Raw genomic sequence first — 71932 nt, forward strand, 5'->3', positions numbered from 1 at the left:
CGTATAGGACTGTGAACCTGATGCTCTTTCAGGATGTTGCGGAGCTATGTCTTCTCAATATGTTTGTGTTCTGCACTGCCTCAGCATTGGGCAAAAAAAACAAAAAAAAACACATTCGACAATGTTTTTTAAATTTATTTTATTTGTTTACATAATTTGATATCTATAATCAATAGTGACCATACATAGATATCTATTTGACTTGCTATGTATTCAGAAACATAGGATTTTATGATATTCCATTTCCCACCTAGCACTGCACTCTTTTGTTGTGCTCTCACGCTACGGTGCGAGATCCAGTCCCGACTGCGCGGTCGCAATATGCCTCAACTTGTCCCCTCCCCCGCGGACTGCCTGGCTTGAGATGAGTGGAAGATGTCGGTTTCGGGTCTGAAGGCCGAATTGAAGTTTTTGGAGTCAATTTTTGACCCAAACCACGAACGTTTCAGAATTATCGATTGGAAGCCTGATGAGCTTAGTTGTCAGTTTAATGTAACCGGTGAAAAACTCCTGATTATACATTGCAACATCACGGTAAGAAAGAAGCTAACGTTAGCTAGCCTGTTAGCACAGGACGAGAGGATAAACATGACGAATTTGGCATTTTCAACGCGAACACAATTTGTGTCACAAATCAGCTAGCTAACTAGATAATTAAACTACGAATGTGTTCAGAATTCAGTTTGTTTATACTTTAATAACGGGTCTTATGTTCAGCTATAGTTAGCTATGCTATTTAGCAAACAACAAACAAGCTCATATGTGGTAAACGTTTAGTTAGTTGGTTGTTATAGACTAGCTAGCTAATGTTAGCTTGTTGGCTAATGCGTCTGAGAAAAAAAACAAACCCCAACTAAAATACATTTGACCCTCAACCAACCTATAAAATGAAAGCTAGCTGTTAATTGTAGCTTATTATTTTTTTATATATATATATTTGTTGTTGCTTATACAATAAGACAAGGTAACGTGACATGTGAACACGCAATTGCTGACTAATGCGGAATAAAAGTCCCCGTGTGAAAATGGTTGTTTTTTAGTATGAGCTATGGGTTTAGCTAATTGATGTCGTAACAACTCGGATGAGCTTTTAACGGCCAACAAATAAAACATCTGGACGTAACGTTACAAGTCAGCGCACGTGACTTCGTGAATAGCTGGTTAGTGCGTGTTGTGTAGCTATGGATGTTTTTCCCGAATGTGATCTAGCATTTCTTTATTCTGAAGTAGCTCCAGCTATCTAGCTAATCAAATCAAATAGTATTGACCCGTGTATACATATTTGGCAGATGTTATTGCAGGTGTAGCGAAATAGTTTGTTTCTATCTCCCAACAGTGTAGCAATACCTCACAATACAAATACCAATCCAAAGAATAAAAAATAAATACATTAAGGAAATGTCAGTTAACCAGTTATTTATGTTTTGTAGATATCGCTACACTGAACAAAAATATAAATGCAACATGTCAAGTGACGGTCCCATGTTTCATGAGCTGAATGAAGATCCCAGGCATTTTTCACACTCACAAGAAGGTTATTTGTCTTAAATGTTATGCACACATTTGTTTACATCCCTTTTAGTGAGCATTTATCCTTTGCCAAGATAGGATTGCAGACCTGACAGGTGTTGCACATCAAGAAGGTGATTAAACAGCAGGATCATTACACAGGTGCACCTTATGCAGGGGGCAATAAAGGCCACCCTAAAATGTGTAGTTTTGTCACACAACACAATGCCACAGATGTCTCAAGTTTTGAGGGAGCGTGCAATTGGCAATGCCGACTGCAGGAAATTCCACCAGAGCAGTTGAGAGATAATTTAATGTTAATTTTTCTTCCATAAGCCGCCTCAACGTCATTTTAGAGAATTTGACAGTATGTCTAACCAGCCTCACAACCACATGTAACCAGCCCAGGACCTCCACATCCGACTTCTTCATCTGCGGGATCATCTGAGACCAGCTACCCTGACGGCTGATAAAACTGTGGGTTTGCACAACCAAAGAATTTCTGCACAAACTGTCAGAAACCGTCTCAGAGAAGCTCATCTGCATGCTCGTCGTCCTCACCAGGGTCTTGACCTGACTGCAGTTCGGCGTCGTAACCGATTTCAGTGGGCAAATGCTCACCTTGATGAATCCCAGTTTCAACTGTACCGGGGAGACAGCGTTCTGTGGGCGAGCGGTTTACTGATGTCAACGTTGTGAACAGAGTACCCCATGGTAGTGATGGTGTTATGGTATGGGCAGGTACAAGCTAGGGACAACGAACACAATTGTATTTTATTGATGGCAATTTGAATGCACGGAGATACCGTGATGAGATCCTGAGGCCCACTGTCGTGCCATTCATCCACCCTCCATCACCTCATGTTTCAGCATGATAATGCACGGCAGCATGCTACAAGGATCTTTACACAGTTCTTGGAAGCTGAAAATGTCCCATTTCTTCTATGGCATGCATACTCACCAGATGTGACCTGTCGAGCATGTTTTATTTAAGGTATCAGTAACCAACAGATTCAAGTCTGTATTCCCAGTCATGTGAAATCCATAGATTAGGGCCTAATTCACTTATTTAAATTGACTGATTTCCTTATGAACTGTATCTCAATTTAAAATCTTTGAAGTTGTTGCGTTTTTTATATTTTCGTTCAGTGTAGATAGATAGCTAGATGGTGTGTCAGTTCAGCGCTGCTCCATTACAGCTTTTCCTAGTAATGTGATCAACTGGTCACCACCTCTCTCCCGTTTTTTTTCTCTCAACCTCTCATTCCCAGGAGTCATACCCCTCTATACCCCCAATCTGGTTTGTTGACTCTGATGACCCAAGTCTGACAGAGGTGTTGGAGCGCCTGGAAGATGTCAGAAAGGGCACCTCTCTGGTAAGTCACTCACCTGTGTGTGTGTGTGTGTGTAGACTCTGGACCTCCCTCTTTACACCAACATAAAATGTGCTGCAGGGTGTAGCTACCAGCTCTCTTGGAAGGCATAGGCCCTAATAGCACGTACAAAATTGGTAGCTAAGTTTGGAAGGCATAGGCCCTAATAGCACGTATACAATTGGTAGCTAAGTTTGAAAGGCATAGGCCCTAATAGCACATACAATTGGTAGCTAAGTTTGGAAGGCATAGGCCCTAATAGCACGTATACAATTGGTAGCTAAGTTATTGTAAATAGGGTCAGTTGACACTCACTATACAGGGCCGTCAGAAAGTATTCACACCCCTAGACTTTATCACAGCCTGAATATAAAATGTATTAAATTGAGATTGAGATTTTGTGCCACTGATCTACACACACTGTCAAAGTGGAATGTTGTTTTTAGAAATTAATAAAAAATAAAAAAATGAAGGTCTTAAGTATTCAACCCCTTTGTTATGGCAAGCCTAAATAAGTTCAGGAGTAAAAATGTGCTTAAGTTGCATGGACTATGTGTGCTGCAGATTGCTGAGAATTTAAGATAAAAGCTAATTTTCTCACACATTTCAAACAGACATGGCTCAAAAACAAAGAACAAATGACAATTCCAAGTTAACTTACTTTTAAAGAGCACGACATTCATGTCAATAGGAATAACATTAATTTTGTCTTGCATTGTGTAAAGACACTATCAAAAAACAATTTACTCAACAACAAAAAACTACCGTATTTAAAATGTAGTAAATTTGCCTAAATTACAGTCAGAATGTACCAAGTATAATATATTATACTTATTTACATTTAATTAATATTTAGAAGTACAATTATCCAAAATGTGACTATATTCAAAGTATTTCAAAACCCACACAAAGTAGGCTATTTGATTGACAACGATTCTTACTTCTGTAAAAATTCAGAGACTATTTCAAAATGTAGGGAACCTCTCAATAAGATTTAGTACAGACCAGGCCTGACACAAAATTTTAGAAATAGCCTACTTTGACAATTCAGTGAATGCAACACATTATTAGAGATGCATTCAGTCATCTCTAACTCCTCTTCCTCCCTGCCTTTTGCTGACTCTCCACATCAGTTTCCCTGACTTCCACTGACCTGGAGGAACAGGGGAGAGGAGATAAGCAATAAATAGGATACAGTTGTGGTCAAGAACATAATCTCTCTCTCTCTCTCTTCTTACATGATCTTCCTTCCTCATTCTTTTTCTCAACCATTAATGTAATAATAATCAATTGTGATCGTTACACACCTCCCATTTCCCCCTCTCTCCTCCAGTTAATTCACGTTTTCTTGACTGACAGACTAACTACAGAGTTCACCAATGTTAGCTGAGTAGTTACTCATCTGGGACAGTTTCCAAATGAATTGTGTCTGTAGAAACAGGACAAAACAAGCAACTTGTTAGCTGTAAATAAATATCCAACTGATCATATGAGCTCCACTGCACGGGCCTCTACTACCCTAACAGCTAATAAGCTGACAAATAATAGGAAAACCAAGGCAATGTATAGCTATGGATATCTTCACCTTAGCAAACATGACAAACCATAACCTACACCCAACAGATAAAAACAAATGACTCTAGCCTTCATTTCGGTGGCTAGATAGCTGGTTGTCTGTATTAGCAAGCTAGTGAAGGTTGATGCTTTGTGAGCACAACCCTAATTTACAGCAACATACAACTTTTCTTGCCTGGCAGACTAACTAGTTAGTCCCCCCCACACACACACAAAAAAATGATTTTCGGTAGCTGACTATATACAGCTAAACACTGCAACTATTTCCATGACAAAGAGAAATCATTCTCGCTCGCCTGTACTAATAACCAAGTCATCGTGACATGATTTGCTAATCTGAGAGCTTAGTCACCATGAGGCCAATGGTGACTTTCAAAAAGTAAGTTTAATGGCTGTGATAGGAGAGAACTGAGGATGGATCAACAACATTGTAGTTACTCCACAATACTAACCTAAATTACAGTGTAAAGAAGGAAGTCTGTACAGAATAAAAAATATTCCAAAACATGCATCCTGTTTGCAATTAAGTCAAATAAATAAACTTCTTGTCCTGTTTACAATGTATTCTGTATAGGGCAAACACAACACATCACTGAGTACCACGCTTCGTATTTTGAAGCATGGTAGTGGCTGTATCATGTTATGGGTATGCTTGTCATTGGCAAGGACTATAAGGAGTTTCAGGATAAAATAAACTGAATAGCGTTAAGCGCAGGCAAAATCCTAACAGAACTTGGCTCAGTCTGCTTTCAACAGACATTGGGAGACAAATTCGCCTGTCAGCAGGACAATAACCTAAAACTCGAGGCCAATTATATACTGTTGTTCGAGCCCTGAATGCTGATTGGCTGACAGCCGTGGTATATCAGACCGTATACCACGGGTAGGACAAGACATGTATTTTTATTGCTCTAATTACATTGGTAACCAGTTTATAATAGCAATAAGGCACAATATGGCCAATATACCACAGCTAAGGGCTTTGACTAAGAACAGCCCTTAGCCGTGTATATTGGCCGTATAACACTACCCCTCGGGCCTTATTGCTAAAATATACTGAGTGCACAAAACATTAAGAACACCTTCCTAATATTGAGTTGCACCCCCCCTTTTCCCTCAGAACAGCCTCAATTTGTTGGGGCATGGACTCTACAAGGTGTCAAGTGTTCCACAGGGATGCTGACCCATGTTGACTCCAATGCTTCCCACAGTTGTGTCAACTTGGCTGGATATCGTTTGGATGGTTTGACCATTCATGATCCACACGGGAAACTGTTCAGCATGAAAAACCCAGCAGCGTTGCAGTTCTTAACACACTCAAACCGATGCATCCTGGCACCTACTATCATACCCCGTTCAAAGGCACTTCAACCTTTGGTCTTTCCCATTCACCCTCTGAATGGCGCACATTCACAATCCATGTCTTTAATTGTTTTGAAGGATTAAAAATCCTTCCTTAACCTGTTTCCTACCCTTCATCTACACGGATTAAAGTGAATTTAACAGGTGACATTCAAACCCTCTAGTCAAGAGTTGGTGCGTTAATCTAAGTAACAAAGATCCCCATAAATGGAGGAAGGAAAGGAAGGAAAATAAAAATGACGAATTTAGGTAGTTTTGTGCCAACTAAAATAAGGGATTAAATATGTTTTTGTTTTTTTAAACAAATCTTTCCGGAATTTTCTTATACAGGTTCTCTTAGATATTGGACAGACACTTCAAAAATGTATTCCTTTCGATGTCGTTTTTTTTCTAATTATGTGTTTGTTATTTAATGCATTTCAGTAGTAAAGTCCAAATTCAATATCTTATGAACTCTTATTTTATATTTTATTTTTTATTTTTTAATAGCTAAAGCGGTACTACAATTCAACATCAAATAGCTAAATGATCCGTGGTATGACGTTCTTAAAACAAAGTCAACTTAGAATCCCCCTCTTTCATCTGGATTCACCTGGTCAGTCAATATCATGGAAAGAGCAGGTGTTCCTAATGTTTTGTACACTGGAGGTGCTTATCAAGGCAAACTTTAAATGTTCCCGGGTGGCCTAGTTAGTTTTGACATAAATTGGCTTGAAAATCTATGGCAAGACTTGAAAATGTCAACTTTGCAGTATTTTTGTTTTGTGTGTTAATTCTTACATTAGCCCAGAACGTTTTTGTGTTAATACATACAGCCGTAAATAACCTTTGGATATCAGAGTGGCGGTAAATCGCCAGAATTCCGACCAGAAATACAAATTTCCCGAATTGGATCCTTTGTTCGTACCCCCCAAGGCAATTGAACTCATCCCAGAGGCTGCTCCAAGACACCACCAGCGGAGAAGTATTCTGAGTGGACTTCTAGTCCGACACGGGAGGCGTGCACACCATCCACCGCTTCCGAGTATATTACTCGCTAATGTTCAGTCTCTGGACAATAAAGTAGACGAGCTCAGGGCGAGGATCTCCTTCCAGAGAGACATCAGGTATTGATGTCACAGAATCATGGCTCTCTCCGGATATACTGTCCCTGTCCATACAGCCAGCTGGGTTCTCAGTACATCGCGCAGACAGATATAAAGAACTCTCTGTGAAGAAGAAAGACGGACGTGTATGTTTCATGATTAACTACTCGTGCTGTGATTGTGATATCGTACAGGAACTTACGTCCTTTTGTTCACCCAACCTAGAATACCTCGACAATAGTCACAGCCATGTATTTTTCCCCCTCAAGCCGATACCACAATGGCCCTCAAGGAACGTTACTGGACTTTGTGCAGACTGGATACCACATCCTGAGGCTGCATTTATTGTAGCAGGGGACTTTAACAAAGAAAATGAGGAAACCGCTACCGAAGTTCTATCAACACATTTGCCTGTAGTATTGGCGCTTCAAAAACTCTGGACCACTCTCCTTTCCGGGATGGCTACAAGGCCCTACCCCTACCCTCGCTTCGGACAATCAGATCACGACTTCGTTCTGCTCCTCCCTATAGGCAGAAACTCAAACAGGAAGTACCCATGCTAAGGTCTATTCAACACTGGTCATGCAAAACGTCAGTACAGAGACAGTGGAGTCGCAATTCAACGGCTCAGACTCAAGATGTATGTGGCAGAGACTCCAGACAATCACAGATAACAAAAGGAAAACCAGCCACGTCGTGTACACAGAGGTCTTGCTCTTGGACAAGCTAAATACCTTCACCCGCTTTGAGGATAACACAGTGCCACCGACGCGGCCCGCTCTCGAGGACTGTGGGCTCTTGTTCTCCGTGGCCGACGTGAGTAAGACATTTAAGCTCGCTAACCCTCGCAAGGCTGCCGGCCCTACGACATCCCTAGCCACGTCGTCAGAGCCTGCGCGGATCAGATGGCTGGAGTGTTTACGGATATATTCAATCTCTCTTTATCCCAGTCTGCTGTCCACACTTGCTTCAAGATGTCCATCATTGTTCTTGTACCCAAGAAAGTCATTTAATTTACCTTTGCTATCGCCCAGTAGCATGCACTGTCATCATGAAGTCCTTTGAGATACTAGTTAGGGATCATATCACCTCCACCTTACCTGACACCCTACACCCACTTTTGCATACCGCCCGAATAGATCAACTTACGATGCAATCGTCATCACACTGCCCTATCCCATCTCGACAAGAAAAATACCTATGTAAGAATGCTGTTAATTGACTACAGCTCAGCCTTCGACACCATAGTATCCTCCAAGTTCACCACTAAGCTCAGGGCCCTTAGTCTGAACCCCGCTCTGTACAACTAAGTCCTGGACTTCCTGACGGGCTGTCCCCATGTGGTGAAGGTAGGAAACAACACATGGAGAAGGTGAAATCTTCAAGTTCCTTGGCGTACCCATCACTGACCTCCTGAAATAGTCCACCCACACACACAGTGTGGTGAAGAAGGCGCAACAGCGCCTCTTCAACATCAGGCGGCTGAAGAAATTCGGCTTAGCCCCTAAGACCCTCACAAACTTGTACAGATGAACCATGGAGAGCATCCTGCCGGGCTGTATCACCGCCTGGTACGGCAACTGCACCGCCCGCAACCGCAGGGCTATCCAGAGGGTGGTACGATCGGCCCAACGCATCACCAGGGGCACACTGCCTGCCCTCCAGGACACCTACAGCATGTCACGGGAAGGCCAAAAAGATCATCAAGGACATCAACCACCCAAGCCACGGGCCTGTTCACCCCGTTATCATCCAGAAGGCGAGGTCAGTACAGGTGCATCGAAGCTGGGGCCGAGAGACTGAAAGAAACTGTTTATCTCAAGGTCATCAGACTGTAAAATAGTCATCACTAGCCGGCCTCCACCCAGTACCCTGCCCTGAACTTAGTCACTGTCACTAGCTGGCTACCACCTGGTTACTCTACCATGCGCCTCAGAGGCTTCTGCCCTACATTGTGCCTTCTGGAAGTATTCAGAACCCTTTCACTTTTTCCACATTTTGTTACGTTACTTCCTTAATCTAAAATGTAATAAAAAAAAGTTCTCATCAATCTACACACAATACCCCACAATGACAAAGCAAAAACAGCTTCTAAGAAATGTTTGCAAATGTATAAAACATTTTTTTTTAAACATACCTTGTTTACATAAGTATTCAGACCCTTTGCTATGAAACTCGAAATTGAGCTCAGGTCCATCCTGTTTCCATTGATCATCCTTGATGTTTCTACAACTTGATTGGAGTCCACCTGTGGTAATTTCAATTGATTGGACATGATTTGGAAAAGCACACACCTGTCTATATAATGTCCCACAGTTGACTGCATCTCTGAGCAAAAACCAAGCCATGAGGTCGAAGGAATTGTCCGTACAGCTCCAAAACAGGATGTGTCGAAGGCACAGATCTCGGGAAGGGTACCAAAACATTTCTGCAGCATTGAAGGTCCCCAAGAACACAGTGGCCTCCCATCATTCTTAAATAGAAGACGTTTGGAACCACCAAGACTCTTCCTAGATCTGGCCGCCCCGCCAAACTGAGCAATCGGGGGAGAAGGGCTTTGGACAGGGAGGTAACCAAGAAACCGATGGTCACTCTGACAAAGCTCCAGAGTTCCTTCAATAAACTCAATATTAGGAAGATGTTCATAATGTTTTGTACACTCAGTATGTGTAAAGTTTACGTACTGTTTTACTCATTTAAAAAAAAAATATATATATATATATATATATACTGTATTTTAGTCCGTGCCATTCCGACATTGCTCGTCCTAATATTTATATATTTCTTAATTCCATTATTTTACTTTTAGATTTGTGTGTATTGTTGTGAATTGTTAGATACGACTGCACTGTTGGGGCTAGGAACATAAATAAATATGTGTATGTGACCAATCACATTTGATTTGATCAACCACCAACTTGACAGAGCTTGAAGAGTTAAAAAAAAAAAAAAAAAAAAAGTGCAAATATTGTACAATCCAGGTGTGTAAAGCACGTAGAGAATTTACCCAGAAAACATCAGTTGTCCTCGTTGACTATGGTGATTATAACGTGTATTGACTTGGGTTTGAATTCTTATCTAATCAAGATGTATACATTTAATTTTTTAATAATTAAAAAAATGAATTTTTCTCGGGCTTTGCCATTTAGAGTATTTTGTGTAGATCATTTAAAAAAAATAATAATAATAATAATAATTTCTATCCCAATTTGTAACACAACACAATGTGGATAAAGTCTAGGGGTATGAAATACTTTCCAAAGGCACAGTACGTACAATTTAGCAGATGCTTTTATCCATAGCGACTTAGTCATACGTGCATCATTTTTTCCCCCGTATGGGTGTTCCCCAGCGGGAATGTAAACTAATGACCCTTGGCGTTACAAGTGTCATACTCTACCGACTGAGCCACAAAGAACACTGACTAAGTTGCTCTGACTCTCATGGAAATCATAATACCTCCTTCAAAAGTGTTTAATCATTTACAGTAAAACGTTGTAGGTATTGTATTATTGCGAAAAAGGGTTCAGAGATATTGTAGCTGCTGTAGAATGATAGTTGACCTGTTTATTATTTTCTTTCGCTCTTTCTCCCAGCTCCTACAGCAGCTAAAGCGTCTCATCTGTGACCTGTGTCGGCTGTACAACCTGCCACAGCACCCAGATGTTGAGATGCTAGATCAGCCACTCCCTGCTGGGCCCATCAACCCAGAGCGCAAGGTAGGGCTCATTTTAGAATTTAATTATATTTCTATGGTAAGCCTGACAACCTCATATAAAAAAATAATCTAGAATTGGTGGAACCCACAGTTTTGAAGCCAGACGATATTCAGTTGGTTTTGAATCACATTTTTAGATACATATTTCTGGCTAACATTATTTGCATCAGATTTAAATTGAAATATAGTGATTTGTGGATGGCGAGCCTTGTATTCTGGGCCTGGGTAACATTCCATACACCATTGATACAAACACAAAGTATATATATATTTTTTTGTATGTTATTTTTCCCACTTTCCCGTATAGCATGGACCAGCGGATGAAGTGACATCCGAGGAGGAGGATGAAGAAGAAATGGGCGAGGTGTGTGTCTGTACATGTTTACCTACGTATGTACCAGGGTTGGGCAGTTTTACGGTTGCGTCATCGATCGACGGACTCTTGACAGCCATCGTCGATGGTGACGGCATCGCGATGTCACAAACAGGGTTTAGCATATTTGAATTTGACTGCACCTCCGGAGTCTGGCAGCACAATAGCACAGCGCTGTTCTGCACACAGCAGGGTGATGTGCCAAATGGCCTATTTGCCGTAGCTTACATTTTCAATGCAAGCACTGCCTTCAGAAAGTATTTCATAAGCTTGACTTATTCCACATTTTGTTGTTACATCCTGAACTCTAAATGAATATAATCCAAATATTTCTGACCCATCTACACAATACCCTATAATGACGAAGTGAAAACATGTTTTTAGACATTTTTGTAAATTTATAGAAAATTTAAATACAGAAATCTCATTTACATAAGTTTTCACACCCCTGAGTCAATACTTTGTAGGAGCACCATTGGCAGCGATTACAGCTGTGAGTCTTTCTGGGAAAATTCTCTAAGAGCTTTGCACACATGGATTGTACAATATTTGTATATTATTCTTTAAAAAAATTCTTCACGTTCTATCAAGTTGGTGGTTGATCATTTCTAAACAGCCATATTCAAGTCTTTTCAAGCCAATTTAAGTCAAAACTGTAACTAGGCCACTCAGGAACAATCAATGACGTCTTGGTAGGTAACTCCAGTGTGTATTTGTCTTACTGTACATTATGAAGCCGATTGTCCTTCTAAAAAGGTGTATTTTGTCTCCCAGTATCTGTTGGAAAGCAGACTGAACCAGATTTTTCCTCAAGGTTTTTTGACTGTGTTTAGCTCTATTTTTATTTAATTTTTTATCCCAAAAAACTGAATAGTCTTTGCCAAAAACAAGCATACCCATAACATGATGCAGCTTCCACCATGCTTGAACATTTTTGAAGAGCTGTACTCAGTGATGTGTTGTGTTGGATTTGCCACAAACATAACACATTGTATTCAGGTCAAAAAGTACATTTCTTTGCCCAATTCTTTGCAGTTTTACTTTAGAACATTGCAAACATGTTTTGGACTATTTGTCTGTACAGGCAACAAACAAAAAATCGCTCTGTGATTTAGGTTAGTATTGTGGAGTAACTACAATGTTGTTGATCCATCTTGAGTTTTCTCATATCACAGCCATTAAACTCTGTTTTAAAATCACCATTGGCTTAATGGTGAAATCCCTGAGCGGTTTCCTTCCTCTCTGGCAACTGAGTTAAGAAGGACGTCTATATCTGTGTTCTAGTGACTGGGTGTATTGATACACCAGCCAAAGTGTAATTTAATAACTTCACCATGCTCAAATGGATATTCAATGTCTTCTTTTTAAAATGTTTTACCCATGTAGAGATGAGGTAGTCATTCAGAAATCATGTTAACCACTATTATTGTTCACAGAGTGAGTCCATGCAACTTATGTGACTTGTTAACCTCTAGCGTCGAGCAAACCCGTACCCGGGAGCGTAATCATAGCCTCAAGCTCATTACCATAACGCAACGTTAACTATTCATGAAAATCGCAAATGAAAGAAATATATTCACTCACATGCTTAGCCTTTTGTTAACAACACTGTCATCTCAAATTTTCAAAATATGCTTTTCAACCATAGCTACACAAGCATTTGTGTAAGAGTATTGATAGCCTAGCATAGCATTAAGCCTGGCATTCAGCAGGCAACATTTTCACAAAAACAAGAAAAGCATTCAAATAAAATAATTTACCTTTGAAGAACTTCGGATGTTTTCAATGAAGAGACTCAGTTAGATAGCAAATGTTCATTTTTTCCAAAAATATTATTTGTGTAGGAGAAATCGCTCCGTTTTGTTCATCACGTTTGGCTAAGAAAAAAACCCGAAAATGCAGTTACTTACAACGCCAAACTTTTTTCCAAATTAACTCCATAATATCGACAGAAACATGGCAAACGTTGTTTAGAATCAATCCTCAAGGTGTTTTTCACATATCTATTCGATGATAAATAATTCGTGGCAGTTGGGTTTCTCCTCAGTAGCAAACGGAAAAGTACTGCAGCTGGAGATTACGCAATAATTGCGACGGAGGATACCAAGCGACCACCTGGTAAAGGTAGTCTCTTATGGTCAATCTTCCAATGATATGCCTACAAATACGTCACAATGCTGTCGACACTATGGGGAAACGACAGAAAGTCTAAGCTCGTTCGTGGCCCATTCACAGCCATATAAGGAGACATTGGAACACAGCGCCTTCAAAATCTGGGGCACTTCCTGTTTGAAATGTCATCTTTGTTTCGCCTGTAGCATCAGTTCTGTGGCACTCACAGACAATATCTTTGCAGTTTTGGGAACGTCAGAGTGTTTTCTTTCCAAAGCTGTCAATTATATGCATAGTCGAGCATCTTTTCGTGACAAAATTTCGCGCTTAAAACGGGAACTTTTTTTTATCCAACAATGAAATACCGCCCCCAGAGTTCCAAGATAAAGCCTTTTTTTTTTTACTCCTGAACTTATTTAGGCTTGTCATAACAAAAGAGTTGAATACTTATTCACTCAGCTTTTTATTTGTATTTCTTTTGTAAAAATGCTGAAAAACATAAATCCACTTTTGACGTTATGGGGTTGTGTGTGTAGGCCAGTGACACAATCTCAATGTAATCAATTTATATTCTGTCTGTAATACAACAAAATGTGGAAGAAGTCAAGGGGTGTGAATATTTTCTGAATACAATGTATTAGGTGGTTAGACTGTTGTCTTGCGTTATGTTATTAATAATGTAGCTTGACACATGACTTGCGCTCCCGAGTGGCGCAGCGGTATAAAGGCACTGCTATCTCAGTGCTAGTGGGGTCACTGTAGTCCCTGGTTCGACTCCAGGCTGCATCACATCCGGGCCGTGATTGGGAGTCCCCTAGGGCGGTGCACAATTGGCTCAGCGTGGTTCGGGTTTGTCTGGAGTAGGCCGTCATTGTAAATCAGATTTTTTTTATTTTTTCTTAACTGACTTGCCTTTAAATGAAAGTTAAATAAATGCCTATTAAAAAATAATAATAATTTGACATGGATATAATTGTTTTTAATAAGTGATTTAAGTATTTTTATGGACAAAATATAAAATGCCCTACCAATTCGTAAATCATTCTGTCGCCTAGACTAGCCAAAATAACAAGGTGTAACACTGTAGGCCTAGCAATGTGTCCTTGTATATTGCCTTCTTCCCGCCAATTGACCCCTATCGTCTATTCCTGCCATGTTTGGATTGGACGATCTGTCATTTTAAGACCGCCCAACCCTACTAGGTGTAATGATATGGAGACCGATAATGTCCACATTCATCATAAACTTCTTGTACTGTCTATACATTCTCTTGTGTTTTCTATACAATATGCAATAAAACTGTAGATTATGTTCAGCAGGACATTGAAGACTTGGACCACTATGAGATGAAGGAAGAGGAGCCAGTGGACGGAAAGAAGTCAGAGGACGACGGAATAGAGAAGGTAATTACCCCACATGCATCTCTGTCTACAAAACATTAAGAACACTTGCTCTTTCCATGACAGACTTACCAGGTGAAAGCTATGATCCCTTATTGATGTCACTTGTTCAATCCACTTAAGTGTAGTTGAAGAGGAGGAGACGGGTGAAAGAAGGATTTTTATGCCTTGAGACATGGATTGTGTATGTGTGCCATTGAGTGCTTGAGGTGTCACTACAGACCCGGGTTTTATCCCGGGCTGTGTTGCAGCCGGCCGCGACCGGGAGACCCATGAGGCGGCGTACAATTGGCCCAGTGTTGTCCAGGTTAGGTGAGGTTTTGGCCACCCGAGATGTCCTTGTACCATTGTACCCCAGCTACTACTGTGGCGGGTCTGGAGCATGCACGCTGACACGGTCACCAGGTAGGTGTACGGTGTTTCCTCCCGACACTGTGGTGCGGCTGGCTTCCGGGTGAGCATTGTGTCAAGAAGCAGCACGGCTCGGCTGGGTTGTGTTTCGGAGGACGCACGGCTCTCGACCTTCGCCTCTCCCGAGTCCGTACAGGAGTAGCAGCGATGAGACAAGACTGTAACTACCAATTGGATACCACAAAATTGGGGAGAAAAGGGGGGGGTGCCAACAAAAAAATCTGTGTATCAACAATAATCCACCACCCAAAGGACATTCAACCAACTTGACCATACTGTGGGAAGCATTGGACTCAACATGGGCCACCAGCCCTGTGGAACGCTTCAATCACTTTTGGATGAAAAGGGGGTGGTGGGGGGGGGTGCAACTATATTAGAAATGAAATATTTTTATGTTCAGTGTATATAGTTGACTTTTCGTTTTACCGTCTTCCTTAGGCTGGTTTGCGTCTGTTCAGCTATTACGTTCCATTCCTTGTACTCTGTGTCGTTTACCAAAGAGGCCAATAGCGTCTGGTTCCAGCAGAAGCCCTTTTCAGGAAACGGACGCTGCGAGACCTACGAGCTCAGACAAGACGCAATGGTGCAAGAGGACTAGCTAGTGTTAGCAGAACTGAGTGATTTACCTTTTAGCTATATTGTAGAATTAATGGAAACGAACACTAGGCTTTGGCATTATGAGTACTCTGTTTCTCTGTAAATAATTGTAATATTGAAGGTAAAAAAAACCAGGGAAAAATCCCTAACCAGGAAATGTAAAACAGAGAAAACAGAATTCAGGAAATACAAAATATAATTTTACGGAAACCCCCTGATAGTTTATTAACCATTATTTTACCAGGTATATTTACAGGACACATCTCTTGTACACCAATGACCTGGTGAAGTGTTTCATGGTAGAGGAGAAGAATGTGCTTATTTGAAAGCTATACAAAAAAAAACTTTCAGTTTTTAAAAAGTAGCTGATTTTGTCTGGTCGAAACCAGTCTGTCAAAAGTTGCTAGCTAATGTCTAAATTCGCTAACTAAATACATAAATGCAATTGTGACCCTTCGCTAAGCCCCGCCACCCTTGGTTACTGTTGCATTTTCCTGGGAAGTCCCTATTTTCCCATTCAACCACTGCCGAAGTCCCCTCACAATGATCTCAAACTGTTTTAAATACTCAATGAAAATGAACACAGACTACCCCCTTGCAAATCAGGAAACTCTTGGGTGTGTTGTGGTGGACTTGTCATTACAATTGCTTCAGTGGAAACCTGTCAATGTTATTTCCAACCACCAATGACCAACTCAACCATAAATCCCAACTGCATATTGAATGTTGAGATTGACGAAAAGGCCAGTCTCTTTGGAAAATGACATGGAGTGGCGTGTTAGACTGTTAGGCGTGTTAGTCTTCCCTACATGTTATTTTTTTTATGCCTCTTACATATTTTTTTTACACAACCTTTTTTATACTTTTATTCGCTAATGTAATTCATAGGAGAAATTTGCAAGTAACCATTTCATTATACATACATACATCTTTTACTATAGTTTTACTATCTTATTTATATATATATATTTACAAATAAATTATTTTTTTCATCTAACTTTTTATTATTAAATGAAGCACTTCCTACTGCATTTCTTTTTTTGGTACGAAATGTGCTATATAAATACAATTTGATTTGAAGGAGAACCTGGCCATCCTTGAGAAGATCCGTAAGAACCAGAGGCAGGACCACTTGAACGTAAGTGCTCATTCGGTAAGGTTTCTTTCTTCTTTTTCAGGGGGGGACGGGAACATTTCTACAGTTATATAGTGTCTCTGTTTTTTTTCTTCTTAACCTAGTCCTTGGGGACCACCAGCCATGTTTAATCCAGTCCAAAAAACTAGCTCGCCTGATTCAACAAGTTCACTAATCATAAAGCCCATGATTGGCTAAATCAGGTGTGTTGAGTGTTTTGGAATAGATTAAAAGTAGGTGTGGTCCCCGGGAGGACTGGATTGAGAAATGGTGCTCTGTTAGCCTGGTTCTGATCCCAGCGGTGTTGTGATGCCTGTTTCAGGGTGCCGTCTCTGGTTCCGTTCAGGCCTCCGATCGTCTCATGAAGGAACTCAGGGAGATCTACAGATCACAGAGTTACAAGACAGGTGAGTCCTGGCCTGGTTCAGTTTAGGACTGGGCGATATATCAAATTAATTTGTTTTTTGTTTGTTGTGATTTTCTTTTTTTCGCTTCTTTTATTTTAAACCTCACGCCAACTAATTTGAGAGATCATATCTTCCTCTCTGACAAGCGGTTTCAACTCACTATTTACATTTGATGTTTGGTCCAAAATAATTGGTGTTATGGACACAAACACATTGAGACATTATTTTACTGTAATAGAGGAGTTCACTTCTCTATCAATACCCTTTTTATGTCTCAACTAGTCAAATTGCCAGCAGATCAGACACTACTGAAATACTCCATCCCTTTAGTGTCTACCCCTCCCCAATTGGCCCTCCCCCTTTAGTGTCTACCCCTCCCCAGTTGGCCCTCCCCCTTTAGTGTCTACCCCTCCCCAGTTGGCCCTCTCCCTTTAGTATCTACCCCTCCCCAGTTGGCCCTCCCCCTTTAGTGTCTACCCCTCCCCAGTTGGCCCGCCCCTTTAGTGTCTGGGCCTCCCCCTTTAGTGTCTGGGCCTCCCCCTTTAGTGTCTGGGCCTCCCCCTTTAGTGTCTGGGCCTCCCCCTTTAGTGTCTACCCCTCCCCATTGGCCCTCCCCAGTTGGCCCTCACCTTTTTTTAGTTATTCAGTTTTTGTAATGATTTAGTTTGTCCCCATTGGTTCAAACTGTACAGTGTCTACTCCTCCCCATTGGCTCAAACCCTTCAGTGCTTGTAGATCTGGGCTGATGAAAACAATCATAACATGTTTATTAACTCCTTAGGGTCCATTTCCACGCTCCTTGGAAAAATTTTATTGGCATAATTGGGAGAGAAAAAATCCCCATCAAAATCCGCCTGTTTTTTACAGTGATGTTCACCTGTATATATCTTGTTATTAATTTCCAGGTATTTATTCAGTGGAGCTAGTCAATGACAGCCTTTATGAATGGCACGTCAAAATAAGAACGTAAGTATTCAGATCCGGGTATTATTTCATAGAGATGTGTAGTTTCCTAGCTGTCCAAGTCCGGATAATATAGTCTAATCATTCGGTCATTTATTTTAACAGGGTAGACCCAGATAGTCCGTTACATAGTGACTTGCAAGTTATGAAGGAGAAGGAAGGGGTGGACTACATTCTGCTCAGTTTCTCATATAAAGTAAGTTTAATTTGTTGATCGATTTAAAAAAAAATGTAAAAAAATAATATTACTTTTTTTTAAATATACGTTCATTTGTCTTTTATTTGACGTGAAAGAGGTTTTGAGCTAAAAATATTTCTTCTTGTTTGACTCTTGCAGGATAACTTTCCTTTTGACCCACCGTTCGTACGGGTCGTCTCTCCTGTGCTGTCTGGCGGGTGAGTGCTGCTCAGTGATGTCCTTGGAGGGATCGGTTCGTTGTGTCCTTGGAGGGATCGGTTCGTTGTGTCCTTGGAGGGATCGGTTCGTTGTGTCCTTGGAGGGATCGGTTCGTTGTGTCCTTGGAGGGATCGGTTCGTTGTGTCCTTGGAGGGATCGGTTCGTTGTGTCCTTGGAGGGATCGGTTCATTGTGTCCTTGGAGGGATCGGTTCATTGTGTCCTTTGAGGGATCGGTTCGTTGTGTCCTCGGAGGGATCGGTTCGTTGTGTCCTCGGAGGGATCGGTTCGTTGTGTCCTCGGAGGGATCGGTTCGTTGTGTCCTCGGAGGGATCGGTTCGTTGTGTCCTCGGAGGGATCGGTTCGTTGTGTCCTTTGAGGGATCGGTTCGTTGTGTCCTTGGAGGGATCGGTTCATTGTGTCCTTGGAGGGATCGGTTCATTGTGTCCTTTGAGGGATCGGTTCGTTGTGTCCTCGGAGGGATCGGTTCGTTGTGTCCTTGGAGGGATCGGTTCGTTGTGTCCTCGGAGGGATCGGTTCGTTGTGTCCTTGGAGGGATCGGTTCGTTGTGTCCTTTGAGGGATCGGTTCGTTGTGTCCTTTGAGGGATCGGTTCGTTGTGTCCTTTGAGGGATCGGTTCGTTGTGTCCTCGGAGGGATCGGCTCGTTGTGTCCTCGGAGGGATCGGCTCGTTGTGTCCTCGGAGGGATCGGCTCGTTGTGTCCTCGGAGGGATCGGCTCGTTGTGTCCTCGGCGGGATCGGCTCGTTGTGTCCTCGGCGGGATCGGCTCGTTGTGTCCTCGGCGGGATCGGCTCGTTGTGTCCTCGGCGGGATCGGCTCGTTGTGTCCTCGGCGGGATCGGCTCGTTGTGTCCTCGGAGGGATCGGCTCGTTGTGTCCTCGGAGGGATCGGCTCGTTGTGTCCTCGGAGGGATCGGCTCGTTGTGTCCTCGGAGGGATCGGCTCGTTGTGTCCTCGGAGGGATCGGCTCGTTGTGTCCTCGGAGGGATCGGCTCGTTGTGTCCTCGGAGGGATCGGCTCGTTGTGTCCTCGGAGGGATCGGCTCGTTGTGTCCTCGGAGGGATCGGCTCGTTGTGTCCTCGGAGGGATCGGCTCGTTGTGTCCTCGGAGGGATCGGCTCGTTGTGTCCTCGGAGGGATCGGCTCGTTGTGTCCTCGGAGGGATCGGCTCGTTGTGTCCTCGGCGGGATCGGCTCGTTGTGTCCTCGGCGGGATCGGCTCGTTGTGTCCTCGGCGGGATCGGCTCGTTGTGTCCTCGGCGGGATCGGCTCGTTGTGTCCTCGGCGGGATCGACTCGTTGTGTCCTCGGCGGGATCGGCTCGTTGTGTCATTATCCATCACAAATGCAAATCATTCTGAACTACTGTTTTAACCAATGAGACTAGTTTGATGATAAAAGGAACATGACCTTTTTTTTTAAACAAGTTAAAAAATATATATATTTATTTTATTTTTTATTTTACCTTTATTTAACGAGGCAAGTCAGTTAAGAACAAATGATTATACCTACTGTGATATGTAGTTGTCGTACATAGCTACTTTATGTTGAATACACTCGTTTGTTGACTGTCTGCTAAATGACAAGAATGAGATGGGCCTAATCGTTGTCTGGTTACGTGGACCGGTCCTGGTACTTCTCCGTCTTGAACTGGTGCTGAGCTAATACTTCTCTTCATTCATTCTGTTTCAGTTACGTTCTTGGCGGAGGGGCCTTGTGTATGGAACTTCTCACAAAACAGGTCTGTATCATATTTAACCATTCGCGCAATGTTCATCCCTAACCAAAGTGGTTGAGGAAGTTGGCTCTTTCTCTTAGCTCAATTGTCTTCCCTCCTTTGTTGCTCTCTTCTGACAGAAAGTGACCAGGTGAAAATCGGCCTAATGATGTATTTCTTTACAGGGCTGGAGCAGTGCCTATTCCATAGAGTCTGTGATCATGCAGATCAATGCCACTTTAGTCAAAGGAAAAGCCAGAGTGCAGTTTGGAGCCAATAAGGTAGGCTAATGCATTCAACATCCTGGTAATTGGTACCAGTGTTATGAGGTTGTTGAAGATGAGTCTGATCTGCTTTAATTAATTAATTAATTAATTACCTTTCAGAACCAGTACAACCTTGCCAGAGCACAACAGTCATACAAATCCCTGGTCCAGATTCACGAAAAGAATGGTAAGTCCCAACTATCAATCCATATGAGGTTGAATGATGTGAAATATTGATAATATATATACACCAGTGGGTACTATGGCAACCTCCTGTGTTATTTTTGTTCAGGCTGGTACACACCTCCTAAAGAAGACGGCTAAAGAAGGCACTCCCCATACTCACTGGGAACAGAATAATGTCTTTGGGTCAAAAACTTTTTTTTTTTTTTTGAGGGGGGGGGGGGGACTATTTTCTCCCTTCTGACTTATCAGGAGTAAGTAAATAATTTTTCTCCTGGAAACCAACTGACAAAATTCTTCCATCTCGCCTGTCGTCGTCGGCGGCTCAGTTAACCAGTATCTCTGCCTGGTCCAACAACAGGCTAGCCCCCCCCCCCCCCCCCCCCCCCCCCCCCCCCCCGTCCCCGTCGCTCTCACATCACTCCACTTCCTCTGAGGGCCGTGTTTGTGGAGACTGAGGGCATCGTGCACATCTTTTTTTTTTCTCTACGCAGAAAGGTTCTTGTTTTCCCTTCGCTTAAAAATGTGGAGAATGTTTTTCTTCTTCTGTACATACGCTGGTGTGACAACGTGGGCTTGACCATAAAATCACCATCTGTTTCTCCTGGGAGAGAGAGAGAGAGAGAGAGAGAACACTGATGTTCTGACAAGACGAGAGCTAGTTGGTTTGTTCGTAGCCATGTCCTTCTCTGTTTTTAGTGTGACTCTGTCAGCTCTGACCTTACAGCCACGGCATGGTCAGTGGGATTTAACTGAACGCTCTGAGGTGACTGTTTGAATTTAAAGCGAAGATGATGATGATGATGATGTTTCAGTGATGTCATCTTTCGTGACACTGCTCCTTATTCCTCCTCACTTTGTGTAATATTTACTGGTACAAATTGCAGGCATTGTTAAAATATTATACGCTTAAAATTGTAATTGTACTTGCTGGCTTGTTTTAATGTCCCATGAGCCAGATTGGTGACAAAATGGTGTGTGACTAGGATGCAGGAGGGGCTTTAAACTGAGTCTGAGGTTCTGTCCTAAATAACGTCCTATTCCCTACACACTAAACTACTTTTGACCAGGGCCCTATGGGAATACAAACATAGAATGTTGACCAAGCTCTTAGAAATAAAGCAAAGCATCGTTGCTATGGGTTTCAGATAAATGGTTGGGCAAAAGCAGTAAACTATGTAGCCCAGGGCTGCCCAACTCTCTTCCTGGAGATCTACTGTCCTGTAGGTTTTCAGCCCAACCCACTTCCTGGAGATCTACTGTCCTGTAGGTTTTCAGCCCAACCCACTTCCTGGAGATCTACTGTTCTGTAGGTTTTCAGTCCAACCCTAATTTAGCAGTTCTGATTCAGCTAGTTAAGGTATTGTTGAACAGGTGTGTTTTAAATTAGGGTTGGACTGAAAACCCACAGGACGGTAGATCTCCAAGAAGAGGGTTGGACTGAAAACCCACAGGACTGTAGATCTCCTGGAAGAGGGTTGGGCAGCCCTGATATAGGGAATCACTCAATACCATCTCCTTGCTGTCCTGTAGCATGCAGCTATTGATCTCCAGTCACCACACCCAGTCTGAATATTATTAATGTACTATAGTTGAACTGGGCTCCACCTGTCATTTTGTAAATCCATGTACCTGTCTTAAATATAACATTGGGGGGGGGGGGGGGGGCAGAACAGGTGTGCTTACCGGCCACAGACTGATGTCTCAGAATGCAGGAGGATGTCTCTGGTGTGAGGCCAGAAGGTTTTGCGTCTGTCCCAAACGACACCCTATTCCCTACATAGTGCACTGCTTTTTGACAAGAGCTCTATTGGTCCCTGGTCTAAAATATTGCAGTATCTTGGGAATGGGGTACCATTTTGGATCTAGGTGTTGTGTCTGACATAGCACTGTATTCTCTTCATAGTGCACTATATAGGGAATGGGGTGCCATTTTGGATCTGGGTGTTGTATAAGCATTATGACCCTCTTGTTTTATTCGTAAGGAATGCAAACTAGGATAGTTTTGTTCCTCCCAACCGACACTGAGGTTAATATTCCTTCTCGTTCTCTTTCACAATGCGCTGTTCTTCGACTTGCACCGTTAAAGGTATAGCCATCTGAAGTTATTGTTAGCTCTGCTAATGCAACCCTGTAGAGAGTGGTTAGCGCCATGCTAACATTAAGAGGCCTTTATGAGTAGATAACAATCCAGTGTTTTTATTTGGTGGTTGGTGGGTCTGCTCATGACATGGCGACCACTTGTTGTACTGCGTTTAAAGACGCTGGTGGTTCCAGATCTGTTTTGTGCGTTCTTTCCAAAATGCCACAGGACTTGGCAAGACCGCACAAAACATACCTGGGACCAACCAGGCTAGAGCGTAGTATACGAGGCTTCCGTGGCACAACACACATGAGACGTAGAGGGATGAAAGATGCTGTGGCTATGTACCGTTCACTATCCATTCCTGCACCAAACTTGTAAAGCTCTGATTTTAATGTTTTACCTCTCCCTCAGGCAAACACCCTCCTTCAGTTACTAGTTAGTAGTTAGTTTACTATAGTCAGCTTTCATTGGAGGTTGAAGCATTTGTGAGACTTACACAATTGTATGTTTTCAATCGATCATGTTATTATTACAGGACAGTGTTTTCATTGGGCTATAGCAAGGCAGCCCAACCCTCTGCCTGGAGATCTGCTGTCCTGTTGGTTTTCAGTCCAACCCTCTGCCTGGAGATCTACTGTCCTGTAGGTTTTCAGTCCAACCCTCTGCCTGGAGATCTACTGTCCTGTTGGTTTTCAGTCCAACCCTCTGCCTGGAGATCTACTGTCCTGTAGGTTTTCAGTCCAACCCTCTGCCTGGAGATCTACTGACCTGTAGGTTTTTAGTCCAACCCTCTGCCTGGAGATCTACTGTCCTGTGGGTTTTCAGTCCAACCTTCTGCCTGGAGATCTACTGACCTGTAGGTTTTTAGTCCAACCCTCTGCCTGGAGATCTACTGTCCTGTGGGTTTCAGTCCAACCCTCTGCCTGGAGATCTACTGACCTGTAGGTTTTTAGTCCAACCATAATGTATTGGTTTTGATTCATCTTGTTACGGTCTTGTTGAGCAGTTAATTAGTAGTGAACCTACAGGACGGTAGATCTCCAGGAAGAGGGTTGGGCTGAACCTACAGGACGGTAGATCTCCAGGAAGTGGGTTGGGCTTAACCTACAGGACGGTAGATCTCCAGGAAGAGGGTTGGGCTGAACCTACAGGACGGTAGATCTCCAGGAAGAGGGTAATATATTCTAAATTCTATAGCTTCCTAAGTTGAAACACAGCTCACTATTTGGAGGGGGATCTTCCTTGTCCTGGTAAAGTAATAACATCTTATGCATCTTATGCATGTCCCAGATGACACCCCTATTTCCTTTTATATAGTGAACTACTTTTTTTTTTAGTAGGGCTTAGGTCAAACAAAAGTAGTTCACTATGTGAGGAATAAGCTGGTGTTTGGCAGGTAGAATACAAGGCTTGGCTGAACATATAAACAGTGGGGAGGTTCTGTGTTTTTCACCTTGTATACCAAGAATGTTGGGCTAAATATCTATTTTTTTGTTGTTTTTTGTTTTGTGTACTAATAAGAAGGATTACTGTATTATACTGTGTAAAGTATAAATTGCTCTTATGAACTGATGTGGAAGTTTTGGAATGACGTTTACTTACCCCTTGGTTTTTTTTGTTTAGCGTTTCTCATGTAACACATCTGCAGTGCAACTATAATATGTCTCCCAAATGGCACCCTATGGAGTGCACTACTTTTGACCAGGGCCAATAGGGAATATGACGCACTTCTTTTGTCCCAGGGAATAGGGCGCACTTGTTTTTACCAGGGCCAATAGGGAATAGGACGCACTTCTTTTGACCAGGGCCAATAGGGAATAGGACGCACTTCTTTTGACCAGGGCCAATAGGGAATAGGGCGCACTTCTTTTGACCAGGGAATAGGGTGCACTTATTTTTACCAGGGCCAATAGGATATAGGGTGCACTGCTTTTGACCAGGGCCAATGGGGAATAGGGCGCACTGCTTTTGACCAGGGCCAATGGGGAATAGGGCGCACTTCGTTTGACCAGGGCCAATGGGGAAATAGGGTGCCATTTGGGATGCACTCTTGTGTTTTGTCCTATGGGGTGTCTCGCCCTTTCTGCAAAAGCAGTTTTGAACTGAACGAAACTCGGGTAAACAAACTGTTTACCTTTTGGAGGGGATATTCTGTGGCCCAAATAGCAACCTATTCCCTATCATTTTGATCAGAGCCCCATATAGGGAATAGGGCCCTGGTCAAAAGTAGTGCACTATATAGCGTGCCTGGGGACACCCAGGGCCCTTTCTGCATGTCCACCCCATGCTTTGACTGGTATCTAAAACATTATGGGCATCTGCTGTATGTTTGTCTTTTAGCCTCTTAACTAATACATATATGCAGGCCTGGCTACTATGGGTTTTTTGATAGTGCAAGAGGTCTTTTAAATATCTCATATGTAATGTTAAATATATATTTGCACAAAATGGCAAGGATGTGCCTCAGTGGTCAATATATACCTAAAATAACAAATCAAGTCCTTCAAGAACCTCACCTTTTCTGAATCAGGGGGAAACATTCTTATTTCAATATCAACTCTTCAATTCCTTATCGATAGCAGTCTGAATGATGTTTCCAGTCTGAATCACACAGGCTGTGTCTCCCTTCTCCACCTTCATCCCAAAGTGTACGACTTGCATACTTCATGTCATGGATTTACATTTGCTGGAGGGAGTTTACACCATTTGTTAAATCTACGACCGTTGAGCATGCGGGTGCCCATTTTCTGGAGAAATGTGGAAAATGGCGATGTTAGCCACAGGTTGTTGTATTTCTAGGGGTCGACAGGTGGGGGGGGGGGGGGGGTGTTTTTAATTCTGTACTACATCTACTTAACTCCAGATGACCGAGGTTCTGTCTTAAATGGCACAATTTTATTCCCTACATAGTGCACTACTGTTGACCAGGGCTCTGGTCTAAAGTAGTGCACTACGTAGGGAATAGGGTCCCATTTGAGATAAGCCAAAAGCTTGTCCCGTTAACTTCTGCACAGAATTGATTGTTAGTATACGATTATAACTTCACTTCACATGATGAATCCATTTAAAGTAACTTAGGGTCAACTCAGTAGAACATTTTAGCACGTCTCTAGAACCCTGCGGATACCCAGATCCTGTCCAGATTACACCCCAGCCCCCTTTCCTACCCCCAGACATGGACTTGTGGAGAACTGAGGCTGTATGTATTGTGTCTTTAGCAGGAGTGGCAGATCTAGGATCATTCCTCTTCATAGATAATTATGACTGTGGACAGAAGGGACCTGATCCTAGATCAGCTCTACTACTCTTGACGTTGGATACTCTTTACCCTGATTACAATTTGCTAGAGGTTAAGCAATATGATAGGATAGGTGGATATGTTGCCGTATTGCTTACAATCCTTTCCGATCTAGGGGGGTAGGTAGAGGGGGGGAGTCTGTTTCTGGACAGGGCCCAAATCTCTGGTCAGGGTTTAGGAGCTCAATCACTTTGGGGTAGTCAGTCAGTTCAGTTCATTCTGTGATGAATAGGTTTCCATGCTTCTCTGTGACTGGACCAGTGTTTTTGATAAAAAAAAAGTTCATTTATCTTCTCTTATCTAGACTAATTGTGAATTCATTTTCTGCTCGTCAGCAAATGGTGGACAGATTGTCAAGTTTTGCACCGTTGGGCATGCTTTTGGTTTGTGTTCATATTTTTATTTTATTTTTTCCATTTCAAAACGAATTTTGACCATGTACAGTAATTTATAAACTTGCATCAAGTTTATGAATAAAGAATTTTAAGATTATTTGTTGGTGATTTGTTTTTGTTTTTTTGTTACTTTCATTTCTTTTGTTGGGGTGAAGTGGGAGACAACTATGTCACGTCAATAAACTAGTTTTAGTATTGGCTGTGCATGTTTAGTAGTTTGTTTCGTGAAGGGTTGACTACCAATACAAAAAAACAAAACAAACACTTTACTGAAATACGTTACGGTGTCACTTCACGAGGATAAGCAGCGAATGGCTTCAGTTTAAGGTTTGGGGTTTGTAGTCAATTACTTACTTTAAAAAATATATATATTGCTTGTAGTATTCCTTCACAGCCACGGGGGGGAGGGGCTGATTTTAAAGTTGCACTTGTGCTCAAATCACAAAGTAGCAGCTGACCATATTACAGATTGCACTTTGTAAATTAAGGCTATAGATTATTAGATTAACTTGTAGATGCCATTGGGAAACACTGGCATCTATCCCAAATCTTCTGTTGCTCCTTAAACATGTACAGTACACCCTTTTGGTTCCCCAGGATTGGGGAAACACTGATATAGACTAACATCCAGCCACCATAATGAGGTTTGGGGAAGAGAGACAACTAGTCTGCATCTGTTAAGGAAAAGAAATGGTCAAAAAAGAACAGGATGGATTGCTAGTTGGTCAGTTCATCGGTTCTGAGTGTTTATAGTTGTCAGATCTATGGGAGTCTGATATCAAGCAAACTCGGACCAATGGGAGTCTGATATCAAGGCAGCTCATTGTCATGACGAGCACAAACACATCTGGGACCAGGCTATAGGAGACAACAGGTCTGGGACCAGGCTATAGGAGACAACACATCTGGGACCAGGCTATAGGAGACAACAGGTCTGGGACCAGGCTATAGGAGACAACAGGTCTGGGACCAGGCTATAGGAGACAACAGGTCTGGGACCAGGCTATAGGAGACAACAGGTCTGGGACCAGCTTATAGGAGGAAACAACAGATCTGGAACATCATGGCCACACTGCTGATCTTAATATTTGTTTTATTTTTTAATAAATGTAACCTTTTATTTAAGTAGGAAAGTCAGTGAAGAAAAAAATTGTTACTTACAATGACGGCCTACCCCAGTCAAACCTGGACGACGCTGGGCCAATTGTGCACCGCCCTATGGGACTCCCAATCACGTCCGGTTGTGATACAGCCTGAATACTGACTGGCCAGGTCGTGACAACAGAAAGGTTCTGGTTTAGTCCCCCAAATATCTGCACTTAAGAAAGTATCATTGGAATCTTTTCTACTGTATCTTGGTCTATGCCGCTCTGACATTGCTCGCCCAAATATTTATATATTCTTAATTCCTTTACTTAAGATGTGTGTATTGTTGTGAAATTGTTAGATATTACTGCACTGTCGGAGCTAGAAACACAAGCATTTCGCTACTACCGCAATAACATCTGCCAAACACGTGTCTGTGACAAATAAAACATGATTTGATTTTGAATTTGGTAGTTTCATGACACATTGTGCGTTGAATGCATATTATTTAAAATGGTCTATAATCAAATTTATTTTTTGGTTTGTATAATATTGTATTGTAACAGATTTCTGGGATAAGTCTATGCTGGATATGGACGACTGATTCTCACATTAATATGCAACCCAGAACTGTCAGGTCAGTGAATTTGAAACGGCCCCTTGCGGCTAATAGAACCCATCTATATTTTTAACTGTGTCTGATCGCTGATCACAGGATTTTGAGGTCTGCAATACCGATTGGGTTTCCGTTATCGTTAATACTAAACTTTTTAATACATTTTCACCTGAAACTGTAAATCGATCCTTATTCTTTAGAGTGAAAGTTGGTTTACTCAATTTTGATTGGGTTGATTTAAAAAATATATATAATAATTATGGTCCATTGAACCTTACAGTACTTCACAGTCCACATCATTTTTGTGGGGATCGCCTGTCTATGCCGTCGCTATGATGAGGACTGTCTGCCTCTGCTTTTGTATCCTGATCCAAGGTAAGTTTACAGATATGCTATTTAATCTATTTATATCAACACATAGTTGATGTAACCTGGTCCCAGGTCTGTTTACCTCTGTGGTTACCATACCAACCCTCATGGAACAGCGGGAGGGGGGGGGGGGGGGGGGACTGTAAAAGAGACACGCAGGTACAGACACGGATACGCACACAAACCATAGGAGATGGCAAGACGGCACAAACAGGAACACATCTGGAACCAGGCTAGAATCGATCTACACTGAATAGTGGTTATTGTCTCGTGGGAAGTGTCCGTTTGAAATATTATCTTCCCTGCTGGTTTAGGTGCAGACTCAGAGGAGAGGTTGGGATTTTAGATTGTTCTGGGTACGTTAGGGAATATGGATGCAAGCAGTAGAATCAGATTTTACAAAAACATCAAAATAACCCTTATGGAACAGCGACTGTGAAGAGAGACACGCAGGTACAGACACGGATACGCACACAATCGCTAGCACACTACACGCACGTACATTGAAATAACATTGTATAGTGGTATACATTTTGAATTGTAGATATGTAGTAGTGTAATAATGTTATATAATGTACTGTTTTATGTGTAATATAAGTGCCTTAATGTGTTTGGACCCCAGGAACTAATGGGGATCCATAATAAACCCCAGGAAGAGTAGCTGCTGCCTTGGCAGGAACTAATGGGGATCCATAATAAACCCCAGGAAGAGTAGCTGCTGACTTGGCAGGAACTAATGGGGATCCATAATAAACCCCAGGAAGAGTAGCTGCTGCCTTGGCAATGCCTAATGGGGATCCATAATAAACCCCAGGAAGAGTAGCTGCTGCCTTGGCAACGCCTAATGGGGATCCATAATAAACCCCAGGAAGAGTAGCTGCTGCCTTGGCAGGATCAAATGGGGATCCTTAATAAATACAAAACAGATTATTGGTTTATTTATTGGGAATAGGATGCGTTTCCATAATATATCCTCTTCCTATACAGTGCATTCTGAAAGTATTCAAGACCCCTTGACTTTTTCCACATTTTGTTACGTTACAGACTTTCCCTCATCAATCTACACACAATACCCCGTAATGAAAAAGTCAAAATAGGTTTTTAGAATTTTTTGCAAATGTATTCAAAATAAAATACAGAAATACCTTATTTACATAAGAATTCAGTCCTTTTGCTCCGAGACAGTATTGTGTCAAGGTACAGATCGGGAAGGTTACCAAAACATTTCTGCGGCATTGAAGTTCCCCAAGAACACAGTGGCCTCCATTATTCTTAAATGGAAGAAGTGACCAAGAACCAGATGGTCACTCTGACAGAGTTCCTCTGTCGAGATGGAAGAACATTCCCAAAGGACAACCATCTGCAGCATTCCACCAATCAGGCCTTTATGGTAGAGTGGCCAGACGGAAGCCGTGCCTCAGTAAAAGGCACATGACAGCCCGCTTGAAGTTTGCCAAAAGGCACCTAAAGGAACTTAGATTCTCTAGTCTGATGAAACCAAGATTGAACTCTTTGTCCTGAATGCCAAGCATCACGTCTGGAGGAAACCTGGCACCATCCCTACAGTGAAGCATGGTGGTGGCAGCATCATGCTGTGGGGATGTTTTTCAGGTGCAGGGAATAGTTCAAATCCCCAATCTGACAAGGTCGTTCTGCCTCCTCGTTTTTTATTTTATTTGTATTTTTATTTAATTTCACATTTATTTAACCAGGTAGGCTAGTTGAGAACACCTTTATTTAACCAGGTAGGCTAGTTGAGAACACCTTTATTTAACCAGGTAGGCTAGTTGAGAACACCTTTATTTAACCAGGTAGGCTAGTTGAGAACACCTTTATTTAACCAGGTAGGCTAGTTGAGAACACCTTTATTATTATTATTATTATTTATTTATTTTTTATTTTTTTTTTACCCCTTTTTCTCCCCAATTTCGTGGTATCCAATTGTTGTAGTAGCTACTATCTTGTCTCATCGCTACAACTCCCGTACGGGCTCGGGAGAGACGAAGGTTGAAAGTCATGCGTCCTCCGATACACAACCAACCAAGCCGCTGCTTCTTTAACACAGCGCACATCCAACCCGGAAGCCAGCCGCACCAATGCGCCGGAGGAAACACTGTGCACCTGGCCACCTTGGTACACTGCGCCCAGCCAGCCACAGGAGTCGCTGGTGCGCGATGAGACAAGGACACCCCTACCGACCAAGCCCTCCCTAACCCGGGCGACGCTAGGCCAATTGTGCGTCGCCCCACGGACCTCCCGGTCGCGGCCGGTTACGACAGAGCCTGGGCGCGAACCCAGGGACTCTGATGGCACAGTTGGCGCTGCAGTACAGCGCCCTTAACCACTGCGCCACCCGGGAGGCCAAGAGAACACCTTTATTTAACCAGGTAGGCTAGTTGAGAACACCTTTATTTAACCAGGTAGGCTAGTTGAGAACACCTTTATTTAACCAGGTAGGCTAGTTGAGAACACCTTTATTTAACCAGGTAGGCTAGTTGAGAACACCTTTATTTAACCAGGTAGGCTAGTTGAGAACACCTTTATTTAACCAGGTAGGCTAGTTGTGAACACCTTTATTTAACCAGGTAGGCTAGTTGAGAATACCTTTATTTAACCAGGTAGGCTAGTTGTGAACACCTTTATTTAACCAGGTAGGCTAGTTGTGAACACCTTTATTTAACCAGGTAGGCTAGTTGTGAACACCTTTATTTAACCAGGTAGGCCAGTTGAGAACACCTTTATTTAACCAGGTAGGCTAGTTGAGAACACCTTTATTTAACCAGGTAGGCTAGTTGAGAACACCTTTATTTAACCAGGTAGGCTAGTTGAGAACACCTTTATTTAACCAGGTAGGCTAGTTGAGAACACCTTTATTTAACCAGGTAGGCTAGTTGAGAACACCTTTATTTAACCAGGTAGGCTAGTTGAGAACACCTTTATTTAACCAGGTAGGCTAGTTGTGAACAAGTTCTCATTTACAATTGCGACCTGGCCAAGATAAAGCAAAGCAGTTTGACACATACAACGACACAGAGTTGCACATGGAATAAACAAGAGTACAGTCAATAACACAATAGAGAAAGTCTATATACAGTGTGTGCAAATGGAGTGAGGAGGTAAGGCAATAAATAGGCCGTAGTAGCGATGTAATTACAGTTTAGCAAATTAACACTAAAGTAATAGATGTGCAGATGATGATGTGCAAGTAGAAATACCGTGTTTGCAAAATAATAGAAAAGTGGGTGTTGTTATCGTGACCAGTGAGCTGAGATAAGGCGGAGCTTTACCTAGCAAAGACTTATTGATGACCTGGAGCCAGTGGGTCTGGCGACGAATATGTAGTGAGGGCCAGCCGATTAGAGCATACAAGTCGCAGTGGTGGGTAGTATATGTGGCTTTGGTGACAAAACGGATGGCACTGTGATAGACTGCATCCAGTTTGCTGAGTAAAGGGTTAAGGGCTATTTTGTAAATTACATCGCCAAAGTCGAGGATTGGTAGAATAGTCAGTTTTACGAGGGTATGTTTGGCGGCATGAGTGAAGGAGGCTTTGTTACGAAATAGAAAGCCGATTCTAGATTTAATTTTGGATTGGAGATGTTTAATATGAGTCTGGAAGGAGAGTTTACAGTCTAGCTAGACACCTTGGTATTTGTAGTTGTCCACATATTTTAAGTCAGAACTAATATACTACTGTATATAGTATATAGAACGGCAGGTAGTTTAGAGTGTTGGGCCAGTAACCTAAATGTTGCAAGTTCGAATCCCAGAGTCGGCAAGGTGAAAAATAATCTGTTGATCTGCCCTTGGGCAAGGCATTTCACACTAATTTCTCCAGGGTCGCTGTCAATAATAGCTGATCGCTAGCTCTGACCCCACTCTCCGAGGGTGTCACAGGGGGAGTCGGGATATGCAACAAAAAACTGATTTCCAGGTCACACCTCAGACTCGTACAGGTTACCCACTTGTATATGCAATGAAACATATTTGACCTATATCTTCACACCTCACCTTTACACAGGGCATCTATTGTACATTACAACACATTCTGTCAATTCAGAAAGTAAACTGACACTCCAATTCAGAAAGTAAACTGACACTCCAATTCAGAAAGTAAACTGACACTCCAATTCAGAAAGTAAACTGACACTCCAATTCAGAAAGTAAACTGACACTCCAATTCAGAAAGTAAATTGACACTCCACTTCCTTATTGCTGTCTTTATTTCCAGGTGGTCTATGTGCGGAGTCTGAGGAGAGGTTGCTGAAGTGGCTACTGAGTAGAGAGCGTTACAACAAGCTGATACGACCGGCCAGTAACCAGTTTGAACCAGTTACCATCAAACTGCAGGTCTCCCTGGCACAACTGATCAGTGTGGTGGGTTGATTGGATTGGATTCTATTGCACTTTACTGTTTTGTTTTGTTATTCTATTGTATCAGTGGGGTGACCGTTCAGTTCTTTTATTTTCATTTGAGTTTATATAGAAATTACAAAACGTCATGGAATTCATAAAAGTTTAATACATATTTAACAATATGTCTTCCCTTTGTAGCATGACAGGGAACAAATTATGATCACCAATGTCTGGCTAACACAGGTGAGAAGAACGATCATCAGTATGTAATGTGGTGTCATTATTGAACACAACATTATGGTGAAGGTGAGTGTTTTACCTCTTGCTACTACTAATAACCATCCTTCTCGCCGTAGAACTGGGTGGATTACAGGTTGTCATGGGAGCCCTCAGACTTTGATGGGATTGACAAGCTCCGCATTCCGTCCCGTCATATATGGCTCCCAGATATTGTACTGTACAACAAGTTAGTATCAAACCCTCCGGGAAAAGCATGTGCTTTAAAAAAAATGATTGTGTAGTCAATTGTGCGGTGCTGCTGGGAATTCACAGACAAAGTCAAAAGATATTCAACGCTGTTATCGCTAAAATCGCTAAACGCTAAAATCTCACTGACGTGTCCTCCCTCCAACTGTAGTGCTGATGGTATCTATGAGGTGACGGTCTTCACCAACGCCATCGTCCTGTCCAACGGCACCATCTTCTGGCTCCCACCAGCTATCTATAAGAGTGCCTGCAAGATCGAGGTCAAACACTTCCCATTCGACCAACAGAACTGCACCCTGAAGTTCCGCTCGTGGACCTATGACCACACTGAGGTAATACATGGAAATGTATTGTGCTTTATCCTTGATAATGTGGTCCTCTATAGCTCAGTTGGTAGAGCATAGCGCTTACAACGCCTGGATATTGGGTTTGTTATGTTGATTTAAAAGGTGATACACATGTAGAAGAAAATGCCCTTTGAAAGATTTTGCTGAGATTTTACCCTTCCTAGAGAGCTCTTCTTTGATTACGCCCATTCAGCATCGTTCACGCCCTCTTAAACCTTAACCCCACCCACCCACACATCAAATCAAATTGTATTTGTCACATGCGCCGAATACAGTGAAATGCTTACTTACATCAATGCATTTTTAAGAAAATAAGTGTTAAGTAAAAATCATAGTTTATTTGTTGCGTACACAGATTAGCAGATGTTAATATGGCTTGGGGCAGTATTGAGTAGCTTGGATGAAAAAGGTGCCCAGAGTAAACTGCCTGCTACTCAGTCCCAGAAGCTAAGATATGCATATTATTAGTACATTTGGATAGAAACACTCTGAAGTTTCTAAAACTGTTTGAATGATGTCTGTGAGTATAACAGAACTCATATGGCAGGCAAAAACCTGAGAAAAACATCCAACCAGGAAGTGGGAAATCGGAGGTTTGTCGTTTTTCAACTCATTCTCTATTGAAGATACAGTGGGATATTGGTCATGTTGCACTTCCTAAGGCTTCCACTAGATGTCAACTGTCTTTAGAACCTTGTTTGATGCTTCTACTATGAAGTGGGGGCTCATAAGGGCTGTTTGAGCCAGGTGTCTGGCAGAGTGCCATGAGCTCATGACGCTCGTTCACGTGAAAGTTAGCTCACGGCCCATTGCTTTTCTACAGACAAAGGAATTCTCCGGTTGGAACATTATTGAACATTTATGTTAAAAACATCCTAAAGATTGATTCTATACTTCGTTTGACATGTTTCTACGGACTGTAACGGAACTTTTTGACTTTTCACCTGCTCGTGCATCATGAATTTGGATTGGTGAACTGAACGCGCTAACAAAAGGAGGTATTTGGACATAAAGATGAACTTTATGGAACAAATCAAACATTTATTGTGGAACTGCGATTCCTGGGAGTGCATTCTGATGAAGATCATCAAAGGTAAGGGAATATTTATAATGCTATTTCTGACTTCTGTTGACTCCAACATGGCGGATATCTGTTTGGGTTGTTTTGGTCTCTGAGCTCCGTACTCAGATTTTTGCATGGTGGGCTTTTTCCGTAAAGTGAAAAAAAAATGAAGGGTATATTAATTCTCTCTCTATTTCTGATTTTTGTGACTCCTCTCTTTGGCTGGAAAAATGGCTGTGTTTTTCTGTGACTTGGCTCTGACCTAACATAATCGTTTGTGGTGCTTTCACCGTAAAGCCTATTTGAAATCGGACACTGTGGTGGGATTAACAAGAAGTGTATCTTTAAAATGGTGTGAAATACTTGTATGTTGGAGGAATTTTAATTATGAGATTGCTGTTGTTTTGAATTTGGCGCCCTGCACCTTCACTGGCTGTTGTCATATCGATCCCGTTAGCGGGATCTCAGCCCAAAGAGGTTTTAAAGCAGGTGCAGCATGTGTTTCTAGCTCCAGCAGTGAATGTCTAACAGTACAAAATACTAATACACACAAAAATCCCAAGAAGAAGAAATTAAGCAAATGTACAGACCAACAAATATTGTTTACATCAACAACATGGGAATCACTACAAAACTTATTGTATGACCTCTTATATACTATATTAGGCCCGGCCTTTGTAACTTTGGTTTTCCTAGCTATGGCTACTATATTGTGTTCACTACATGCATGAGTAACGGAGCACTTGAACGGACGTCAAAGTTCAATCTTTAACCAGAGATCACATTTTTTCCCCAAATACTGTAAGACTATTTGGAGGAATGTGCATTGTGGCTGTCTGAACGGGAAAGTGAAATTTTGTATTGAAGGCAACGTTCATTTGTTTTTTTACATGTGCATTTGTGGGGCACACAAAAAATACTATGCTGTACTGTTTCCGCCTGCTAAATGGTAGCAGGGTGAACAGGCTGTGACTCGGCTGGCTTAGTATTTTTTGTGTGCCCCACAAATGCACATGTAAAAAATAAATGAACGTTGTCTTCAATACAAAATTTCACTTTCCCGTTCAGACAGCCACAATGCACATTCCTCCAAATAGTTGTACAGTATTTGGGAAAAAAATGTGATCTCTGGTTAAAGATCGAACTTTGACGTCCGTTCGAGTACTCAGAGTAACCCTAGTGGTAGACCTGATTATCAACAACGTTGAGATAGTCTACATGGAGGAGATGCAAGCCCCGGCTGAGTGGCGCCATGAAATAACTTCTCCCTCAATGTCAACAAAACTAACTAGCTGATCTTGGACTACAGGAGAAAGAGCATGACCCAATCCACATCAACGAGGCCACAGTGGAGAGGGTCAAAAGCTTCAAGTTCCTCTGCATGCACATCACTGAGGACCTGAAATGGTACCTCCACACGACACCGTGGTGAAGAAGGTGCAACATCAAGAGCCTGAAGAAATTCGACTTGGCCCTTAAAACCCTCACAAACTTCTGCAGATGCACCATCGAGAGCCTTCTATCAGGCTGTATCACCGCCTGGTACAGCAACTGCACCGCCCGCAAACGCAGGGCTCTCCAGATGGTGGTGCGGTCTGCCCAACGCATCACCGGGGACACACTACCTGCCCTTCAGGACATCTACAGCACCCAGTGTCACATGAAGACCTAAGCCAGAAGCAGCACCCCATTCTTCACCCTAAATTCCCTTTGCCCTCTGTGTCTCATTCACTCAATTGCGTTCCGACTGCTCCCTCCACACATGCCTGCTGAGTGCCTACACAAGCTCCACTTATCCCTACAGAAATAAATGCCTATAAAAACATATTCAAACTGATGGGATGCACAAGCTACATTCCTCTCCAAATGACGACAGTTTTATTACAGATTCCAAATGGACTGGTTGATTGAAGTAGGAAAACGTGTGTTCCAACAACGAGCTGCAGTTTTGTAATAATTGTGTCCCGTCTATCTTCCGCTTAAGCTACTTTTCAAATTGCTAGTGCCATTTAATTGATTAGCCTAGGCTATAACATAGACATGTTCCTCACTGAAAATATGCCAAAACATTTTTTTTTTTTTTAACTAGGCAAGTCAGTTAAGAACAAATTCTTATTTTCAGTGACAGCCTAGGAACAGCCTTGTTCAGGGACAGAACGACAGATTTTTTAAAACCTTTTTCAGCTCGGTGATTTGATTTTGCAACCTTTCGGTTACCAGTCCAACACACTCTAACCACTAGGCTACCCTGCTGGTTACCAGTCCAACACACTCTAACCACTAGGCTACCTGCTGGTTACTAGTCCAACACACTCTAACCACAAGGCTACCTGCTGGTTACCAGTCCAACACACTCTAACCACTAGGCTACCCTGCCGTCCCAGTTTGATAAAGACAAAGAGCATATTTTCGTCAGAATCATGAAGCATATGCCTACACTTTAAACAGATGTTGTGGCCGTATGCCTACACTTTAAACAGATGTTGTGGCCATATGCCTACACTTTAAACAGATGTTGTGGCCGTAGTTCATCACCATGCAGTGTTCAATGTGGAATTGTTCGTCCATTTTGAAAATGACAAAGGACAGGCAGAATAAACTCAACTGAACATCTGTATATCATAGAGAAGGGGGGGGGGGGGGGGGGTTGTAACCCTAAAGAAATTCTTTAAACTCTACAAATTGAGGCCCCGCTTTAAAATGATCCCTCTTTGACAATAACTGTTCCAAGCACGAGATGTGCATCACTTCGCACGAGCAACTTTGTCTGCTAAATTAACAAAACAAGGCTATGCCAAACTTGATGATTGGGTTGGAAACGTGCATAGCCACGCGGTCATGGATGAACAGGGAGTACAGAAGGGGGCTGGAGCACACATCCCTTTGGGGGCCCCACCTTGTTGAGGATCAGCATGGCGCAAGTGTTGTTGTCTACCTTCACCACCTGGGGTTGGCCTGTCAGGAAGTAGAGGTCCCAGTGCACAGGGAGGGGTTCAGACCCAGGGCCCTGAGATTAGTTATGAACTATGAACTAGGGCACTATGGTGTTGAAGGCTGAGCTGTAGGCAATGAACAGCATTCTTACAAACATATTGCTCTTATCCAGGTGGGATAGGGCAGTGTGCACTGCAGTGGCAACTGCTTCGTCCGTGGATCTGTTGGGGCGGTATGCAAATTGTAGTGGGTCTAGGGTGTTGGGTAAGGTGGAGGTGATATGGTCCTTAACTTGCCTCTCAAAGCACTTCATGATGACAGAAGTGAGTTCTACGGGGCAATAGTCATTTAGTTCACTTACTTTCGCTTTCTTGGGTTCAGGAACAATGGTGGACATCTTGAAGCAAGTGGGGACAACAGACTGGGATAGGGAGCGATTGAATGCCTCCTTAAATTCTCCAGTCCTGGTCTGCACAAGCTCTGAGGACGCGGCTTGGGATGCCATCTGGGCCACAGTCTTGCCACGGAGATCGGGAGTACACAGTCTTCGTGAGCGACGGGGGCCCAAGTCGGCAGCTCAGTGTTTTCCTCGGCACGGGGTGTCGTGTCTTTGGCTATGTCGGATTAAGTGATATGACATGCTGTTCTATAAAATCCTTTCTCTGTAATTAATATTACCCGATTGATCTAATCATGTAAATGTAATTAACTAGAAAGTCAGGGCACCAGGAAATAATATTTATAGAGCTGTTATCTTCTGAATAAACTCTTAAAGACCTAGTAATATTTGACATCAATAGCAGTCAATATTAATCGTCACCTTATTTCAGTCTCATCTGAAAGTTGTAAATTCTTGGTTATCTTCACAAACCCTGGCTAACAAGTTGAATCAGCAATATAAAATTGGGTTTCATTATTTATTTACTAAATACCTAACTAATCACACAGAATTACATATACACAGAATGAATCATACCTTGATTACAAATTATGTCATAAAGGAAAACGTCCCTAGCGGGCGGAACAGATATGACTTTGTTACACAAAGGAAAGGGGGCTGGGTGTGAGTGAAAGAGCGGGAAGACTGAAGAACAAGGGGAGAAGCGATGTCTCTATCGGGCCGTAGGCAGCTACTCTATCGTAAATATAGAATCTTATGCATTCTAAATTACCGCCCATTTGGAAAAGGAAAATGCAATAAATATACACTCTGAGCTGCGCTTCGGTAGGTTGGTGGTAGATGGAATGTCGTGTTGCCCAACAGAGTCCTTTGTCCTTTGAAGAATGTCTCTGGTGGTAAATTGGATATGTTGTAGTAACGTTGTTGTGTGATAGACAGGATACTCTGTCTGTTCTTTCCTAGCCCACGTTTCCAGCTGCTGTTGCTAACTCAACGGCTAGGAGGTATCACTTCTGTAGTGAATAAGAGTTCAAAGTTCATACCATTCGCCCTGAGCTCGTCTACTTTATTGCCCAGGGATGGAACGTTAGCGAGTAATATATTGGATGGCTTGCTCGCCACCTGCACTTGAATAGAACCAAACTTCTCCTCCGGTGTCAACGTTTTAGTGGAGCCCCCGGGATGAATAGAGCTGCCTCGGGAAGCACAAACAAAGGATCCAGGTCAGGAAGGTCGAATTTCTGGTGAATTAGATCCTGCCGATCTCATGTCTTAACTTGGTGTTAGGGGGCGATATTTACATTTTTGGATGAAAAACGTTCCCGTTTGAAACAAGATATTTTGTCACGAAAAGATGCTCGACTATGCATATAATTGACAGCTTTGGATAGAAAACACTCTGACGTTTCCAAAACTGCAAAGATATTGTCTGTGAGTGCAACAGAACTGATGTTGCAGGCGAAACCCAGATAAAAATCCAACCAGGAAGTGCCGCATTTTTTAAAACCGCCTCATGCCAATGACTCCTTATATGGCTGTGAATGAGCTACGAATGAGCTTACGTTTTCTACGTATTCCCCAAGGTGTCTACAGCATTGTGACGTCTTTTTGCGCATTTCCGTTGAAGAATAGCCGTAAGGGACCATATTTAGCAAGTGGTCACATGGTGTCTCCCGCAGAAAATCTTGCGTAAAATACTGAGGTAGCCATTTTTCCAATCGCTTCTTATGAGAAACCAATTGCCTCGACGGATATATTATTGAATATATATGTTAGAAACACCTTGAGGATTGATCCTAAACAACGTTTGCCGTGTTTCTGTCGATATTATGGAGCTAATTTGGAAAAAAGTTTGGCGTTGTAGTGGTAGCATTTTCCGGTCGATTTCTCAGCCAAGCATGATGAACAAACAGGAGCTATTTCGCCTACAAAAATAATATTTTTGGAAAAAAGGAACATTTGCTATCTAACTGGGAGTCTCCTGAGTGAAAACATCCGAAGTTCTTCAAAGGTAAATGATTTAATTTGGTTTATTTTCTTATTTTCGTGAAAATGTTGCCTGCTGCCAGCAGAGCCTAGCATAGCATTATGCCATGATAAACTTACACAAATGCTTGTCTAGCATTGGCTGTAACACATATTTTGAAAATCGGAGATGACATTGTGATTAACAAAAGGCTAAGCTTGTGTTTTAATATATTTCATTTGCGATTTTCATGAATAGGAAAAGTTTCTAGGGGTATTTATGTCCGCTGTGTTACGCTATTTCGTTTGAGGCTATGATTACGCTCCTGGATCCGGGATTGCTAGTCGCAAGAAGTGTTCTTTTCGGTTGTATGAAATAATACTAGAAATGTTCACTGTAAGAAATAACACACACAAAAAAGCTAACTACTGGAAAGCTGGCTTGGAGCTAGAAACAGAGCGAATGTATCTGTTGGCGCCATCTTGTACAGCGCCAACATGTAAACACATGAGATTCAGCATGGCATTGTCCTCCAGAGTCTCCCTACTTATCCCAGCTAAATCCAGGGCAGCAATGTTTTTGAGAGCTGTAGCAACACTTTGCAGTTGTCCAAAGCTATAACTTTACCTCAAGTCTGCGGTAGCAAAGATTATCTATGTACTGACCAGCGAAGCTCCCATTGTGTTATAGACTGAAGCCTGTGACATGACAGACCAATCAGGACTATCTTGGCATGTCCAACCATTCTATTATCTCAGCCAATCACGACTAAACAGGAAGGATCCTTTACTTCTCACTGTATAGCTCAATGCTTCTCTTTGGCTGAACTAGTCTCATCAGTTTATTTATTCATATTTGCAGATCCAACAAGTTTATAATTAAGGCATATAAATGTTCACATGTTCAAGAAGGCATTTTTGCCAATTTTCTTTGTTTTTTCAGACGACCCTACTGCGAAGTAGGAACTGTCGTCAAATGCCTTAGATCATGTAACCTGTTACGTGCGTGTATTGTTTCAGACGATGTATTTTAATTGTCAAATCTAAATCCAATCAAATCAGGTGGATCTGGTCCTCAGGACAGGTGTGGCCAGTATGGATGACTTCACGCCCAGTGGAGAGTGGGACATCTTGGCTTTACCCGGGAGACGTACTTTCTCCAGCTCAGAGCCCATCTACGTGGATGTGACCTACGACTTCCTGATCAAAAGGAATGAATATATAGTGCCATTTTTTAAATCTTATTCTTCGACTGTTTACAATATATTAGTTTTGTTACTTTTTCTAGTCCTTATCATAAGATGTTATTATTTTTTACAATCGAGGGCCACTTTGGAAACACTTGTTTTTATTAATGCTTTCATGTGCTGTCATCTGGAATCATAGGCTACACAGCTTGTTGAGGTATTATTTGTACCTCAGATAAGATTCAATTAAATTCTGCTCAATTCAATTTATTTCCAGGAAGCCGTTGTTCTACACCATAAATCTGATTATCCCCTGTGTCCTCATCACCTCTCTGGCTGTGTTGGTCTTCTACCTGCCCAGTGACTGTGGAGAGAAGATCAGTCTGTGTGTCTCTGTACTGTTGGCCCTCACTGTGTTCCTGTTGCTGATATCTAAGATCGTACCGCCAACCTCGCTGGACGTGCCCCTGATTGGTAAGCTCTGTGCCAGGGCCAGTATTAACAAAGGGTTAAGGATTTAGTAGGAGTGCTGATCTGGAATCAGTTTGACCTTTTTTAGATCATAATGAATAAGATTATATTGCCAGTGGGGACCTGATCCTGGATCAGCACTTCTGCTTTGTGCACACAGGTCCTGATATTCACCATGGTGCTGGTGACCTTCTCCATCACCATTATGTGATGGCTCATGCATAAGCTTAGTGTTAAGTAGGGCTGCAACAATAGTACTTAATTATTATTTTTTTATCCAACTTATCTGAGAAAATATTATTTGACTGTTGAATGTACAGTGTAAATTAAAAGAAAGGTCAAGTTCAACATTTTTATTAGGAAAAACAACATTGGATAATGACATTTTTAAATGAGATGCTTCTTCACACTCTTTTCTCTGATCTGCTAGGTAAATACCTGATGTTCACCATGGTTCTCGTAACCTTCTCCATCGTCACCAGTGTGTGTGTTCTGAACGTCCATCACCGTTCCCCCAGCACACACACCATGCCCCACTGGGTTAAAATTTTGTTCCTGGACTGGCTGCCTGCCCTGCTGTGCATGAGGCACCCCCAGAACAACTCGGCCAGACAGCGGCTCCGTCAGAGGAGGCAGCAGTCGCTCCAGAAGACCAAGGAGGCTAGCCCAGGGATGGACCCTGGCGTGGCCTCCTCTCCTTCCTCTTCGCCATTCCTCCTATCTCCTGGGTCCTACTACCTCAGAAAAAGGTAATTATACTATTTCTATCATGCACCATTATTATTATTATTTATTTTTCTTTCGTTTTATTGTGGTCAGGTGATCACCAGAAGATGTAATCAACAGATTATGAATTTACTGTAAAAAAAAAACAACCTGTAACAGATGGTTCCCTTGACATGTAAAGAAAATGTATCATTTATTCATTGAAATTAATTAATTAATTCAGGAGTGTGAGGACACAAGAGGGGTTTCTGCCCACGGAGAAACTGTCTGGTCGCCCGTGGTGTGGCAGCTCCAGCTCTGACTTCAGTCACAGTCCTGACCTACAGGAAGCTGTGGACGGGGTGCGATACGTCGCTGACTACATGATTAGAGACGACGACAACAAGACTGTGAGTCAATCTGGTCTTATTTGAAATGTTTGTTTTTGTTTGCTGCAAAAATTGGTTTATCGTATCTATCACATCAGAAATGCAGAAAATCAGAACACAATAAGATGGTAGGTTGGAAAAGCTACTTTTCTGTCCAATATAAAAACTGAAATCTGTCTGGAAGGACCATTTTTCTTCTGTCCAGCTGGAGATTGAACTTCAAAGCTCTTCAGTCTTTTGTTTTTATGTGTGTATGTGTCGTAATGTTTTTGGACCCCAGGAAAGAGTAGCTGCTGCCTTGGCAACGCCTAATGGGGATCCATAATAAACTCCAGGAAAGAGTAGCTGATGCCTTGGCAACGCCTAATGGGGATCCATAATAAACCCCAGGAAAGAGTAGCTGCTGCCTTGGCAGGAACTAATGGGGATCCATAATAAACCCCAGGAAAGAGTATCTGCTGCCTTGGCAGGAACTAATGGGGATCCATAATAAACCCCAGGAATAGTAGCTGCTACCTTGGCAACGCCTAATGGGGATCCATAATAAACCCCAGCAAAGAGTAGCTGCTGCCTTGGCAACGCCTAATGGGGATCCCTAATAAATACAAAATACCTGTGGGCGGAGCTACAGCTCTGATATTAAACTTTCTTCTGCAGCATTTTGTACAGTTGATCATCCTCTCTCTTTTTTCACTTGTTCTGCAATGAATGGATGGATGTGTGAATGAATGGATGGATGTGTGAATGAGTGAGTGGGTGGGTGGGTGGGTGGGTGGGTGGGTGGGTGGGTGGGTGGGTGGATGGATGGGTGTGTGAGTGGATGTGTAAGTGGGTGGATGGATGTGGGTGTGTAAGTGGATGTGTAAGTGGGTGGATGGATGTGGGTGGGTGAGTGGATGTGTGAATGGATGTGGGTGGGTGGGTGGATGAATGTGGATGGATGTGGGTGGGTGGGTGGATGGATGTGGGTGTGTGAGTGGATGTGTGAATGGATGTGGGTGGATGGATGTGGGTGGGTGGGTGGATGGATGGATGTGGGTGGATGGATGTGGGTGGATGGGTGGATGGATGGATGTGGGTGGATGGATGTGGGTGGGTGGGTGAGTGGATGTGTGAATGGATGTGGGTGGGTGGGTGGATGGATGGATGTGGGTGGATGTGGGTGGGTGGATGGATGTGTGAATGGATGTGGGTGTGTGGATGGATGGATGTGGGTGGATGTGGGTGGGTGAGTGGATGTGTGAATGGATGTGGGTGGGTGGGTGGATGGATGGATGTGGGTGGATGTGGGTGGGTGGGTGGATGTGTGAATGGATGTGGGTGTGTGGATGGATGGATGTATGGGTGATCATGCTGCTTTACTCCCCCAGACATTTGAGTCTCTTCTCTAGACCGTTCTCTCTCTCCTTTTCTGACCCTGTGCTCTCCAGGTGATTGAGGACTGGAAGTACGTGGCGATGGTATTGGATCGTCTGTTCCTGTGGATCTTTGCAGTAGGCTGTATAGCCGGTACTCTTGGGATCTTCCTCCAACCTTTCTTCCAGCATCAGACCATTCCCATCCGGAATCTCAGCAGCCCCACCTCATCAAGGGACGTCATCTTGAAGGATTCCGTTGTTTAAAAATATGTATATAATCCATGTAAAACAAAATGTTTAGCTTTAAAAACGGAACCCCACCACATGAAATGATCTGAAGGACTTTACTGTCAACTGGCTAATGCCGCTACTATTCTTAGCAACAATTTATTACATTAATGATGAAACAAATGATCCGGGATTCCTGCCGTCGTTATACGGGGGGAGTCAGTAGCTCAAGGAAAAGGTGTTTATGTTAGACAGAGCAGTGTCTGACTGCTGTCGGCTGAGGAAGATGCTTTGAATTGACTGTGTTCGGTAAAGAGATGTTTTGTGATGATGGATAGACTTTAATTAACAACATGGTTAACATTATGCATGTCCCCTAAACTAGAATGGTAACATCATGCATGTCCCCTAAAGTAGAAATGAACAACATGGTAACATCATGCATGTCCCTTAAACTAGAAATGAACAACATGGTAACATCATGCATGTCCCTTAAACTAGAAATGAACAACATGGTAACATCATGCATGTCCCCTAAACTAGAAATGAACAACATGGTAACATCATGCATGTCCCCTAAACTAGAAATGAACAACATGGTAACATCATGCATGTCCCCTAAACTAGAAATTAACAACATGGTAACATCATGCATGTCCCTTAAACTAGAAATGAACAACATGGTAACATTATGCATGTCCCCTAAACTAGAAATGAACAACATGGTAACATCATGCATGTCCCCTAAACTAGAAATGAACAACATGGTAACATCATGCATGTCCCTTAAACTAGAAATGAACAACATGGTAACATCATGCATGTCCCTTAAACTAGAAATGAACAACATGGTAACAGCATGCATGTCCCTTAAACTAGAAATGAACAACATGGTAACAGCATGCATGTCCCCTAAACTGAATGTCACAAACTGAGAAAATATATGAAGTGTGCTGCCACCCTCTGCCAATGTTATGAATTTAAAGTGATGTCGTAAAGTAGGCTACTCAACAACACGCTGAATGGATGATTGGTTTGAACGTTCGCAGGTTCTTATTATGAGGCGTGTTGTGATCTCTCAAGTTTTAATCTCAAGTTTTAATCCTCTGTGCTCATTTGCCTTGTGGTGACAATATTACATCATCGCAGGTCAAATTTAACTAATGTGCTGCCTGTGTTTATGAAAGAGTGGCGTGGGGGAGGGGGGGGGGGCTTTATTCATCGCACTTTTCGAGGTCTATCTAATGAAACATAACCTAATGTGAAGGTCTACATATTCATCTCATACTCATACAGTCCCAATTCATTTTATGACATGAGTGGTCTGCGTAGCCTGGAGAAATCCAGTCTGTTTGTGCTAACATTCCACTCCTTGTCATGCCAAACAATGACACAAGAGTACAAGGAGTAGAATGTTAGCACAAAAAAAAAGGTGATGGATTTCAGGCCTGTGTGTCCTGTGTGATTTATCAAACAATTTCTTAGGATGTATGAGCAGTAGGAGTTGATACATAGCTTGGTTCCAGAGCGGTTGGTGTTGCCATGACAACGCCGATGGTGATTGTCAAACCAAACTAACAGACTTGACAAGACGGCACTGTTACGAAACCAACGACTAGCCTGCTGATATTGTTGCACTCGCTTTGTCTAGGGGTCACGTCTAGCCTCACGTCCACCAAACCAACCAGCAACCTCACGTCTACCAAACCAACCAGCAGCCTCACGTCCACCAAACCAACCAGCAACCTCACGTCCACCAAAACCAATCAGCAGCCTCACGTCCACCAAACCAACCAGCAACCTCACGTCCACCAAAACCAACCGACAGCCTCACGTCCCCCAAACCAACCAACAGCCTCACGTCCACCAAACCAACCAACAGCCTCACGTCCCCCAAACCAACCAACAGCCTCACGTCCACCAAACCAACCAGCAGCCTCACGTCCACCAAACCAACCAGCAACCTCACGTCCATCAAACCAACCAGCAACCTCACGTCCACCAAACCAACCAGCAGCCTCACGTCCACCAAAACCAATCAGCAGCCTCACGTCCACCAAACCAACCAGCAGCCTCACGTCCACCAAACCAATCAGCAGCCTCACGTCCACCAAACCAATCAGCAGTCTCACGTCCACCAAACCAACCATCAGCCTCACATCCACCAAACCAATCAGCAGCCTCACGTCCACCAAACCAACCAACAGCCCCACGTCCACCAAACCAATCAGCAGCCTCACATCCACCAAACCAACCAACAGCCTCATGTCCACCAAACCAACCAACAGCCTCACGTCCACCAAACCAACCAACAGCCTCACGTCCACCAAACCAACCAGCAGCCTCAAGCTCTCCAAGCTGACACTCTGACTGATCAGTGTCATTGGCTGCACCAAATGTGCTTATCAAGTCTTGGCTTAGCACCAAGACTCGTTTGCTGCCACCTGGGGATGGAGTGTGCAAGAGTATCCTGGGTTTGTGTGTGTGTGTGTGTGTGTGCGTGTGCGTGTGCGGGTGTGCGTGCGTGCGTGCGTGCGTGTGTGTTTTCATAACATTTCATAACAGTAACAACAGATCTGGGACCACCAGACCAGCTGCTCCTCCTATCCGCAACCCATTCTGTGCTTCCTAATGTGATTTTCAGCAGTCAGAATATACTATGGAATAATGTCTGGTTGCATAACCATAAACCCTCCCCCAGATAAGACCTGGGTTCAGATACTATTTGAAATCGTTCAAATACTTTTGTGCGTTTGCTTAAGTCTGCTTGGAATGCCGGATTTGAACTTTTTTCTACCGGTTTCATCCCCACAGCAAAGCTCTATGAAAGCTTATTCACAGCTAAAGTACTTGAAATTATATCAAATTGTATTTGAACCCAGGTCTGACCCAGATGTATCATATGATCTTGCGCAACTATGAGTCTATGTGAATATGACCCAGTATAATATATTTTTTTAAATATATTTTTTTGTGATATCCAGTTGGTAGTTACAGTCTTGTAACATCGCTGCAACTCCCGTACTAACTCGGGAGAGGTAAAGGTCGATAGCCATGCTTCCTCCAAAACACGACCCCGCCAAGCATGAGCCAGTATGAAATTGTGATCTAGGATAGGACCAGGATGACAGTATATGTTAGCATAGATTAGGTTACCTATTAGTTGAATGTTGACCTGACAGATCAAAAACAAATGTATAAAAAGGACCAAATCGAGATTTTTATTATTTGATTCCTATACATGTCTGATGTTATAGAATGTGATCAAAACTATAGCCGATAGCTAGTTAAGTAATGGGATTGATTGACATCTACTTCCTTGTATTTTATTAAGGTTTCCAGTGAACGATTCACCATGGGTGAGTGGATATATCAACCAACCCTGATCTCATTGGCTGTACTGCTCGTCACTCTGTCCAATAGTGTCTATAGGGGTAAAATCCTGGTGTACCCATTGGACGGAAGCCACTGGGTCAACATGAGAGTCATCATGGAAGAGCTTCATTCCAAAGGCCATGACATCACAGTGGTGCAAGTGTCAAACCACTGGTACATTTAAAAAATATATATATATATTTCACCTTTATTTAACCAGGTAAGCCAGTTGAGAACAAGTTCTCATTTACAACTGTGACCTGGCCAAGATAAAGCAAAGCAGTGCGACAAAAACAACACAGAGTTACACATGGAATAAACAAAACATACAGCCAATAACACAATAGAAAAAGCTATGTACAGTGTGTGCAAATGTTTTTTAAATTTTTTTATTTAACCTTTATTTAACCAGGAAGGGCTCATTGAGGTTAAAATCTCTTTTTCAAGAGCGCCCTAGCCAAGATAGGCAGCACCAAGTCATTACAAAAAAATTACAGACAGACAACATGAAAACTACAAGTAATCTAGTAAAAACCATTGAATTCACAAGAGTATAAAACAGCAAATTAAAAACATTGACAGGTCAGGCAATCAGCCTCAAAATCCTTCATCAGTGATTTTAAAACACCAATCGGGACAAGTTCTTCCAGTTTAAAAGTAGTTTGTAAGGTGTTCTAGGACGATGGCGCAGAGTACATAAAAGCCCTTTTACCAAATTCAGTTGGGACATTTGGAACAGTTAGCAGGATAAAGTCCAGCGAACGAAGAGACGACCCACCACATTTCTGAACAATAAAAATGCACATATAAAAAGGTAGTAAACCCAAAATGGCTTTTTAAATAAAAGTAAACCAGTGACTGAGCCTACGAGTGACTAGAGAAGGCCAGCCAACCCTGGTATACAAAGTGCAGTGGTGCGTAAGGGATTTGCAGTCTAAAATAAATCTCAAAGTGCCATGGTAAAGAGTGTCAGTTGATCTCAAACACTGAGCGGAAGCATTCACATATAAAATATCTAAGGTCCAAGCTGTCATTGATTGGCCCGTCCCTAAGTCACGCGTCGAGCTGCAGCGCTTTCTCGGCTTCGCGAACTTCTATCGTCGTTTCATCCGTAATTTCGGTCAGGTGGCAGCTCCTCTCACAGCCCTTACTTCTGTCAAGACGTGCTTTAAGTGGTCCGTTTCCGCCCAGGGAGCTTTTGATCTCCTCAAGAATCGTTTTACATCCGCTCCTATCCTTGTTACACCTGACGTCTCTAGACAGTTCGTTGTCGAGGTTGACGCGTCAGAGGTGGGAGTGGGAGCCATCCTTTCTCAGCGCTCCCTCTCTGACGACAAGGTCCACCCATGCGCGTATTTTTCTCATCGCCTGTCGCCGTCGGAACGTAACTATGATGTGGGTAACCGCGAACTGCTCGCCATCCGGTTAGCCCTAGGCGAATGGCGACAGTGGTTGGAGGGGGCGACCGTTCCTTTTGTCGTTTGGACTGACCATAGGAACCTTGAGTACATCCGTTCTGCCAAACGACTTAATGCGCGTCAGGCGCGTTGGGCGCTGTTTTTCGCTCGTTTCGAGTTCGTGATTTCTTATCGTCCGGGCTCTAAGAACACCAAGCCTGATGCTTTGTCTCGTCTCTTCAGTTCTTCAGTAGCCTCCACTGACCCCGAGGGGATTCTCCCTGAGGGGCGTGTTGTCGGGTTGACTGTCTGGGGAATTGAGAGGCAGGTAAAGCAAGCACTCACTCAAACTCCGTCGCCGCGCGCTTGTCCTAGGAACCTTCTTTTCGTTCCCGTTCCTACTCGTCTGGCCGTTCTTCAGTGGGCTCACTCTGCCAAGTTAGCCGGCCACCCTGGCGTTCGGGGTACGCTTGCTTCCATTCGCCAGCGTTTCTGGTGGCCCACCCGGGAGCATGACACGCGTCGTTTCGTGGCTGCTTGTTCGGTCTGCGCGCAGACTAAGTCCGGTAACTCTCCTCCTGCCGGCCGTCTCAGGCCGCTTCCTATTCCCTCTCGACCGTGGTCTCACATCGCCTTAGATTTTGTCACCGGACTGCCTTCGTCAGCGGGGAAGACTGTTATTCTTACGGTTGTCGATAGGTTCTCTAAGGCGGCTCATTTCATTCCCCTTGCTAAGCTTCCTTCTGCTAAAGAGACGGCACAAATCATCATCGAGAATGTTTTCAGAATTCATGGCCTTCCGTCAGACGTCGTTTCGGACAGAGGTCCGCAATTCACGTCTCAATTTTGGAGGGAGTTTTGCCGTTTGATTGGGGCTTCCGTCAGTCTCTCTTCCGGCTTTCACCCCCAGTCTAACGGTCAAGCAGAACGGGCCAATCAGACTATTGGTCGCATCTTACGCAGTCTTTCTTTTCGCAACCCTGCGTCTTGGTCAGAACAGCTCCCCTGGGCAGAATACGCCCACAACTCGCTTCCTTCGTCTGCGACCGGGCTATCTCCTTTTCAGAGTAGCCTCGGGTACCAGCCTCCGTTGTTCTCATCTCAGTTCGCCGAGTCCAGCGTCCCCTCCGCTCAGGCTTTTGTCCACATAGTCTAGTAAAGGCATAAATGTAGATGATACTACTAGCCTCCTTCTGGCTTCAAAAGAAAAACAGGCCTTATTCCTAAAATAAAATCCCAATTTCAGCTTCAATTTTTTTGTAAGTTGTTGAAAATGCAATTTAAAAGAGAGGCCGTCATCAATTAAACTGACAAGATATTTAAATATAGTAAGGTTGGGGAGGTAAGGCAATAAATAGGTCATATTGGCAAAATAATTACAATTTAGCATTAACACTGGAGTGATGGAAATGCAGATGATGATGTGCAAGTAAAGATACTGGGATGCAAAAGAGCAAAAAAATAAACAACAATATGGGGATGAGGTAGTTGGGTGTGCCATTTACAGATGGGCTGTGTACAGGTATTGTACAATGATCTGTAAGCTGCTCTGACAGCTGATGCTTATTAAAGTTAGAGAGGGAGATATAAGTCTCCAGCTTCCGTGATTTTTGCAATTCATTCACGTCATAGGCAGCAGAGAACTGGAATGAAAGGTGGCCAAAGTAAGTGCTGGCTTTGAGAATGACCAGTGAAATACATAAAGCAGAATTCCCCCCACTACACCTACATCACCATCCTTTAACACTGGTGCCTTCCATTAAAACATCTTTGGTGAAGTAAACATCCGAAAATCATGCTTCACTCAAGGACACTTGAAGTGTCCTTTTTCGGATTTCACAAGAACATGGCTGAAATGATTGCTCGGGTCCTTGAAGACAGCAAGTTGATCCATTCTCACCAGGATGGAAGTTTTACGGATCCTGGGATTGGTGGAGGGACGATCTTCCTCTGGTATACAGTGTCAGATGGACCATCCACGGTGAAGCTCATTTGGTCATCGCCCCGTCACCTCTGTCCTACATCACATTCACACCCACAGAGTTGACAGACAAGATGAAATTACCCCGGAATGTCACCAACGTCATAGCTTACATTCTCGAGACTTAGGGCACACAGAAAGTATTCACCCCCCCCCCTGACTTTTCCCACATTTTGTTGTGCTACAAAGTGGGATCAAAATGGATTTAATTGTAATTATTTTTACACAAAAACATTCTAACAACATTTGTAAATATATATCTTGATCAGATAAGTATTCAACCCACTAAGTAAAAACATGTTAGAATCACCTTTGGCAGCCATTACAGCTCTGAGTATAGTGCCTTGCGAAAGTATTCGGCCCCCTTGAACTTTGCGACCTTTTGCCACATTTCAGGCTTCTATAAAGATATAAAACTGTATTTTTTTGTGAAGAATCAACAACAAGTGGGACACAATCATGAAGTGGAACGACATTTATTGGATATTTCAAACTTTTTTAACAAATCAAAAACTGAAAAATTGGGCGTGCAAAATTATTCAGCCCCCTTAAGTTAATACTTTGTAGCGCCACCTTTTGCTGCGATTACAGCTGTAAGTCGCTTGGGGTATGTCTCTATCAGTTTTGCACATCGAGAGACTGACATTTTTTCCCATTCCTCCTTGCAAAACAGCTCGAGCTCAGTGAGGTTGGATGGAGAGCATTTGTGAACAGCAGTTTTCAGTTCTTTCCACAGATTCTCGATTGGATTCAGGTCTGGACTTTGACTTGGCCATTCTAACACCTGGATATGTTTATTTTTGAACCATTCCATTGTAGATTTTGCTTTATATTTTGGATCATTGTCTTGTTGGAAGACAAATCTCCGTCCCAGTCTCAGGTCTTTTGCAGACTCCATCAGGTTTTCTTCCAGAATGGTCCTGTATTTGGCTCCATCCATCTTCCCATCAATTTTAACCATCTTCCCTGTCCCTGCTGAAGAAAAGCAGGCCCAAACCATGACGCTGCCACCACCATGTTTGACAGTGGGGATGGTGTGTTCAGCTGTGTTGCTTTTACGCCAAACATGACGTTTTGTATTGTTGCCAAAAAGTTCAATTTTGGTTTCATCTGACCAGAGCACCTTCTTCCACATGTTTGGTGTGTCTCCCAGGTGGCTTGTGGCAAACTTTAAACGACACTTTTTATGGATATCTTTAAGAAATGGCTTTCTTCTTGCCACTCTTCCATAAAGGCCAGATTTGTGCAATATACGACTGATTGTTGTCCTATGGACAGAGTCTCCCACCTCAGCTGTAGATCTCTGCAGTTCATCCAGAGTGATCATGGGCATCTTGGCTGCATCTCTGATCAGTCTTCTCCTTGTATGAGCTGAAAGTTTAGAGGGACGGCCAGGTCTTGGGAGATTTGTAGTGGTCTGATACTCCTTCCATTTCAATATTATCGCTTGCACAGTGCTCCTTGGGATGTTTAAAGCTTGGGAAATCTTTTTGTATCCAAATCCGGCTTTAAACTTATTCACAACAGTATCTCGGACCTGCCTGGTGTGTTCCTTGTTCTTCATGATGCTCTCTGCGCTTTTAACGGACCTCTGAGACTATCACAGTGCAGGTACATTTATACGGAGACTTGATTACACACAGGTGGATTGTATTTATCATCATTAGTCATTTAGGTCAACATTGGATCATTCAGAGATCCTCACTGAACTTCTGGAGAGAGTTTGTTGCACTGAAAGTAAAGGGGCTGAATAATTTTGCACGCCCAATTTTTCAGTTTTTGATTTGTTAAAAAAGTTTGAAATATACAATAAATGTCGTTCCACTTCATGATTGTGTCCCACTTGTTGTTGATTCTTCACAAAAAAATACAGTTTTATATCTTTATGTTTGAAGCCTGAAATGTGGCAAAAGGTCGCAAAGTTCAAGGGGGCCGAATACTTTCGCAAGGCACTGTATTTCTGGGTAAGTCTCTAAGAGCTTTCCACACCTGGATTGTACAATATTTGCCCATCATTTTTTTTCAAAATTCTTCAAGCTCTGTCAAATTAGTTTTTGATCATAGCTAGACAACCATTTTTAGGTCTGTAACTGTAACTCAGCACTCAGGAAAATTCACTGTCTTCTTGGTAAACAACTCCAGTGTATATTTGGCCTTGTGTTGTGCTGAAAAGGTTATTTAATCTCCCAGTGTCATGTGGAAAGCAGACTGGACCAGGTTTTCCTCTAGGGTTTTGCCTGTGCTTAGCTTCATTCCATACATTTTTTATCCTGAAAAACTCCCCAGTCCTTAACAATTACAAACATACCCATCACGATGCAGCCACCACTATGCTTAAAAATATGGAGAGTGGTACTCAATAATGTGTTTAGATTTGCCCCAAACATAACACTTTTGTATTCAGGACAAAAAGTAAATTGCTTTGCCACATTCTTTGCAGTTTTACTTTAGTGCCTTATTGCAAACAGGATGCATGTTATGGAATATTTTTATTCTGTACAGACTTCCTTCTTTTCACTCTGTCAATTAGGTTAGTATTGTGGAGTAAATAAAATGTTGTTGATCCATCCTCAGTTTTCTCCTATCGTTAAACTCTGTAACCATTTCAAAGTCACCATTGGCCTCATGGTGAAATCCCTGAGCAGTTTCCTTTGTCTCCGGCAACTGAGTTAGGAAGGGCACCTGTATCTTTGTAGTGACCGGGTGTATTGATACCTCATCCAAAGTGTAATTAGTAATTCCATCATGCTCAAAGTGATATTCATTGTTTACCCATCTACCAATAGGTGCCATTCTTTGTGAGGCACTGGAAAACCTCCCTGGTTTTTATGGTTGAATCTGTGTTTGAAATTCACTGATCGACTGAAGGACCTTACAATTATCTGTATGTGCTGGGTACAGATATGAAGTAGTTATTCAAAAATCATGTTAAACACTATTATTGCATACAGAGTGAGTCCATGCAACTTATTTTGTGACTTGTTAAGCAAATGTTTACTCCTGAACTTATTTAGGCTTACCCAAGAATGTTTGTACCATGTTTTGTGCTGCTACCATGTTGTGTTGCTGCCATGTTGTTGTCATGTTGTGCTGCTACCATGTTGTATTGCTACCATGTTGTTGTCATGTTGTGTTGCTACCATGCTGTGTTGTCATGTGTTGCTGCCTTGCTATGTCTTAGGTCTCTCTTTATGTAGTGTTGTGTTGTCTCTGTTGTCGTGATGTGTGTTTTGTCCTATATTTATGTTATTTTTAATTTTTAATCCCAGCCCCCGTCCCCGCAGGAGGCCTTTTGCCTTTTGGTAGGCCGTCATTGTAAACAAGAATTTGTTCTTAACTGACTTGCCAAGTTAAATAAAGGTTAAATAAATAAATAAAAATAACAACGGGGTTGAATAGTTATTGACCCAAGACATTTCAACTTTTCATTAATTTGTAAAAAATGAAACACTTTGATAATATGGGGTATTGTGTGTAGGCCAGTGACAAACATCTCCAACAACAAAATGTAGAAAAAGTGAATACTTTCTGAAGGCACTGTACTCCATGGCATTTATCACAGAACCTGGTACAAACCGGTTACAACGCCGCCTTCCAGAAAGCAGATTTCTGACTCATGCCGAATATGGGTGGGTTCCTCTTCCACAGGACCTGGAGGACTTTGGTCATGATTTATTTTATTTAACTAGGCAAGTCAGTTAAGAACAAATTCTTATTTTCAATGACGGCCTCGAAACAGTGGGTTAACTGCCTTGTTCAGGGGCAGAACGACATATTTTTACCTTGTCAGCTCAGGGGATTTGATCTTGCAACCTTTTGGTTGCAAGTCAAACACTCTAAACACTAGGCTACCTGCCACCCCCAAGTAAGGATAGAATTGTTAGGGTTCAAATATTCATAGAAACCCATGATTCATACCCATGATGACTCTAGGGACTTTAGAAAGTCTGCCTTAGAAAGTCATCTGGAGGTATGGATGGATGGATGGATGGATGGATGGATGGATGGATGGATGGATGGATGGATGGATGGATGGATGGATGGATGGATGGATGGATGGATGGATGGATGGATGGATCCTTGAAGGGTGAATATATGAATGAATCTTTTGGACAAATTGTAAATAAACGTCACCGAACACAGACTAAAAAAACTATTTCAATGGTAATTCTCCATTGTGCTTTTTGGTTCAGGACCAGGCTTTATCTGTGTCTGGACCCATTGAATTAAAAACAAAAGTCAACATGCATTTTCATTGTGGTTCTGTTGTGACCCTCATGTATACCGGGAAAGCAACCCTCCACCTTGTGTAACAACACCCGCCTGGTGAACTCCTTGACTAACAACACCCGCCTGGTGAACTCCTTGACTAACAACACCCGCCTGGTGAACTCCTTGACTAACAACACCCGCCTGGTGAACTCCTTGACTAACAACACCTGCCTGGTGAACTCCGTGTGTAACAACACCCACCTGGTGAACTCCTTGACTAACAACACCCGCCTGGTGGACTCCTTGTGTAACAACACCTGCCTGGTGAACTCCTTGACTAACAACACCCGCCTGGTGAACTCCTTGACTAACAACACCTGCCTGGTGAACTCCGTGTGTAACAACACCTGCCTGGTGAACTCCTTGACTAACAACACCCGCCTGGTGAACTCCTTGACTAACAACACCTGCCCTCCGTGTGTAACAACACTCCGTGTGTAACAACACCTGCCTGGTGAACTCCTTGACTAACAACACCTGCCTGGTGAAACTAACAACACCCGCCTGGTGAACTCCTTGACTAACAACACCTGCCTGGTGAACTCCTTGACTAACAACATCTGCCTGGTGAACTCCATGTGTAACAACACCTGCCTGGTGAACTTCTTGACTAACAACACCTGCCTGGTGAACTTCTTGACTAACAACACCTGCCTGGTGAACTCCTTGACTAACAACATCTGCCTGGTGAACTCCATGTGTAACAACACCTGCCTGGTGAACTTCTTGACTAACAACACCTGCCTGGTGAACTCCGTGTGTAACATCACCTGCCTGGTGAACTCCTTGACTAACAACACCTGCCTGGTGAACTCCTTGACTAACAACACCCGCCTGGTGAACTCCTTGACTAACAACACCCGCCTGGTGAACTCCTTGACTAACAACACCCGCCTGGTGAACTCCTTGACTAACAACACCTGCCTGGTGAACTCCTTGACTAACAACACCCGCCTGGTGAACTCCTTGACTAACAACACCCGCCTGGTGAACTCTGTGTGTAACAACACCTGCCTGGTGAACTGACTCCTCCAGAAGGACCTCTTGAGACACCCCAAGACCCGGGCCTTCGTAGCCCACTGAGGAACCAACAAATTCCAGGAGGCCATCTACCATGGCGTCCCCCTTGTCGGCCTCATTCTCGCCTTCGACCCGCCCGACAACCTCTCCAAGGTCTAGGCGAGGGGAGCAGCTAAGATGGTTGACATCGTCACTATGGACAGAGAAGTGGTTGTCATGCAGAGGTTGCCTAGACTGCACAGAGGCCAAGCCATTAAACCGCTCTACAAGGCAGTGTTTCCGAATCGACTTTGTTAAGAGACATAAAGGAGGTCGTCACCTGAGGACAAACTCCCATAAAATGTCCTGGATTGTGTCCCACTTCAGCTGATATGAAAGCGACTCTGCTGATGTGGGTGTTGCTCGTAACCCTGGCTTGCCTGGCAGACGTAAGATGGGTTTTGCGTTTTGTAGGATTAAAGTGAAGTGATTAAGTCATGTTTTGAGATATGAATATATTCATTGATCAATCAGCAAATGATCAATACCATTCATATTTTATCCATAAAATGAATATTCTATCAATGTCAAAATATATATTTTTGTATATAATGCGTCCTTCTCAATTTTCTTGAACATATGGATTCCAAAAAAAATCTAATGCGGTATACTCGAGAGACGGACAGTGACATAGAGGAGGGAAAATGTCATGATGACCTCATTCGTCGTATCAATCATGATTGGCCGACATTCTGTCACTGTAAATGGAAAGTTATCTTCTGCTGCGAGGATCATTGAAACCCTATGGCTGCTTCAGAAGTAATGGGCCCACTTTTACCCGGAGGATGGAAAGCTTCCTCTTCCTTTGTAAGTTACTTTGTTATCATGTTTTTAGAATAGTACGTAGCCTGGTCCCAGATCTGTTTGTGTTGTCTTGACAACTTATGTGGGTCTTTAATAGTTGGAAAGACAAGCACAGATCTGGGATCAGGTCGGATGCGTTTACTACTCCCGATGTTTCTATTAATATTTGAACCCTAACAATTCTCTCCTTACTGGGGCAGGCTGATAACAAACTGCCCCAGTCGACAAAAGGCAGGATGCAGTGTCTATCACTCCAGACATTAGTCCCTGGACTGAGCCAATCAGAAACTGACTCCCTGACCTTTGACTCCCACAGCACCGGGTCAGTTCCATGCCAGATATTCTGTGCTGGGACCAATGATAACCTGCTAAATTGTCATAATCCATTGAACACAGGGACTAACTCACGCAAAAGTAAAATGGCCTTTGTTACTTTGTACCCTTGTCCTGGTCTTAGAATGTCCACAATGTAACCAAAGCTCAAGAGGTGACACATTAGACAGCCCAGTAACCAGGGTTGGGGTTAAAACTGGGAGTCGATATTTATGTCCACAGCTCCTGCTGGGTCTCAGAAATTGTGCCAGATGTCGTGTGTGAGTCCATCTGCTGTTGGGCAAAGAGAGGTACAGACGTCACCTAATTGAATAAACACATCATTTGTACCGATGTTTGTAAAAGCTCCTATTTGATTGTTGAGTATAAATTATAGCTGGGCTATTTGATGTCAACGCAACCTGACCAAATCTATCCAAAAACATTAGGAAAAAATTATTTTATTAGTCGCTATAACTACCTTACATACAAACGTGACCATACCTTAACACATTTTAATATTTACAAAAATTGGGACACATTTTGACACCTACAGAGAACATTTTAAAAGCGCAGATAGACCTACAAAAATACCCCCCCCCCCCGCTATGATAAAAAACTGTTCATCAGAAAAGTATAGTTTCCAAACGTATAACATTCATGTACAGTTTGTAAGTTTGTAGGAAAGGTAAAAGTCACTGGACCCTGAAGAAGGCTACAGGCCAAAATATGTTGGTTTTTAACAAGAACAAGCATTTCTATCGCCAAGAGTTGGCGAATTTCCTCCTCTCCTCCAGTTTGCACCTCTGTTCATGCACCTTGGTTGGAGAGGGAGGTACCGGCAGTGTTCCCTTCCCTTTAGAAGTTGCTGGAGAAACAAGGTATTGCTGTCTTGAGGCATTTGTAGAGAAAACATTATGAATTCTCTTCCCCTTAGCTTAAAAAAACAGGTTTTGGCTTAACGATGTTGTTCGAAGTCATGTCATCTCATACATCTCGTAAGTGTTGTTGACTTCCTGCAGTTCCTCTTCCTGCTGGCAGCTCTCTCTGATCACGTACACTATGAGTCCCACACAGATGAATATCAACAGAGCAATACCAATAACCTAGAAGGAGAAGAAGACTTCATTAGAAGAAAATACATCTTGTGGATGTAGTGGACATGAGTCGGTCGGGGGGCCTCCTGAGTGGCGTAGCGGTCTAAGGCACTGCATCTCTGCTAGAGGCGTCACTACAGACACCCTGGTTCAGCGGTCTAAGGCACTGCATCTCTGCTAGAGGCGTCACTACAGACACCCTGGTTCAGCGGTCTAAGGCACTGCATCTCTGCTAGAGGCGTCACTACAGACCCTGGTTCAGCAGGTCTAAAGGCACTGCATCTCTGCTAGAGGCGTCACTACAGACACCCTGGTTCAGCGGTCTAAGGCACTGCATCTCTGCTAGAGGCGTCACTACAGACACCCTGGTTCAGCGGTCTAAGGCACTGCATCTCTGCTAGAGGCGTCACTACAGACACCCTGGTTCAGCGATCTAAGGCACTGCATCTCTGCTAGAGGCGTCACTACAGACCCTGGTTCAGCGGTCTAAAGGCACTGCATCTCTGCTAGAGGCGTCACTACAGACCCTGGTTCAGCAGGTCTAAGGCACTGCATCTCTGCTAGAGGCGTCACTACAGACCCTGGTTCAGCAGGTCTAAAGGCACTGCATCTCTGCTAGAGGCGTCACTACAGACCCTGGTTCAGCAGGTCTAAAGGCACTGCATCTCTGCTAGAGGCGTCACTACAGACCCTGGTTCAGCAGGTCTAAAGGCACTGCATCTCTGCTAGAGGCGTCACTACAGGCCCTGGTTCAGCAGGTCTAAGGCACTGCATCTCTGCTAGAGGCGTCACTACAGACCCTGGTTCAGCAGGTCTAAAGGCACTGCATCTCTGCTAGAGGCGTTACTACAGACCCTGGTTCAGCAGGTCTAAAGGCACTGCATCTCTGCTAGAGGCGTCACTACAGGCCCTGGTTCAGCAGGTCTAAAGGCACTGCATCTCTGCTAGAGGCGTCACTACAGACCCTGGTTCAGCGGTCTAAGGCACTGCATCTCTGCTAGAGGCGTCACTACAGACCCTGGTTCAGCAGGTCTAAAGGCACTGCATCTCTGCTAGAGGCGTCACTACAGACCCTGGTTCAGCAGGTCTAAAGGCACTGCATCTCAGTGCTAGTGGTGTCACTACAGACCCTGGTTCAGCGGTCTAAGGCACTGCATCTCTGCTAGAGGCGTCACTACAGACCCTGGTTCAGCGGTCTAAGGCACTGCATCTCTGCTAGAGGCGTCACTACAGACCCTGGTTCAGCAGGTCTAAAGGCACTGCATCTCAGTGCTAGTGGTGTCACTACAGACACCCTGGTTTGAATCCAGGCTGTATCACAACTAGCCGTGATTGGGAGTCCCATAGGGTGGTGCACAATTGTCCCAGCGTTGCCAGGGTAGGCCGTCATTGTAAATATGAATTAGTTTTTTACTGACTTGCCTAGTTAATTTTATTTTATTTTTATGGTCACGTGAGGAGGTAACTCTGCCTGCGAACTTCAAAACCAGTGTCTGCCCAGTGCCCAATAGTGAATTTCCTATTGGTCTAAGACGTTGGTTGCTCCCGTGGGAGACCTGGGTTTGTATCCCGTGTGCTACTTGGAAAACAGAAATGTGTTTTCTTGCTTACAAGTCAACCCCCCCAGGAAAACCAAGACACACATACAGATGAGATGAAAGCACAGGGTCAACCGCAGTGCTTCGACCCTGGAGCAATGCCTAAGTGCATTGCTCATGGGCACAATGTCAGGAAACAATATGTAGGAAATGTTTCCCGTTGGTCCTGGGAATCGAACCGGCGAGCCTCCAGTTGTCTGGCCCACCTCTATGCTACCTACCACCCCACATGTACGAGGGTCAAGGAAGAATAAGCCTGTTCAGTATAGACACACATTACAACAACAAAAAAAGATCTATTCATCATAAACAATTTTTAAAAATAGTTTATGATATACTTTACTTTTCTTAATGGCACAGACACCAACAATAAAAATCAGGGGCCGGTTTACCAGACCCAGATTAAGCATAGTCCTGGACTAAAAATCCTTGTCATTGAAACATTTCCATTGATAGTGTGTTTTAGTCCAGGACAAGGCATAATCTTCACCCGGGAAACTGATCCCAGTGTGTTTTCCTCACCTGAGACTCCACAAATAATTCCTGAGAGTGCACCATGAGATCCTGCAGCGTGCCGTCGTCATGCGGCGGCTCACACCACTTCTGAGGAGCCGCCTTGTCAACAATCACAAACCTGCCGTTCCAGTCTGTTAGCGCGCACGCAAAGTACTGTCCATCCAGGAAGAGCAGGATCAGCCAGACGATGGGCGGAACCAGGCTGGAGATGGACACTGTCCTGGGGCAGCCGCTCAGGTCGTACCTGCAGTCCTGGATGATTAGCATCAGCATGAAGGCCATGATAGCTGGAATGACGAAGAAGGCGGAAGAAAACAGCCCGTTCCATTTGGGGTCGCACGGACACTCGAACTCCAGCTCAACCAGCTTCTCCAAGCCCATCAGGATGAAGCCGAAAGCCACGTTGGAGACCAAGGGGCTGTTGCCGAATTCACTCTTCAGTCGGGAGAGCCATTGTTGCCTCCTTTCCATACTAGATGACACTACATAAAGTGTGAACAGAGACTGAGAAGTCTGAGAGAGGAGAGCGGTGGTAGAATATGCAGACATGCAGGAGCTCCAGTGATGCATGATGGTTAACACTGGTTTTGTGGGAAGGCTTTGCCCTCGAGGCACAGAATACACATTTCTGGTCTCGTTGGTTGACATCAAAGGAAGGCGTAGCCGCTGTGTCTGGGTTTATACAACCCATTGGCCCTGTGGGGCTGACAGACATGGTGTCCAGGGAGATGAACCCTCCCCTCAGACCCCGAGAGAGGGTGGGTGCTATAGAGTGGAGGGAAAGTTTATGTCACGGGAATGTGATGTCTCTACAGGTTTAGGATCTTAATTTGCCCAGTTTCTCACAGCAGGAAACTAATCCTGCAGCAATAGGACATTTTTATTATTGTGTGGATTATAATTAATGGATATTTTTGCATCGGTTGATACATTTTTAGTTAGGGCAAATTAAGTCTGACATTTTTAAGTGGAAGCCTTTTTAAACCTTGAATACAATCCAAGTTTGCATTTCCTGCTGAGCACGACATCTCCTGCAACAACAAGGTGATCAAATTAAGATCCTACACCTGTATATTGTATGCAGATGTGAATCCGGAATGTTCTATGCATATGGTATTATATATGTCGAGGGTTGACATTTAAATATGTAATATATATTGTGGAGGGACGCATACAGTGCTTAGTAAAAGTCTACACACCCCTTGCACAGTCTTCACATTTTGCTGCCTTAAAAGAAAATCTAAACATTTTATAAAATTAGATGTATTTCCTACCGATGTGCACAACCTATTCCACATTTCTAAAGTGAAGGAAAAATGTGAAATAATTTTCCAAGTGAATTAAAAATGAAAAACAAAAGCACCTTTGGCAGCCATTACAGCTGTTAATCATTGTGAATTAGATTCTACCAACTTTGCACAACTCTTGGCCACATTTATCCATTGTGTTTGTCAAAATTGCTCAAGCTCAGTGAATTTGGTTGGGAGTCATTGATGAACAGCAATATTCAAACCTTTGCAAAAACACAGTTAAGTAACACGGTAAATTAAAAATATTTATTTATATTTTTAAATAGTACTAAAAAAAGATTCAAACTACAGGGTTGGGTCAAATCCAATAAAAAAGAATACAAAGTGAAATCCTCTATATGTTCAAGTATTTTGGTGGCAGCATCATGTTATGGGTATGCTTGTCACCGGCAGGGACTTGGGAGTGTGTCAGGATCAAAAGAAATATGAAAGGAGCAAAGCCCAGGTAAAATGGCAGAGTTTCCTCTAAGTCTTCTGAATACCTATCTCTGAGTTAGAGTTGTGTTTGTAAGTGGTACAATAACACAAATTGTAATGCCAAAAACACTGTGTAGTGAGTTGTGTGTAGTGGGTTGTACAGTAGGTTATGTAGTGGGTTTTATATTAGGTTATGTAGTGGGTTATGTAGTAGGTTATGTAGTGGGTTATGTAGTAGGTTACGTAGTGGGTTGTGTAGTGGGTTGTGTAGTAGGTTATGTAGTGGGTTTTATAGTGGGTTGTGTAGTGGGTTGTGCAGTAGGTTATGTAGTGGGTTTTATAGTAGGTTGTGTAGTGGGTTTTATAGTAGGTTGTGTAGTGGGTTGTATAGTAAGTTATGTAGTGGGTTTTATAGTAGGTTGTGTAGTGGGTTGTATAGTAGGTTATGTAGTGGGTTGTATAGTAAGTTATGTAGTAGGTTGTGTAGTGGGTTGTGTGTAGTGGGTTGTATAGTAAGTTATGTAGTAGGTTATGTAGTGGGTTTTATAGTAGGTTATGTAGTGGGTTTTATAGTAGGTTGTGTAGTGGGTTGTATAGTAAGTTATGTAGTGGGTTTTATAGTAGGTTGTGTAGTGGGTTGTACAGTAGCTTGTGTAGTGGGTTGTATAATAGGTTGTGTAGTATAGTAAGTTATGTAGTAGGTTATGTAGTGGGTTTTATAGTAGGTTATGTAGTGGGTTTTATAGTAGGTTGTGTAGTGGGTTGTATAGTAAGTTATGTAGTGGGTTTTATAGTAGGTTATGTAGTGGGTTATGTAGTGGGTTGTGTAGTAGGTTATGTAGTGGGTTATGTAGTAGGTTACGTAGTGGGTTGTGTAGTGGGTTGTGTAGTAGGTTATGTAGTGGGTTTTATAGTGGGTTGTGTAGTGGGTTGTGCAGTAGGTTATGTAGTGGGTTTTATAGTAGGTTGTGTAGTGGGTTTTATAGTAGGTTGTGTAGTGGGTTGTATAGTAAGTAATGTAGTGGGTTTTATAGTAGGTTGTACAGTAGGTTATGTAGTGGGTTGTATAGTAAGTTATGTAGTAGGTTATGTAGTGGGTTTTATAGTAGGTTATGTAGTGGGTTTTATAGTATGTTGTGTAGTGGGTTGTACAATAGGTTGTGTAGTATAGTAAGTTATGTAGTAGGTTATGTAGTAGGTTATGTAGTGGGTTTTATAGTAGGTTATGTAGTGGGTTTTATAGTAGGTTGTGTAGTGGGTTGTATAGTAAGTTATGTAGTGGGTTTTATAGTAGGTTGTGTAGTGGGTTGTGTAGTAGGTTATGTAGTGGGTTGTGTAGTAGGTTATGTAGTGGGTTGTGTAGGAGGTTATGTAGTAGGTTATGTAGTGGGTTATGTAGTAGGTTATGTAGTGGGCTGTGTAGTGGGTTATGTAGTAGGTTATGTAGTGGGTTTTATAGTAGGTTGTGTAGTGGGTTGTGTGTAGTGGGTTGTATAGTAAGTTATGTAGTAGGTTATGTAGTGGGTTATGTAGTGGGCTGTGTAGTAGGTTGTGTAGTGGGTTATGTATTAGGTTATTTAGTAGGTTATGTAGTGGGTTATGTAGTGGGCTGTGTAGTAGGTTGTGTAGTGGGTTATGTATTAGGTTGTGTAGTAGGTTATGTAGTGGGTTTTATAGTAGGTTGTGTAGTAGGTTATGTAGTAGGTTATGTAGTGGGTTGTGTAGTGAGTTGTGTGTAGTGGGTTGTATAGTAAGTTATGTAGTGGGTTGTGTGTAGTGGGTTGTATAGTAAGTTATGTAGTGGGTTGTGTGTAGTGTTGTGTAGTGAGTTGTGTAGATCGGTAGGGGGAAGAAACGAAAGTATTTGAGATGTAATTTTAAGGACTGTGCAAAGGGTGTGTACTTTTACTCGCAACAGTAAAGTCCCATAAGATATGATGTGTATCTTATTGATCTAAAACGTTATTCAAGGAACGCTATCTGAAAAGATGCTTTAAATGTTAAAAAAGAAGACAAATGTAATTTAAAGGAAACTCTATAGTAGACCACAGCCATATCGAAATGTTATATATTTAATACAATGTGTATACATTAGTAATTACCATAACATTAAAATCAGTTTTTATTAGATCCATAAAAAAAACTATATCTGGACAAGTATATACAGTAGTATTGTATATATTATGGATCCCCATTAGCTGCTGCCAAGGCAGACCATAACATACCAAGGCAGCAGCTACTCTTTCTACTCTTCTTTGTGTTGTGTTTATCACCGATTGTCTAATATAGCATCCATGATTTGTATCATTGATTGGAGAGTTTATTTTGTTCATATGTAAAAAAAAAAGAAGAAAAAAAAAAGAAATGACTAGTTGATTTGGCAGATCTATTTCCGTTGTATTTTTTGCGATGCTACTCGTTGCGATAAACGTCAGATTCAAATGAGAACAAGTGGGGTTTTTTTGTGTTTAAAAAAACTAAACATCAGAAGTATTATTTATCATACACTGTCAGCAGAGCGGCAGGTAGCGTAGTGGTTAGAGTGTAGAGGTGGCAGGTAGCCTAGTGGTTAGAGTGTAGAGGTGGCAGGTAGCCTAGTGGTTAGAGTGTAGAGGCGGCAGGGTAGCCTAGTGGTTAGAGTGTAGAGGTGGCAGGGTAGCCTAGTGGTTAGAGTGTAGAGGTGGCAGGGTAGCCTAGTGGTTAGAGTGTAGAGACGGCAGGTAGCCTAGTGGTTAGAGTGTAGAGGTGGCAGGGTAGCCTAGTGGTTAGAGTGTAGAGACGGCAGGTAGCCTAGTGGTTAGAGTGTAGAGGTGGCAGGGTAGCCTAGTGGTTAGAGTGTAGAGGTGGCAGGTAGCCTAGTGGTTAGAGTGTGGAGGCGGCAGGGTAGCCTAGTGGTTAGAGTGTAGAGGTGGCAGGGTAGCCTAGTGGTTAGAGTGTAGAGGTGGCAGGGTAGCCTAGTGGTTAGAGTGTAGAGGTGGCAGGTAGCCTAGTGGTTAGAGTGTAGAGACGGCAGGTAGCCTAGTGGTTAGAGTGTAGAGGTGGCAGGTAGCCTAGTGGTTAGAGTGTAGAGGTGGCAGGGTAGCCTAGTGGTTAGTGTAGAGGTGGCAGGTAGCGTAGTGGTTAGAGTGTAGAGGCGGCAGGGTAGCCTAGTGGTTAGAGTGTAGAGGTGGCAGGGTAGCCTAGTGGTTAGAGTGTAGAGGTGGCAGGGTAGCCTAGTGGTTAGAGTGTAGAGGTGGCAGGGTAACCTAGTGGTTAGAGTGTAGAGGTGGCAGGGTAGCCTAGTGGTTAGAGTGTAGAGGTGGCAGGTAGCCTAGTGGTTAGAGTGTAGAGGTGGCAGGTAGCGTAGTGGTTAGAGTGTAGAGGTGGCAGGTAGCGTAGTGGTTAGAGTGTAGAGGTGGCAGGTAGCGTAGTGGTTAGAGTGTAGAGGTGGCAGGTAGCGTAGTGGTTAGAGTGTAGAGGTGGCAGGTAGCGTAGTGGTTAGAGCGTTGGGCCAGTAAGCAAAAGGTTGCTGGATTGAATCCCTGAACTGACAAGGTTTAAATTCTGTTGTTCTGCCCCTGAACAAGGCAGTTAACACACTGTTCCCCGGTAGGCCGTTATTGTAAATAAGAATTTGTTAACTGACTTGCCTAGTTAAATAAAATGTAAATCTTTGTCGGGGTCTACAGCAGCGGTGTAAAGTATTTAAGTAAAAATACTTTAAAGTACTATTTAAGTAGTTTTTTCGGGGTATCTGTACTTTACTATTTATATTTTTGACAACTTTTACTTTTAATTCACTACATTCCCAAAGAAAGGAACATATTTTTTACTCCATACATTTTCCCTGACACCCAAAAGTACTCTTTACAATTTGACAGGAAAATGGTCCAATGGTCACGCACTTTGTCAAGAAAACATCTCTGGTCATCCCTAGTCCCTCTTATCTGGCGGACTCACTAAACACAAATGCTTCGTTTGTGAATGTCTGAGTGTTGGAGTGTGCACCTGGCTTTTAAATTTTTACTCAAGTTTAATACTTGAGACTTTTTTTTTCTCCACCACTGATCTACAGTATCTGTACATTAGGTGGCAGCAGAACTGCACTGTTCTAGGAACGCTCGGACAACATTCACACCACAAATTGGTTCTTTGTTTTTGCTGGTTACCTGACATATGGGGTAGCAATGAATCGATTCATGCTTGTACTGTATACATATGAAGCACATTTGTGTTGAAAGTTTTCTGTCATTGCCTTTCAACTTTACCTTTGTATGAGCTTGCAATTAATTGTAGGACAAATTATTTCAGGGATGGTCAAAACGCAATGGAAGGTGTCATGTAAAGTTAACATGAAGGGTTTACAGTAGGCCTAGTGTTTATAATTTAGCCTAGGGAGAGAGAAATGTTTTGGTCATTCAGACACAAGATAAGATCGATTATTTCCAGAATGATTGCCACCATGTACTAATGCTGTTGGACGGCTGAGTTGACAAGGAAATTGGATTAAAAGTCCCAGTAAAGCCTGACTGCAAACTGAGGTCAGGGCTTAGCCAGGTGTCTGTGTGTCCGTTTCAGACTGTGGTTGGGTCATCTTGACAAGTCAATCGTTCAAATAGGCAATTTATAACGGTTGTAGTCTTAACATACGGAACATAATAAGGCACAATTGCCTTATTTAAAAAAAAGTTAATCCAAGTGTTTCTTGCGCTGATTTCGAGAACCTCTGTCCAACTTTCATCACTCAAACTCTCCAGTCGCATTTAGTTATGCACACGCCAAAAGGGATTTATTTACAATTATAAACTGGGTGGTTCGAGCCCTGAATGCTGATTGGCTAACAGCCGTATACCACGGGTATGACAAAACATTTGTACTGCTCTAATTACGTTGGTAACCAGTTTATAATAGCAATAAGTCATCTCGGGGGTTTGTGATATATGGCCAATATACAAGAGCTGTGTCCAGGCACTCTAAGAACAGCCCTTTGCCAAGGTATATTGGCCATTTACCACACCTCCTCGGGCCTTATTGTTTAATCATAGCAGTCAAACGAGTTAAATCGACATCTATTAATGGAAAATTATCTGGCGAGTGTAGTTTATTCAAATTAGTTTATTAAGTCACGCTAGCTCTCAATAATTATTATTTTGAAGGAAAGACGAATTTTGATCATTACGTCGTTAGTTATGTAGATATTCCTTCTTAATTCTGAGTGGTTAGTCTAGACATTTTTGAACTGGCAAACCTGCCGGCATAACATGAGCAGTTAGCACCGACCGAGCTGTGAAACACAGCTTCAGCTTGATCACCAAATGAATTGGGAAATAAATGAAACCCTCACCAGCTAGCTAACAATCTATTTTAGTTTCACTGTCCGATCATTCAAAAAAGGGGGCAAACGAATAGTTATTTTTTCTTCACCTTTCCACAAACGGTCTGGTATTGACTACTGCATGGCCAGTGTGAGTTAGCATGCTAGCCAGCCAGCTTGCTAGAGTTGCTATTCTTCTAAATGCGGTGGTCACTGGATAAACTAACTATGAGTTGGAACATATTTAGTTGAAAACGAACTGGTAACTAACTAGTTGTTGTTGCCCATGGTGGAATAATAACTAAACCCGCTGGCTCCGGAAGCCTAGTATGTCCCCTGGCATGTCGAGCTAGTTGAGTTTCATAAGAAAATGCCTGATATGAATCAAACACCGTAGCATGCCCTCCTCGGCGGGATTGTCAGATTCGTATTTCAATTGTTACTAACAAATAACTGATTGAAGTTGGTGGTTACTACTGGTTTCAGATCCAAGGCGAGAGAAATTGTCCGCCATGTTGTATGTTTTGGTAAGGGCTCAGAGTGACTTCATGCACTCAAGAAGGCTCAACCAATCATCCGACGGGTTCTATGTCAAGACTCATGGATATTCATGAGTTTCCCCCTTCCTTCCTTCCTTCCTTCCTTCCTTAGCACAAACCATTATTAAATAGTTCCACCTGGGATCTCTCTACCCCCTATTTCAGTTGAAATGTAAGATGGTAAGGGTTATTGTTAAGGCTAGGGTAAGAGCAGGGGTTAAGGTTAGGCACTGACCATTTTATCACTGCGCACCAGGCACTGCACAGGTGGCGTCAGCACCCTTCTGGTGAGCGAGCGCGCCGCTGTTTTTGCGTGACCTGATTGGAGAATTAGACGGGGCCGCTCTCTTCCATCAGCTCGGTATCTACCCGGTAACCCGGTCCACTCACACAATCATTCAGACCACCCCACCCCACCCAATTTCCCCGCTACCGGCATCTACAATCGTCCACCAGAGTCGATGCTAGCTGGAAAAAGAAGAGCAGAAATTATGTCGGTCTCGGTGGCGTTCATTGGAGTGCTGATGCTTCATTTGGTCTCCTCACAGAACGGTAAGAATGTGAAGTGCACGCCTGCCTGCCGGATTGATAGAAATACCGGGACATCATGGCTTCATGCGGTTTTTTGACTGGAGACACAATGATTAAGCTTTAAAATCATATCGTTGCTCAGGATTGTAATTTTGTGCGTCAAATCATTGCAGTGAATATTGACTTATATTATCCACATGATTTTCAGTGCATAGTAAAAAATAGAACCCTCTTATATATTTTATTTAATTATTTATGTTCATACCCAGTCAATGCAGTGAATAGAATGACAGAATAAAGGCTTTAAATGTAATGAAATTAGAACGGAATAATATCTCCCATGCGAGATATTTGACCGTTATAAACGGTCAAATAAACCATATCTTTGATGGTTTCCGTTATTAATATAAACACTACTACTTTAAAATTAAACATCCAGATAAACATTTAGACTAGTTAATCTGTGTCCACAAAATACATTTTGTAGTTTGTACGTTAAATCTTTATGACTGTTAAATCGTCATTAGAATGTGAAGGGGACTTGAACGTGGTCGGAGGGGCCGTTGGTTGGTTTATAACAAGGACAAATACGTACAGAAGGTTAAAGAAGAGGGGCAGGATTCAGAAATCATCATGCACAGTAAAGTAAGCTGTGATATCATCGACCATCCATAGTCTATGTCCTACCAGCCCCCCCCCCCCCCCCCCCCCCCCCCCCCCAAAACAAAACAAAACAAAACGTTCTCCCTCCTTGTCATTTCAAATAACAAGTAGGCTACATTAATAGTACATTCACCTGCGACTGGTCAGGTCATGGTACATCACTAGTGGCGGTTGGTGCTGTTTAAGATGAGGGAGGACAATCATTTTTTAATGAGCATGGCCTTGTTTCTATTACAGCATATTGGATGACTGCTATTCACATTACATTCACCCAGTTCAATGTAACATGGATAGGTTTGGCCTAATACATGATACTGTTCCCTATACCCATCATGGGGGGGTTAGCCAGCTAGCCATAGCCAGCTAGCTAACATATCATCCCTCTGTTTGAGTAGGCCAGACTCGGCGCCGGAACAGATCAGTTGGATGGCCCCGTAGATGGGCCCTGTTGTTTCACTGTGGGCACACACTTGCGCGTTCACCTTTTGTTGTCTGTTTAGGGAAGCTTACAGTTTATCCTACCATTTCTACCTATCCGTGTGCCAGTTATGATTATTTTTACATGTACATTTTCGTGGAACAGTTTCATTTCAATAATAACGTTTTTGGGTTTCTCAAAATCATTGTCGTGTGGTTAATACTTAGAATCTGAAGTAAAATGATGAAAATGTTACAATTTAAAATGAACTACGATGAGAGCACTAGCCTCTGTCATACAGACAGATTGATACTCTGTGATCCATTGGCGGCTAAAGACACGAGAGCATAGAATTCAGAGATAGCCTATAGGCCAATGAGGCAGTAGACCTATAATTCCCATAGAATTCAGAGATAGCCTATAGGCCAATGAGGCAGTAGACCTATAATTCCCATAGAATTCAGAGATAGCCTATAGGCCAATGAGGCAGGAGACCTATAATTCCCATAGAATTCAGAGATAGCCTATAGGCCAATGAGGCAGTAGACCTATAATTCCCATAGAATTCAGAGATAGCCTATAGGCCAATGAGGCAGGAGACCTATAATTCCCATAGAATTCAGAGATAGCCTATAGGCCTATGAAGCAGGAGACCTATAATTTCCATAATCAACTAAGTAAGATACCATATTAGCCTAAAACTGAGAAATAAAAACAGTAGAAAACAGTTATTTCAATCAAATTAATCTCTTTTCTCTGTCTGTCTGCCTCCCTTTAAAAAAAAAATCTGTCTTGACTTGAGCTATTGCTAGTGAAGTTCAACATTGTATTAAATCATCACAGGGTCTGCCTGGAAACGGTCGCTAAAACTTGCAACATTGTAGCAACTAGCCTATTCCAGGCCCTAAAAGGTTCCTGTGCCAGTGAGCTCGGGACAGAAAGATGTTTCCACTGGGTATATGGGATCATGATATTTTGCTCTTTCACACTGAGGCTTAGTGATTTTTTGAGTCCGGGAGTGTTGGAAAGATAATATATATTTTTAAATACTGAGGAATTATCATTCGCAATGGAGTTTTACAAAAACAGACTTTGTTGACTTGTGTGAGGCGATGAAAAAACAAGTGGTGTACGTGGGGAGTTAAGAGTTAAACGGAAAAAAGATGTTGACAAAATGGGCACTTTCCTACATATTTATGCATTCTGGAGACACACCATACACCCCCCCCCCCTGTTCTTGATGCAACATTTTAAAATATTCTTAAAACACATTTATCTTCACACATATTTTTGACGCTTTTCTCCGACAGCCGCAACTCAATCAGCTAGACGTGTTCCCACGCTCACTGCCCAAATTGCCGGCTTCCCAAAACACACTTTGATTTTAAACAATCCACAGCATTTTATTGTTTGTTTGTTAAAGAAGCTAATGATCCTCATTAAGTCATGCTCCCTCGTGAAGTATTTCGATAAACTTTTTTGGGCAGGAATGATTTATATAATTTTGGCGAAACATCAATATACTTAGAGTAATCCAGCATCCAACAACTTTCCTTTCCAATTCACTAGAGGCTGAAACCAGAGATCTGTATATAATGATGAGATATTCATCTCTTCACCCTAAAAATCTGCATTCCAAAGGCAGGAAGGCAGGTGAAAAGCTTAGGTCTGCTTATTATTCCCATAGAAAAGTACTGGTTTTACACTGGACAGATTTTGGCGAGAGTGAGACCTCTCGCTTCACCTCTTCCTCTTTGCTGAAACTACCGTGCATTCAGCAAGTATTCAGACCCCTTGACTTTTTCCAGTCAGAGTAGCTCCACCAGTCCATTTTGCTGCATGTGTCTATTTATAGACTTGAGATGCAGCAGGACAGCACTGGGACAGGTGCCCCCCCCCCCCCCCACTATGGCTTTATTAATGTCGTCCCATATCCTTGAAAAGAAGAGTGGATTGGTTAACTCTTCACAGAGAGAGAGACGCACAACAAGGCACTGTGGAATGGAATTGATT

General features: G+C 42.8%; 3 protein-coding genes and 2 pseudogenes across 7 annotated transcripts in view; all 5 read left to right on the forward strand.

Annotated features, from left to right (window-relative positions):
* Positions 1–313: 313 nt before the first annotated feature.
* On the forward strand, positions 314–26474 carry LOC139406363 (ubiquitin-conjugating enzyme E2 Q2-like). 4 transcript variants are annotated; one of them, XM_071148889.1, is made up of 16 exons: positions 314–534; positions 2781–2885; positions 10501–10623; positions 10930–10986; positions 14427–14510; positions 16597–16653; positions 16973–17057; positions 17963–18023; positions 18126–18216; positions 18358–18416; positions 20125–20173; positions 20335–20430; positions 20536–20602; positions 20708–22013; positions 22053–23716; positions 23795–24254. In XM_071148889.1, exons 1-14 carry the CDS (start codon positions 376–378, stop codon positions 20737–20739), a joined length of 1125 nt encoding a protein of 374 aa, XP_071004990.1. In that variant the 5' UTR covers positions 314–375; the 3' UTR covers positions 20740–22013; positions 22053–23716; positions 23795–24254. The 4 variants fall into 4 exon arrangements, with proteins under 4 accessions (XP_071004990.1, XP_071004988.1, XP_071004987.1 ...); XM_071148887.1 differs by having other exon boundaries at positions 16597–16668; positions 22053–26474; XM_071148886.1 differs by lacking the exons at positions 22053–23716; positions 23795–24254 and having other exon boundaries at positions 14424–14510; positions 16597–16668; positions 20708–21732.
* A 6186-nt stretch (positions 26475–32660) lies between these two features.
* LOC139407482 (neuronal acetylcholine receptor subunit beta-4-like) lies at positions 32661–44373 on the forward strand (the record flags this gene model as incomplete). The annotated part of the gene is made up of 9 exons (XM_071151279.1): positions 32661–32825; positions 33003–33047; positions 33161–33270; positions 33442–33622; positions 41062–41223; positions 41468–41660; positions 42088–42406; positions 42607–42772; positions 44182–44373. Coding segments are annotated over 9 exons (1533 nt in total), but the record flags the coding sequence as incomplete, so codon positions are not given.
* A 3319-nt stretch (positions 44374–47692) lies between these two features.
* LOC139407483 (UDP-glucuronosyltransferase 2A2-like) lies at positions 47693–51218 on the forward strand (annotated as a pseudogene).
* Positions 51219–55013: 3795 nt separating this feature from the next.
* On the forward strand, positions 55014–57586 carry LOC139407451 (UDP-glucuronosyltransferase 2B17 pseudogene; annotated as a pseudogene).
* A 10968-nt stretch (positions 57587–68554) lies between these two features.
* The window catches only part of LOC139406365 (neuroplastin-like), a 56177-nt gene continuing 52799 nt past the window's right edge, over positions 68555–71932 (forward strand). The window contains exon 1 of one of the 2 annotated variants that reach the window (XR_011633982.1): positions 68555–68859. Coding sequence is in view for 1 of the 2 variants with exons in the window: in XM_071148890.1 (XP_071004991.1) it covers positions 68769–68859 (91 nt within the window). In the remaining variant the exon portion in view is untranslated. The remainder of the gene's footprint in view (positions 68860–71932) is intronic. The other variant, XM_071148890.1, reaches the window with a different exon arrangement.

This window comes from Oncorhynchus clarkii, chromosome 4 (assembly GCF_045791955.1).
Source record: "Oncorhynchus clarkii lewisi isolate Uvic-CL-2024 chromosome 4, UVic_Ocla_1.0, whole genome shotgun sequence".
Lineage (NCBI taxonomy): Eukaryota > Metazoa > Chordata > Actinopteri > Salmoniformes > Salmonidae > Oncorhynchus > Oncorhynchus clarkii.

What these genes read in the sequence shown, in the direction of transcription:
- LOC139406363 (XM_071148886.1), top strand. Translation starts at nt 376, where the DNA reads ATGTCGGTTTCGGGTCTGAAGGCCGAATTGAAGTTTTTGGAGTCAATT. An exon ending in TTATACATTGCAACATCACG is followed by an intron (nt 535 to 2,780) that starts GTAAGAAAGAAG and finishes TCTCATTCCCAG; the next exon opens with GAGTCATACCCCTCTATACC. An exon ending in ATCACAGAGTTACAAGACAG is followed by an intron (nt 17,058 to 17,962) that starts GTGAGTCCTGGC and finishes ATTAATTTCCAG; the next exon opens with GTATTTATTCAGTGGAGCTA.